This window comes from Lutjanus erythropterus, chromosome 11, assembly GCF_056507025.1.
Source record: "Lutjanus erythropterus isolate fLutEry1 chromosome 11, fLutEry1.hap2, whole genome shotgun sequence".
NCBI lineage: Eukaryota > Metazoa > Chordata > Actinopteri > Lutjaniformes > Lutjanidae > Lutjanus > Lutjanus erythropterus.
Window position 1 is genome coordinate 12,488,163 of NC_139327.1, and position 72,089 is coordinate 12,560,251.

General features: G+C 38.5%; 4 protein-coding genes across 4 annotated transcripts in view; 1 reads left to right on the plus strand and 3 right to left on the minus strand.

The window, feature by feature from the left end:
- Window positions 1-9,345: 9,345 nt before the first annotated feature.
- On the minus strand, window positions 9,346-13,037 carry LOC146318723 (uncharacterized). Its single transcript, XM_084730838.1, has 3 exons — window positions 12,388-13,037; window positions 11,231-11,485; window positions 9,346-9,937 (listed from the first exon to the last, which is right to left on the minus strand). Exons 1-3 carry the CDS (start codon window positions 12,682-12,684, stop codon window positions 9,614-9,616), a joined length of 876 nt encoding a protein of 291 aa, XP_084586964.1. The 5' UTR covers window positions 12,685-13,037; the 3' UTR covers window positions 9,346-9,613.
- A 533-nt stretch (window positions 13,038-13,570) lies between these two features.
- Window positions 13,571-25,771, minus strand: adssl (adenylosuccinate synthase, like). The gene is made up of 13 exons (XM_084730837.1): window positions 25,488-25,771; window positions 24,799-24,901; window positions 23,172-23,240; window positions 22,564-22,614; window positions 22,421-22,487; window positions 22,159-22,266; window positions 21,207-21,288; window positions 18,926-19,052; window positions 18,684-18,838; window positions 16,822-16,946; window positions 16,594-16,691; window positions 14,629-14,778; window positions 13,571-14,518 (listed from the first exon to the last, which is right to left on the minus strand). Exons 1-13 carry the CDS (start codon window positions 25,722-25,724, stop codon window positions 14,466-14,468), a joined length of 1,425 nt encoding a protein of 474 aa, XP_084586963.1. The 5' UTR covers window positions 25,725-25,771; the 3' UTR covers window positions 13,571-14,465.
- Window positions 25,772-40,665: 14,894 nt separating this feature from the next.
- kif4 (kinesin family member 4) lies at window positions 40,666-59,020 on the minus strand. Its single transcript, XM_084730839.1, has 31 exons — window positions 58,837-59,020; window positions 57,276-57,410; window positions 57,038-57,152; window positions 56,544-56,734; window positions 56,318-56,407; window positions 56,006-56,172; window positions 54,844-54,938; window positions 54,543-54,662; window positions 53,704-53,879; window positions 53,452-53,513; window positions 53,201-53,333; window positions 52,863-52,921; window positions 52,567-52,672; window positions 51,724-51,831; window positions 51,239-51,421; window positions 50,822-50,925; window positions 50,530-50,674; window positions 49,455-49,565; window positions 49,210-49,293; window positions 48,918-49,031; window positions 47,645-47,800; window positions 47,425-47,522; window positions 47,038-47,167; window positions 46,479-46,649; window positions 46,263-46,382; window positions 46,059-46,136; window positions 45,742-45,843; window positions 43,942-44,109; window positions 43,447-43,572; window positions 43,005-43,121; window positions 40,666-41,291 (listed from the first exon to the last, which is right to left on the minus strand). Exons 2-31 carry the CDS (start codon window positions 57,396-57,398, stop codon window positions 41,100-41,102), a joined length of 3,744 nt encoding a protein of 1,247 aa, XP_084586965.1. The 5' UTR covers window positions 57,399-57,410; window positions 58,837-59,020; the 3' UTR covers window positions 40,666-41,099.
- An 11,699-nt stretch (window positions 59,021-70,719) lies between these two features.
- The window catches only part of ammecr1 (AMMECR nuclear protein 1), a 14,192-nt gene continuing 12,822 nt past the window's right edge, over window positions 70,720-72,089 (plus strand). Inside the window, exon 1 of the mRNA XM_084730840.1 lies at window positions 70,720-72,089. This exon is cut by the window's right edge and continues 191 nt beyond it. Within this exon, the coding sequence (XP_084586966.1) occupies window positions 71,799-72,089 (291 nt within the window). The 5' untranslated portion in view covers window positions 70,720-71,798.

The window sequence follows — 72,089 nt, forward strand, 5'->3', positions numbered from 1 at the left end:
TAAATGGACAAATATTATATATGTAATTCATGACACAATTCAAACGTTTCTCGCCATTGACTACCATTCATATTTATTCCCAAGTTAAGTCCCATGGACAATGGAAGGTAAGGGACTTTGCCTCTCAGCAGCAGTTTCCCTCTGACGTCACGCTCAGGCTTGGAAGCTCAAATGTCACACTGCTGTGTTCCAGGTAGCTCATCGTTTAAACATAGGGAATCTGACAACCTGCTAATTGATCATCAACTGAAAAGACAATGAATAGTGAAAATCTGGAAAGACATCAAGCCAAATTTCAACAACATATCGTGAGACAGCAATTAGCATTCAACCACTCACAGCTAACAATACCAACATCATTACTGCTACACAAAAAACACACTGTTGAAGTGCCTGTAACAAACCTTTGTGTTGAATTAAATCCGTATGAACATTACACAGAAATAGGTGTTCCAGTGAATATTTCTGACGTCAGTGAAGAGACAGCAAGACAGCTAGCTAAGGTTACATTGCAACCTTAATTACGTCAAATGTCTTTTACTTCCAGGCTTGAATAAACGAGTCCACAATGTGCTCGATATTTCAGAATTTATCTATCGCACAATGTAACACTGTCAGACGGTGACATTAGCAAGGAAGTGGCTGAATGCTAACCATAGCCAGGGTAGCTTATGGGTTATAAAATATGTTTTATAGCTGGATACGTTGGAGTGTGACATCAGAGGAAAATGACCGCCGTGTGTGTGGCAAATGTGGGGAATGACTGGCTGCAGTCATATCTATGTTGTCAATATCTTTACGGGATCAACGTTTGACATAAATCGAGGTCTGATTGGTGTTTCTCTGCCAACTCTGCAGGGGGAAGCCAGCTCAGGCAGCCTTCACCCTGCTTTAGGTATCCAATCTTCCTCGCAAGCCGCCAAGCTGCTTGACAGAACTGCTGCTGCCCTCTTTCTCTCTCTCTCTCTCTGTGTGTGTGTGTGTGTGTGTGTGTTTTGACGGGGGTTGGGATAACGTTTCACAGGCAGATCCTGAAATGAACTCTCAGATATTACTCTTACACATTGTAAGTACCACCCGGGTCAGCAGGGGTGTAACGTGAAATTCTGGACCCTGTACAGAGGAATTCTCTGTGGGCCCCTCCTCAAATCGGCAGCTATTCATTCTAGCATCTTTGTGGGCCCTCTTCCTTTTCCCCAGTCTGATGCCCCTGCCAGCTGCAGATTTCTGATACTGTTATTAGGTTAATATCATCATGTCAGTATGATTGTCCTCCACTGACTGTCATAGTTAGCCTAATCATACAGAAGTGTAGTTTGAATAACTGCAGGAAGAACGCTGAGCAACAATCTGTTCAACCCGCTGGTCAAAAGCTAAGACAACAATACATTTTAAAGTGGAAACAGACAACTTTTCAGCCCCTTGCATTTCCAGGGGCTATTATTGTTGTGCCACTGTGGCAAAGGCAACAGGTGTTGTGTCAAAATGTGTTTCCCCGTCAACATATGTTCCCCCTCACCTTACTCTGCTCCGCCTAATTATAACCCACACCTCAACCACAGAGGGCACTGCCACGGGAAAAACTATCTGATGGGGAACACAACAACAACACAACATCTGATGGTTTCCTCAGAGTCCTAGCTTTGTGAGGAAATGATTAACATTACTTTGGAAATTATTTTCCTGGGAAAAACTTGTGCCCAGCATACAGAACCAGTCTAAATGCAGATGGTGTCATTATTCTATAACCATAACACCGTGCCAACTACATTTACTTTATAATGATATTTCCACTTTAATGTGCATATTTTTTTATTTCTCATGTTCTGATTTACAACAATAGTAAGCAGTTGTTTGGGACTGTACTTCTGCACAGCAGTGCTTTGAGCTACTATCAGCATGCTAACATGCTGATGCAATGCAGGTATACTGTTTAATATGAACACCATCTCAGTTTAGCATGGTAGCATGCTATCATTTGCAAAGAATGGGCGGGTAAAAAGTCACCAAAGATGATTCATCATTTGGGAACTGCGAATGTCTGTACAAAATGATATGCCAATCCATCCAGTGGGTGTTAAGAGATAATCAGTCAGGACCAAAGTGGTGGGGTGACAGACTAATGCTGTCATTTCTAGGGTCATGCAGCTAGCATAGCTAAAAATAAAAATGTTTGTGGTTAATTTCTCTCATATCTTTGGCACTGCCATACTGAAATACTAAAGAACTGACCTCAAAAATGGGAATAGAGCTTCTCCAGTGTCATGAGGCTCTCCGCATATAAACTAAAATGTTTTTGCGTTAAAGGACTGGGGTGTAAGCTCTATTGGCAGAATATGGCAGAAATGGAATATGATTTAATAAGTTTATAATCAACTGAAAATAAGAATTGTTGTGTTTTGTGGGTCCTCTTCCACAGAGGCTGCCATATTTCTACAGTAGCCCAGAGGGAACAAACTCAACACTGGCTTTAGAAGGTCTTAAGTGTTTTGCGTGATTTTTGCAGCCACTGCGGCTTCTCCTGTGCGCTTAGAGGGTGAGAGTGAGGCCAGGTATTTGAAAACCTCACTGCTGGACCTTTAATGTGACAAAATTATCACTGTCAATAATTTGCAACATTCCCTGTTATTTTACTAGGAAACACTACAAGTAATGGTTTCATACTTCGACTGGCATAAAGAGAATATTTAAGTGTGTATCATATGTATAAGTAGTCAAAAAATGCAGTCATATTTTTCTTGTTTTTTGAAAGAGAGACAAACAGGCATCACAGACAGTAAACTAAGATTGTAAAGCCAATTGGGCACATACCCAAGATGTTGGACAGCCAGAGCCAGCCATCACTATCTGTGGAGATCAAATATATTAGTCTGTTACTCAGCTAAATAAGCATTTTAAAGGAAAACACAAACCGAAACTTGATGCTTAGCAGTTCATGCACTTATCACTGTAATCAATTATTAAAAAAAATGTTTCATGATCAAAAGTTTGATTTTAAAGTGCTGCTTTTTAAGATAAGGCTTTTGTGTGTTCCCATGTTGGTCCCTAGCAGAATCAATATTGTTGTTTCACAGTTGCTCTGTGGGGAGTTTGGATGATGGTAACAAATCAATAATCAGTCAGCCAATTCTAGAAGTCTCCATTCAATGAAGTTCATCCTAATCAGGAGTGGAAAGTAACTGACTGTTTGTTGGGGCATGTAAAATTGTTATTGTCTGGATACCACGTTTAATCCTCTTACAGTGACCTTGTACTGTTACTTGTACCATCTCCAATTCTAAGTCCAAGTTCCTCTCGAAACAATAACTCCACTCATCCCGCTTAGCCTGATGTATTGCCCTGGTGCATTCCCCTGGCAGCAACCGGTGTGAATAACAGAACAGAAATTCTTCAGCTGTGAGGAGAGAGAAACCTGGGTCTGTACGTGTCATTTTGCACACAGGGAAACTGTGGGACAACGGAGAGGAGATGGCGATCAGAGAAGTCCCACCGAACAGAGCAGGTTGCTGAGTGATCCCATTAGCTTACTGGTGTGGTTAGGCGTTAATGAGTGATGAGTGTGGCTGTTCTGCTGCATCACCACAAATCTATTAAGTCTTTTTAAGCTGTCAACAAAACATCTGTAACGGACTGAGGCTATGAGATACATATGTGCAGATTAGTATGTCCATATCACATTGAGTTACAGTTTCAAATTAAACTGGAATCACATTTGGTTATCCTGTTTTGCACTCAAATGCCAATGTGTTAATTATTAATTGTAGTAAACTAATATAGTTCTATATCGCTAAAAGGAAGCAAAAACGGGCCCTTAATATCAGAAAAAAAATCCTATTTGCCTGTGCAGCTGACAGGCTGAGCCCCAGCAGGGAACAAGAGACAAAGGAAACACACTGGCACTGTAGCTCACAAGTTATGGTTAGATGGTGTGTTGAACATTAAACACCCCATCAGCATTTAAGTGGACTGAAGTGACACTTACAGTTACGTTTAAATGCTGTTTAATGTGGTGCAAATGAGCAGCTAACTAGCTAACTGATGTTAGCAGTACACTTTTCTGCAATGAATGTTTGTTTGGTAGCTTGTTCAACAAGCAATTTTTTAGATTGATAAAATTTCAGTTGGACTTATTATACTTATATAAGAAAAAATTATATACCATATAGTTAAAACAATATCTATAGCCAGTGTTAACCATTATGCTTACAAGACTGATGGAGGTTTGACAACAGGGAATGCAGTACAAAAGTGGTTTGCTCACCAGTTTTGGCTACTGGCACCTCAGGGTTGAGTCATACATGGCGAACCAGGCTAATGACAGTTAGTTGTTGGCTACTTTAGCAACAAGTAATCACGCTAAATAATCTGTGTTCCCTGTCAGTCTCAGAGGCTGTGTTCAGCCTGAGACCCACAATGCTCGCTGAGAGACTGCGAAGTCCATTGCCTGCTAACAGCAGCAGAAACACTGCTGAAATGAGTTGAAGAGCCGGAGAACATCAGAGGGAAACCAGAAAAGTACATTTTGTTTTTGTGTTTAGCTAGCAGGCCACTGTAAAATGCCTGAAGAATAATCTACAGTTACAGATACAACTTTCTCAAAAGTGAATAAATTTTAGCCAGTGGGCCTGTAACCACGTATGTTGGGGAAACAGAACAACGTATATGGTGGCGAACACTGAAAGACACACTAATGTGTCATACTGTTGCTAACGTGCTAACTAATGAATATTAGCCTAGCTCTGCAATTTGAAGATTAATTGACAGGTGAAAGTCATGACATTAGTGGTTGAAATTGGTTGGTTCTAGGTTATGGAAGCATATCATATTTTGTTTTACAGGAAGAAAACAAGATTGGATTTTTCTTGATTTTGATATGAAATACAAAGTGGAAAGAATATTTTTTACAACCTACCAGCCAGATAAATCCCATTGCACTGTGCTGCTCTATCGATCCGCACATCTGCAGATCTATCTATCACATCTGATAGGATGAAATGTTTGACACACCCTCTTCAGCAAGATGAGTTGGCAATGATTTTTGTTTCTTACTCCTTACAGGAACCAAAAAGGGTGGGATTTCATATGACAGAAATATGGATCAAAGCAGTTTTTACATGTGGCTTGTAACAACAGACAGTGAAATTGTATGGCCAGGTACAGAAAAGTAATATTTACAATTTGTTTTTCTGCTGTATAGCGTTCAGCCTTCATTAAAATGTACATTTTTTTACATTTAGTCCACATTAATATGTAATTTGCTGGTTTAGTAAGATGTGCACATGTAGCCTATCAGCTTTGTTAGGTATAATGAACTGGTGATCTCATATCACTAATTACTAACTGAGCATGTGCATTACTGTAGGTGGGGTTAAGTTCCAAATGACAAGAAGACAAGCATAAACCATATTATTACAGCAACACATTAGACAAGTGTAGACGGAGTATGCGATATGTATTTCATTGAGAGATGAGACAGACCTTGGCACATCTTTCTCCATCTTTTCCAGCAAATACTTTGTACTTTCTCCCTACTCACTGAGCAGCAGAATTAGATTTATCTTATGCACTCACCAAATAAACTGTTAAATACATTTAGCTCCTTCAATTCAATCTGTGTAAGAGCTGCTGTCTCCCTGTTCACACTGTCCAACTGCAGTGAAACAGGTGTCTTATTGCTCTGGATATGAATCAGGACACAGTGCAGTGCATGGACAGACTGCAGAAAGGAAAGGAATTATTCATTCTGAGGAAAAATAAATGCAGCAATCAATGCAAGTCAGAAAGCTCACAAGAGCAAAATACTGCAGGAAAAGCACAATTTGGTAGTTCTTGCACTGCTCACGCAAAACCTTCCTTCCTACTGCATAAATCATAGTCAGAGAAACTCCCCTGACTCTTCTTCATCATAAATAGTATAGAAAACACTCCAAAATACAAACATTACTACATAGGAATTCTCATAGGATTTCTCCAAGGGTCATACCCACAGGAAAATTTCTTTTGTATTTATAATTCTTCCATCTGCATCTTTGGTTTCTCATCATCATATCACACCTTAAAAAACAAAATCACTTTTGAAATCTGTCAGTCTCCTGGTCACACACACAAAGAAATTAGAAAGTCTAAGAATCCTTACTTTTTGTAGGTCGATGACTTCAATTCCAGGTGTCCTAAGCGTGGTTGAGTTGGTGATATGCTGATAAATCTATTAAAGTCCAGCCAGTGGAGAAAAACAGGAGTCAGATTTTGGAAAGAGGTCCGAGGACGGACGAACATCTGAGAAGAGGCTACACTTGAATAACAAGCTCAAATTGATTGACCAGATGATAAACGCTCTGACAATTAGGAGTAAAGGAAGGTGGTAGTAAACAAAAGAGAGGGAGGTAGGGGGACAGACAGAAACGTGGGGGAGAGGAGGAGGACTACACTGCTATTATGAGCACTTTATTTTCAATTAAGCCTTCTTGCATCTACTGTAAGTTGGCCATTTTTGATGATGCAGGGACTTCTTGGACTGGAAATTGATTGGTTAGCAAACGTCTGCAACTTTGTTCATTTAGCGGAAGATGCACTTCCAACGAACAGTGGAAGAAAAAAAACATCAGAAAAATACATTTTTTTAAAAAATTCTATACAGCGGCAGCACAAAAGTGACAAGTCTCGTCAAGAATATATGGTGTATGAGTGTGAAGCATGTTTTGTTTATTTCCCACTTCAGCTTATAATATTTAGATTTTTCTGCTTCATGTCCACTTTAAATGTCAATTAGCCTGTAACGCTTGTAAATCAAATGGACATCCGATGAAAGAGAAAATGTTTTAAAGTGTAGCTGATTATGTAGCTGATAATATTAATATGAACACTTCCTGAATCATGTCCTGCAGCGAGGTTAGATATTTATTAACATATACGAATGAAACAATAAGCAGGCTCGGTTATCTTTTCTGAAATGATTTTTGTGGGGTTTTTTTTTCTTTTTTGCTACATAGTATACAGCTGAAGAGAGGGGATGACATGTACGTCAGCCTCAGGTTGGAAATGAACATGTACCACTGTTGAGGCCTCAGTACATGGGGCAGACTGTGGCAGTTTGGGCCTTTTTTCATGATGAAGCCTTTATATTGTTTATACAGTTCAGCCTGCTCTGGTTTTCACTTCTTGTTGTGACACGCTCTTTTTGACAGTCAGCTGTTCTGGACTGCTTCTGTGCTCTGTGAGTTAGCGTTGACTAGACCAGGCTTAATTGCAAAGCATTAACCTTTGAGTAAGAGTTAAAGTTAATTCAAACTGGCCTTTTTCACATAAACTTTATTTATCAGCTTTGATGGAATAACCTCCAGAGGAAATTTTTATATTTTTGATTTTAGGGTGAACTGTCCCTTTGATGACATCATGTAATTTCCCAGTATGTCTCTGTCTAATATCAGCCTCAGTGGAGGTCTAATCATCCAGAATAGCTGAAAACACCTGTGTGGGTGGGTGTTCAGGGCCTTTAACGCATTAGAAAGCCTGGAGTACCTCCAGCACACTGTTACACCTCTGATCGATCTGCCAAGGAATCCACTTTACACTTTAATCTAATCCCTCCCTCTCCTGAAAAGCTTTTAAATTGTGAGAGGAAGTCAGCATAACTAAGGAGGGTGTAAGGTAAGAAAGAGCGGGTGAAAAATATTACAGGCTCCCCTTCAAAAGAAACAACTACTGTTTCTATCAGGGAGCTCTTTAATATAGTTTTTAAAGAGGCATAAGCAATATATCATATATACACACACATACTGTTGTTTGTTTGTTGTTGTTTGTTCCTGTTGCTCAAACCATTTTTTTTTTTTGCAGGTTCTACATTGGTAGATTTCTATTGATAGCTTTATTTAAAGCTACATTTACTGATGTTTGTCCACCAGGGGGTCTGAAACACAACTTTGAAATGCTATCACTTTGTAAAGTTGATGTAGTGAATGTTTTAGCTAACGGTTCAACACATTCAGCACATATGGAGCATCACTGGCATTTGTGCTTCTGGCCAATTGACAAATGTTAGCCCGGTCACTCTTTTAGATGTTTTTGTTTTCTACCAGCTCCTGAGGGAAACATTTGGTACCTGCATTTAAATGCTCCACCATGTTCACTAGCTAGTAGCTAACTTTGTCTGTGTGCTTTTCACTGCTTGGCAGGTAATAAACAATGGTTTTTATTAGGCTTTTTTTTTCACTGAAAACATCTGGCTGTTGCATCTGGCAACAATGCTGATAAGAGCGACAAGAACGAACCAAGACAATAAAGTTGCAGGTCATAAAACCTCAACAATAAAGTGAGAGATGCTTGAAAAGCTCTGTAGACCTGAGGGGAAGTGCAGATAGGTGACAGTCAACCCTTCTCGTCTCTTGAGGAATATCCAATTCCAATGTCCAATTTACTGACATTAAAATGTAAAGCGATGGACAGCAGTCTGGAGTGATTGAGGCACTCTGATAATAATTTTGAAATTCTTTATTAAATCATGGATATGCCAACATGTCTGGACTTCATCAGGACTTAAAGAAATAATAAGAAATAGTAGAGTTGGTTTTTTTTTAACTAAACAGGAGGTCATGTGACCTAGTCATCTGACAAGAAATGTAAATATACAAAAGTATAAACTTAGACTATAACAGCAAAACACATATGAACTTAAGAGAAATGAAACTACTGAAAAATAAACTAAAATGGAAATGAAATGAAAAATACCATAACACTATAAGACTGAAAATTAATGGTTTTAATAATTCAAAGGTAAATGATGAAAGTAAAAATAGTGCAAATAGCCCCTGAAAAATGGAGGTGCTCATAACAAGTCAGAAACAACTGCACTCTTCCAAAATCACACAGTTGTTGAACAGTCTAAAATATCATCACAATATAAATAGCAAATTCACCATGGAGGTAAAATATGATACAACACATCATAAAAGTCTCTTGAACACGATCTCATGACCAGCAAAAGTCAATTAAAGGAAGGAGGAGATATCCATCTCTTCATTCAGGCGTGGGAAGGAGGCGGCCTTGAGGGTGTAAATCCAATATGTCTCCCGTTGAAGGAGACGTTTAAGTCTGTCGCCACCCTTAATATTCTTAGAGATGACGTCAATGGCCACAGCTTTCAGGGCGCTCAACTGTTATCGGGGCACAGAGCAAAAAGTGGTGGCAAGGGTTTATCACAACGAGCAACTCCTCTCATATTCTGCATATTCATTTTTATTTTTAATATAAAAATACTGATTAGAGCAGCTTTAGACCTGCTTTTATTATGTTGTGGAGAAGTTCAGTCACAACTGAATCACACCTCTCCAAAGGTGCAGATTTCATACAGGCCACCCTACACAGCCTGAGCAGATTTTATTAAAGGACAATACTGTATGTGTGCAACTGATAATGAATGTCAGGAGTTACTATAGATGTGGGTATTATTTTGGTTACCTTATTTTACTTCTAAACCACTACACTGTAGAGTAACAATATGAAGAAAGTAAACTTGAGCTGTACAGAAGCAGAACAATGTAAAAGCAACACTAAATGTCTCGCTGAATAATCCACACGCAGAAGCCAGACAATTGTTTTCTGGTATTTCCTGTAGATCTCAGCATAACTGCCATGTCCCTCTGTGTTCACTGAAGCAAGACCACTTGATTTTTATTCGACTGCCACAGCTGGTGAAGTCCTGCTCTTCGATGGCATCTCCACACTGAGGACAGCTCTGGAAAAGTTCGAACAGTTTGGACTCACACACAATCCATTTCCTCACACTGCATTCTCTCGCTGCAGCGTCGAAGCTCGATCCTTGACCGGATGTAGATGGACTTGTGAGCGAGACAAAACCTGAATCTGCTGCATCTACAGTCTTCTCCATAGAGCTCACGCTGTCGTCAAGGTCCTCTGTGTTCATATATGCTCTTAGGTCATCCTGCAAACAGAGTTTCCAACTGATTTAATAATTACGCTTTTTGGAACTTATACCTAATATTAATTATTTACAAAATTGGCAAAAAGTCGGCAAAAAGAAAAGGATTCAGTGGTCTTCAGGTACATGACCACGACTAATAAGTACAGAATTTGCACAACAGCAATGACTGCAGCAGATACATACAAGCCCAAACCCAAAATCACTCAAAACATAAATAAAAACAGAATGAATGCAACTGAATACAGTACAAGATATAGACAAGATATTTAATGTTCAAATTGATAAACTTTGTTGTATTTTATAAATATACACTCAGACTGAATTTGATAAGGGCAACAAATGGGGGAAAGTTAATGAAACATTACGTCAGCAAATAGTTCAGCGAATTTCATTTAAGAATATAAGACAAAATTGCAAGGAATTTAGTGATTTCACCATCTACAATCCATAATATCATTAAAAGATTCAGACAATCCACAGTAATCTCTGCTCTTAAGGGGCGAGGCTGAAAACCAACACTGAATTCCTGCGACCTTTGAGCCCTCAGGCAGCACTGCATTAAAAACTCACATAACTGTATAAAGGATTTGACATGGGCTCAGAAACACAACCATCTGGAAAACTGTTGTTAGTAAACACAGTTTGTCACTGCATTTACAGATGCAAGTTAAGGCTCCACCATGCAAAGAGAAAGTCATATATCAACAACTTCCACAAACATGATTTCGTTTTCTCTGGGCCCGAGCTCATCTGAGATGAACTGACACAAAGTGGAAAAATGCCCGCCAGGCTAAAGAAGAGATGGACCATCCAGATTGTTATCAGCACTAACTTCAAAAGCCAGCATCTGTGATAGTATGGGGGTGTGTCAGTGCCAATGGCATTATGGGTAACTGTCACATCTGTGAAGGCCCCATTAGCACTGCAAGGTGCATACGGGTTCTGGAGCAACATGAAAACAGAAATCTTTTTCAGAGACGTCCCTGCTTATTTCAGCAAGACAATTAAAAGACACATTCTGCAAATGTTCCAGCAGTGTGGCTTCATAGTAAAAACACAAAATAAGCCAAAAGAGACCGTGGACTGAATGGGAAAGAATTTCACTTTCAAAACTTCAACAATTAGTGTCCTCAGTTCCCAAACACTGAATGTTTTTAAAAGAAAAGGTGGTGTATCACAGTGGAAAACATGACCCTGTCCCAAAGGTTTTGAAACATGTTGCAGATATCAAACTCAGAAGAGTGTATATCTACAAAAAAACAATAAAGTAAGAAAATAAATTTTTATGCTCACCAAATCCTCTGACTCAGACAGAGCTGAAGTTAGACTGGTCCCCGATGAGGAGAATTTGACGTGTGGGATGCTGGTGACCTGCTCTGGGCTGGGAAGGATGAAGTCTGAATGCCGAGGCCGCTTCTTTCGACGGCTCTTATGAAATCCTTTTTCATTCAGTGGGGTGGATTGTTGAATACCAGCAACCACAGGCTCCTCAAAATCTGCACGTTCCTCGACAGGAAAATTATCCCTGCTTTCTGTATTGTCTTGGATCTTTTGGGTGGAAGAGACAGTAATACATTTCAAATACCCTTGATCACAGCAAATTAATCAATATGTTTTTTAAGTTGTATAACATGATTATATACTGATATTATCAGTCCAATATTGAGCTAGAACAGTTGGATTAGTATTATTTGTATATTGGTCCTTTGTCTTTGTTCTGTTTTCTCTATCTACCAGTGAAAGTTTGCCATTTCACTTCCCTGATGTCATTTTGGATTTCCTATATAATTCAGCCAAAATATGTATGAGTTTTTTTTAACTCCTTAATATCTGCAGAGTATGTCAGGCTCTAAATGTTATATAACTCTTTCAAATGTAACCAGCATTTACAACTAAAATGCAGTTGCAGGCTATTACATGCAGTTCCTATACAGACTGAGTGTCAATAACTGTAGCAAGGTGGTTAATATCTTAAATTAATAAGTAGGTCAACGATTCTTTCAAATTCTTTGAAAACAAAGAATTTGTTTTAATAGTATCAATAGACCAGGACAATCTACCTTCTTTTCCCAGAGGCAACTTTTCCAAAATGAAAACAAAGAATTTGACAGAAAGATGGGTTATTAGCCTTTTATTTTTTTCATTTTGCCCCTGGCTGCCTGTCATTTTGGAAAAGTTGCCTCTGGGCAAAGAAGGTAGATTGTCCTGGTCTATTGATGCTGTTATTACAGTTTAGTACAAACCTGATGTTACAGGTCACGAATCTAACTGAACCTCAAACAGCTGTCAACATCAGCGGTCAGGTTTACATCAGGAGTGGTAAATACAGAGGTGGAACCCATCTCGTTTCTTATACACTTGGTTTGCAAACACATGCGTAAACGCTCGGCTCCATTTTGACGCCGGACGCCTGGAGGGGGACATAAATGGGACGCTACCTATAGACATACTTGTGATGCAGTCCCGTCAGCGCTTCCGCCAGCAGCACGAGCAGACAGCGGGACGGCAGTAGACGTCAGACAGGTACAACCTTCATGATGAACCAAGTCATCGGGTGAAAAGTGGTCGCTGCACACCAACATACAGCGCCGCAGGAGCGTCTTCCGTGAAGTTTTCGGGTTCATGTCCATAGCACGCAGCCATAACTTGCAGCGCTTCGGATCCATTAAGGGGAGCTTGTGAAAACTGATAGCAGACCAAGTTCTCTGTTTATTGTTGCAATTGGGAAACGAACAGCGACGACCCATATTTGATTTCCCATCTGCTACCAACAATAATATTCAAACAGTTCCGTACAGCTAACCTACCTAGCTACACTGAGCTAACGTTACAGCTGAGCACAGGACGCCATAATATTTACATCCTGTGCGCGCGAGCCTCTCAGGACGACTCCTCCTCTGCGCAGTCATACAGATTACAGGGTTCCTTCACTTTTCCTTAAGTCAAGCACTTTTCAAGATGTATTTTTGAGCTTTTGCAGCGCCCTGCACATTAAATTAAATTCTATAATAATGCACATATACTCAGAATGATTTTTCAGTATACTCACTATTTCTTCACATTAAATCAGATGTTATTGGGCAATAAACCAATTGTTTCATGATAGCATACCTTTTTAATGGCAACCATATTCTATTAGGCTAAACACAGGTGCTACCAATAAGACTAATTAAGGTTCTGTTATATTCAGGTCAAGCAGCAGAACCTTAATTAGGATCATTGGTAACACCTGTGTTTACCCTGCTACAATAAGGTCTAGTCTGCAGAGGGGTGACAAATAAAAAGAAAACTGCAAAGATTCATGTTTGAAAAAAAAAATAGTTCCTCCATGAAACTGCTCACAAGGTCTGTGGATTATCTCGTGTAACTGGGTCATGATTTCTGGAAAGAAATGTTGCTGTTGAATTTTTCATGTGTATTTTTGGTGCTTTGAGCACCACAAGCCAAGTGTGATCTAGTTCCATTATATTTGAGAGAAGGCAGAAGTGTCTGTGGTCTATAGCTCAAAAAAAAAAAAAATTCAGCAACACACACCAGAGCTAGCTAGATGGATAGATAGAAAGACAGGCCAGAGGAAAAATATGTATTTTTGATTTGGGGTTGAACTATATCCTTAAGACAAAATAAAAGAAATTCTAAATGTTACAGTTTCCTTTTATTGATAACAGCAAGCTGAGTAAGATTCTTTTACATTATTGACAAAATGAATGAAACGGCATAGGAAATGCATTGAGATGTACTCTAGAACATTCCTGCCTATTGGCCATTTTCTTTACATTTACACAAACTTCTCAAATACCAGTCAATGTCTCTGTGAACATGGAATTCCTATTTACTTTTCCTCAATTACTATGAAGAAAACATCTATTCAAAGTCATGTTTCGTAGTGTCAATTTATCTGTATTGAGGATGATTTAAAAACCACACTGTTCAATCCCACAATCATGAAAATACTGTTACAAACTTAACAACTGAAATGTTTGTAAAGTGTTTTAAAACTGTTCAATAGAAAAATTCACAATCAAACTGATTGCAATGATGGCTTTCAGTCGTTTTTCCATCTTTAATACAAAGCCTGAAAATAATCTGCTTTTATTGTGATGCCCTTTAATATGAAGGCTTCTACATCTGTTCATCAATGGCTCTTCAAATATATGCATTTTTAATAAAACTAACATGGTGAACAGATCAATCAAGGTTAATCAGTTTCAAATGCTAAAAAAATAATCTGTGCTTTACATTACTGTTGAATGGAATAAAGAATGATGGGTCCATCTGCACCAGGTTTTAAAATTAACACCCTAATAAATATAGAAAACATTATGTGGAATGCATAAATTATATCTAAGGAGAATTATTGTAAATGTGATGCACAAGCAAGCAACTAAAAGGTCTCACAAATAGCCTTGCTGGTGAAGAATTTCCTTTAGGACAAGAGTTTGCATTTTAAATCCCTCTGGTAATCCCATCAAAACCTGGAATTATGATCTGAGCTGTTGTTGAGGAGGACTGCAGGTCCGCAGGCAGATCAAAACAGTTTGATCATGCTCTCCCTGGACTTGCCGACTCCAACCCACTTCACTGAAATGAGGGGGAAAAAACAGAAGACAAAATTTGAGTGGCAGGTTTGGCAAAGTGAAGAACAGTTTGGCTGCTGTCTGTCCATTAATGTAAAGTGGCTCTTTACGGACCTGGCACTTGCAGGAAGTCCTCGATGAACCGAATGTATTTTTGGGCCTGTGGCGGCAGCTCCTCGAAGCTCCGAGCTGCCTCGGTGCTGCAGCACCAGCCGGGCAACGTCTCATAGTCCACCGTCACCCGCGTCAAAACGTCCATGTTTGCTACAACAGAAGCACATCAGTAACACTGAGTGAAAGATGAAATATTTTTGTCCTGAGTGTAAATCTAATCGTTGGAAGACAAAACAAGAGTGCACTGGAGAAACAAATCTGGATCAGGAAAAAAGCCACTTCAAACACCAGGCCAATTAAAAGATGAAATGAAAGATAAATGTTTTAGGGAAATTAGTGTTAACATGCAGGCTGAAAACAGCTGCAGCATCATGAGGCAGAAAGAGAGAAGTTGTTTTATCATCCTCTCGTTCATTAACTTAACAATTCAATTAGCTCCATTTGGCGCCACAAGCAGAGAGATACAGAAGATAAAGGCCACTTCAAATCTGCTGCAAAATAGATTTTTAAAAACCCCAGCTGTAGCATTTCCTGCTAGGAAAAGCTGACCCATGTAAAATACGATATTAGAGAGCATTAAAGCTATGTTTATTCACCTGAAACCAATTTCTAAGTAGTAGCTTTGAAAATAATCCCATCGAATAGATCAGGTCCTCTCTTGCATTTACAGTAATTAGGTTTCTGGCACTGAAGCTTTTGAAAATAACATGAATATTTTCAAAGGTCAGGACATCAAGCAGAAATTTACACCTACACTTGTAGTCATCTAGTCTAAATTTTTTTCTTTAAGCATAAATGTCATTCACAGGTTCCAAATGTGTGAGAATGTGCTGCTTTACTATCACTGATTTATGTCTTATGTATTCTCACTGGAAATTGAATATATTTGGGTTCTGGGCTGTAGATCAGACACAAAAAGCTACTTGAAGAGGTTACGATTAGGTTCCAGAGCTTGTCAACTGCATCTTTATATTATTTTCAGGCGTTTCACGGTACGGTATGTAAGAATGTGAAGAGATTTACATGTATTAATCAGTTTGTGTTGCCAATGTGTGAAAAGATTGTAATGTAAAATAAAAAAAACAGACCAGTCTGATGTCTACGTAAAGGACTTGGGATGTTTTTTCTGGGACAACCAAAAGAATTCAACAAACAATCGCTACCCACCATTACGGAGACTCCAGCAGAAGGTCCAAAGTCAAAGCTAACATTACTACAAAGTATGTAAAATATACTGTGATGTTGTGGATTTAGCTGGCTATTGTTAGCAAACATCAGCTTGTTTGCTAGCACAGGCGAGTGGCTAGAAAGTTAAAATAAAAATATACTGTCATGAATGGATAACAACAGCTACTTCATCCAGACTCAAGAGGCTGATCAGGCTGGTTGATTGGTTGACTTGCCATCTGCAGATTGTCATGTCAGCTGGCGTTGCAGCACAGCTGGTGTCAGATCCATTTAGTGTAGCTGACTCACCTTAGCTTGCTTGCTCCCTAATGATAGTAACGTTAGTTTGCAAACTTGCCAAATTACTTCCCCAGCTAACACTAACCATGAGAGTAACCTCTGTATTAGGACGAACAGTGTTGATGTTAGCTCACAATAAATGATGTAATGATACAAAGCTACCTGGCTAACTGTAACATAAGTTTAGTTGGGGTTGGCCTGCAGGCTATGGCTTGTCAGCACGGCAGGGATCTGTTGTTGGTGACTGGAGAATTAGCTGAAGGAGTGAATTGCAATTCAAAAGCTAGTTAATATCATGGAGCCCATGATAATGAATATAATCAGTAGTTACAGCCTCACAGTCATCAAACTCTGGCTGTCCCCTAGTTTATAGCAACACTAAAACCTCATTAGAAGTGATTTAAATGATGCTTGTTTTTCACTCTTATATCCAGTATTATTTTTCAGTAAAAGGCAGATAAACAAGCACATCTATAAACTAAATGGGAAATGACCTACCAGGGAAACTTGGTAGAGATTTTCCATCAACCTTGTAGGCAACACCGACTTTGATCTCAGGCAGTGTGTCCAAAATGTCTAGCTTCGTCAGGGCAATTCTGCAAAAAAAAAAATACGGATAGTAAGAGTGCATGATGAAGCTTATTTCTAACAGTAACTCTTGTAATTAATTACTTCAGTGGCTGAGGATAATATATAATATTCTGTAATTTTGTGATGGTTCCTTACGCAGAGAAGCCGTTGACCATGTGGGCATATCTGACCAAAATCAGGTCCAGCCAACCACAACGTCTCCTCCTGCCCGTCGTCACACCAAACTCTCTTCCTCTGGACTGTAACAGATCTCCAGTCTCCTAAAAAATAAATAGAGGTGCACATTGTCAGCTGTGAGAGAAAGGAAAAACAAATATTTACCTTACAAAATCAACCAGATCATTTAACCATTTTAAGCAAAAACAGGCGCAATCCATTAATATGGAGCAGGTTTACACAATCACCGAAGTTATGTGCGGCTGCCAAATGAATGACAGACATAAATAAAAATGGTGAGCCAAGCAGGGGGAACTGTCTATCAACCAAGACAGCTGTCAGTTTGCAATGCAGCAACAACTAAGGGGCAGCATCAGTCGCCTGAGCCCTTTTCCAGTAACGTCCACTTTCAACACTAACATGTGGTAGTTGCCCAGAACAACCACACTCCTCTACTGTCAACAACTGAGCAGCTGGGGGTAAAGTGTCTTGTTAAAGTGCATATCACTGGCAGACTTCCTCATAAATGTTTTCCCAGCAATCTCAATAGATCTGGACTGACCTTTGTCTGACCACAAGTCTGTCTCTGTAACCTCAAGGCTGAAGCAGCCCGCAACACCTGAAGAAGTGATGTCACTGAGGCCTGCCTGGCTCAAAGGAGGAACTGTATCGCTCAGACTGCAGCAGCCTCAATGTGAGAGGTCAGGTCACTTTTTAAGACCATCGTGAATGCAATTTACAAACTATTTCACATTGTGGCAAAAAAAAGTAGATGCACAATTTGCTTTAGTGTTCATTGGTTCAATGTTGGTTTCATTTTGTAGTTGTTAGAGTGATACAATTTTTTCAAACCAAAAAAACACATACAAGCAATACTGAAGTAATGTTAAATCTTTATTTTAATTTTTAAAACCTGTCAAAATCATGTTTATAAAAAAATTCTCAGCCTAAAATTCACATTATTGGGTTTCAGGCTCTTTTAGGACCTGCAGAAACCCTACATAAGTGAGAGTTGTTGGCGGTAATGCTGCTCTAAGCTGGTTGGCCAACCACCACAGAAAAAGAGAGAGGCAAGAAAACTTGGAGGACGAGAGTTCAACTGTAAATACTGTACAGAGGCATCCCAAACAGGCTGGTACTTATTTTCACTTGTTAACCCTTAAAACCTGTAACACTTAAAATGCTCATGACTATAAGGTTCTAACAATAATTGTTTTTCACTCAAATATTGTCTCGTGTGATGTAGTTGTTTTTGTTTATAATAAAGCTCCAAACAAAAGAAGAACATAATTAAAAATATACAGTATGGCAAAAAGAGTTTTGGCCATATTGCCTAACCCTGGACACCACATGTCCTTGTGGTATATTGTTCCAAATAAAAAAATCCTCTGATTTTTAGAGGTACTGCATTCATCTTTTTATAATAATAAGATGACCTAACTTATTTTCCAGCTCTCAATGGTTATTTCAGAATGAGTCTGTCTGTGTGCACCCCATAAACCTTGTCAACAAATCCAACTCACCCAAATAGAAAAATAAATATAATTTAGTACTAAAAAAAACTAAGTGAGATTCGATTAGTATTTTTTACTTTTCTCCTGAATATTGCTTCAGTATCTAAAACATTTCCAGTACTGTCATCTTAAAGCTAAATGATGTTGGCTGATGTGAGTGCAGTAATCTATTGTACAAAAAGCTGCTGCTGAGTGCTTGAGAAGCTGCTGTGATGAACTGATCCTTTAATCGACTTCTCAGCTTGATAACATTTTGCTCTAATTAGCAGGACATTTATCATTTTCACACTGAAAAAAGAGCCTTTTTCCTAATGCGTCTCTACTCACATTATCCTGCTCTGTTGGAAAAGCACCGACGCCCACCCGGGTGGTGTATGCTTTGACGACACCGTATACTCGGCCGACGTATGATGGAGGCACGCCGAGGCCGGTGCACACTCCTCCCACGGTGCAGTTGGAAGACGTCACGAAAGGATATGTCCCTGAACAGAGAAATAGCTGTTAACCCGACGAGGCAAAAACATCCATCTAACCCTCATAATTAATTCCACAAACCCAGTGTTACTCACCAAAGTCAATATCCAGCAGAGCAGCGTTGGCTCCCTCCACCAGGATTTTCTTACTGGGTCCAGTAAGAGCTTTGTGCATGAAGTACACCCCATCAGTCACCAGAGGACGCAGTCTCTCTGCATACACCTGAAAAACAGTGACACCGACAAATTCTTAGACTTAGGCTGCATGGAGAGTCTGCTGCATTTGTGTCAGTTCAAACTAGTTAGCCTAAAGGGGGAGTGGCTTATTTAGAGGGAAGTGGGTTATAAAGCCCTTCAACACAGAGTCTGCATCAATATGAGGTTACAAACCTCACTCCTCTCAGGTGCAGAACCTGTTTCGTGTTCAGGATGGAGGAAACGGCACATTACTACAATAGTTCCATGTGATTACGTCCAGAGGACAAGTAACTGTGCCTCACAGTGGTGGGCAGATCTCAGACCCTCCAGGGGGTCCAGGGACATGTTCCCTCGAAAGAAAATGTTGTACATTTTAAGTTAAATGCAAAGAATTGAATATTTTCTATAGAACAAGTGAATATTACATATTAAAAACTGTAGAAAATATAAAATGTAGAAAAAAATAAAAAATAATACTGATCTTTGGCTCTGCTGCCTATTAATTAGTAACCGAGGTAAAATACTATTTATACTATGGCTTGGTTGAATACTTGATTATTATTATTTAAGGAGAGATGTGCATCTAATTATATGGCCCTGTATGCTCACCTAATCAACATTTTTCATTCCATATTTTCATCAACAGTCAGTGTTGATCCATTGCTCTCCATCTTGCATTAAAGTCCAGAGTTGTAACTAAAGTTTGACAGAGACTCGATAATTATCTTGTTTCAGTATTATGTGCACCTCTGACTGCTGGCGTTTCTCTGTGTATTTTACCATTTATTTTTGGTTTTAATCCTAATTCTTCACCTTATTTTTGCGTTTTTCACAAGCTACTTTAATCCGGTCACCTTGCTTTTCTGTTCACTTCTCCTCTCCACACACTCACACCTGCACCATCTGTTACACCACGCACCGGCTCGCGCCGCCTCTCTCCACTTCTCTCTCCCTGCACAGTCTGTGTCTGATCTGGTGGCTTTCTCCATCAACAGGATGTTTTATATAGTCACCCAAAAAGCACAACTACTTTGGATTTATTCACCCGGTATTTTGTTTACACAACAGTGACCTGTGTGTGGAGGTGCCTAGTTGTTAATGATGTTGTAGCCATGAAACGATCGAAACCAGCGTGGTACTGACCGGTACTAACCACATGCACTAAGAAACAGAGGGGTAGAGCAAGGGGAGACTGTCCACTAGTTTATCAATCATGGATGGCGTTGTTCTGTCGTATAAATAAAAAATTTAGTGGGTCGAAAAATATTTTCGGTTCATTATGAAACTGGCCGCCACAGTCTAGATAATTTATTTGGAACCCTGAGTAATAAGCTGCCTGCTGTAAAACAGATATTTGATAGACATTATTTGTGCACATATGATGCAATTATATTGTAATTTGCATGCTGATGTGAAAAGTTACTGATCTGAATAAAAAGAAAGAAAAAACAAAGATTTGATTTGACTGTCTGTGTTTGGCAATGCGGCCAAATAAGCATAACCGATACCCATCATTACAAATGTTCCTGTTTCCATCAGAGAAAGATGAGGGTGTCCCAAAGGTTGATGAGTATTTATACTAACAACCTTATTTAAGAGGCCCTCCAACAGCCATGAGTGTGTCTCCACACAGAGTTACACTCGGTCATGGACTGGGAGTGTGTCAGGGGCAGACTGGAAGTCGATCTGGATGTGCTGTTAGAAATCTACAACTTATTATGTGTGTGACAAAGACTGTTAAAATGAAAAAAAAAATAATAATAATAATAATAATAAAAATTAATAACTGTGGCATATTTCTTAAACAAATAAAAACATAAAATATATTTTTACCAAGAATCTGCATTAATCAACCCAAATGAAGATTAAATAATTGTTTCAATACACAAAGTAAGTATAGGAAGACATTTTAAACTGTCATAGCGGAGAAGTCACAGGTGTTACCAACATTAACAATGGCTCTGTTCTTGTCAAATGTCCCAGAAAGTTGCGATAAAACTGAAGCAGCTAAATTGAATTCAGCCATTATTCATTTTATTAATGACACCTGTGCATTTTCTTTTTGCCAGGACCTTTTGTCAACATTTCTTCCATGAAAGAGGTCTGCTGTCCCAATGTCAATGCCAAGCAACTCAGTCAGAAATACTGTCATGTGACTGTCAGTATTTCCTGTCCTCACCTTCAGCTGCTCCAGTTCACTGTCAATATCGACGTTGAGGTTTGGATACATGGTCAGGAAATGTTCTGCCAACATACGAAACCTGCGAGCAGGACAGAGTGTGTTCATTAAAGTCTGTGTGTACGCAAAACATACGGTCACAACATGATCTACAGGACAGAGAGGCTGTTTTACTGCTTCCCTGAAAACAGGGTGACAGCAGTTTTCATGTGTACCACAGCCAGGTGTTGCCACCTGGTGGCAAGACAAGATACTGATGCTATAATTATCAATGTGAAACTTAATATATAAACCAGCTCATTGTAATTAACTACAGACAAACAAAAGTTGAAAATTGCTCTCTCAAAATGTTTTCACAATGCATCTTAAGAAGCTCATATAATGTGCAATTATTTTTTTTGTTACTTTTAAATATCACTGAAAATATTACTTTAATTACCACATTTCTATTTTTGTCTATTTTACTATTTTTAACTTAATTTATCTTCCTTTTGTTATTCTATTAGGCACTGGTTTTCACATTTACTCACTGTGCATTTTATATTTATTATTCTGTTATTTTTATTCGTATATTTCTGTATTTTTGGAGCAATCTCTGGTACAAGAATTTCATTCAAGGTAAAAAAAAAAAGTTTTACCATATTTTTGTCATTTAGAAATGAAAACAACTGCCTTTTGCTTGTCACAGTATTGCACAAACAAAAATGACATTACATTAAAATGACACTGAACACTCTGCACACTGTGAAAAGATTCACCATCATGATTGTTCTTTGATTCAAAATCTCTTCAAAGTTTGATATATTTAATTGTCACTGTGACTTCAGATGCTGATCTGAGGTTTCCATCAGCAGTCTTCACTCACTTTATCTTATTTTAGGTCATTGATAATATGGAAGCATGTGAAGAGAATATAAAAAATTAAGAAATTGGATTTAAATCTAAAACTCACTTGTCCTCAAAAACCTTGAAATCTGAGACGAGGTCACAGACTCGCAGACCGTTCCGAGCAGCTTTGGAAGAGTAGGCAGGACCGATACCCTTCTTTGTGGTTCCCAAACTGGAGAACAAATAAAACCACAACATTAACAGCCTTAATACACTATTTATTAATAGAAAATAATCACTCCAACCTGAGAACAGAACACATGATAGTATGAACTCCCCCAAAGTAAAGATGTATATGGTATTTGAACTCCTTAAAGTGGATTTACTTTTTCCCTTCTTGCTGCTGCCGCTGCTGCTCCTGGATGCCATCAACAGCTTGATGGAAGTTGAAGACTAGAGGACAGAAGTGACTGTCAATAAGATAACACTTTCAGTTCAGAAAAACCTGAAAGACAAAATTCATACTCACCAATATGAGCACGATCAGAAATCTTTAATCTCTCCTCCCATCCTTGTAATCCTGAAAAACACAATACAACAAATCCCACATTACACATTTACGATACAGGAAACAATTAAATATATATATATGCACATGTATATCATCTACATAGCTGGTATGACAACATCCCACAAATTCATACTAAATCCTACAAGAAAAAAATGAGAACTGGTCAGACCATAGAACAGACCCCTTTTTTTAACAGCAGAAATTTCAACTTTTCACAATAGGTAAAGCAGAAGTTGCATGCAAAACATGACTATGGCTCTGTTCTGTTCAAGTGCCACAGTAAACCATGACAGTGGGCCAACATGCACAGTACCAGGACCCTGAAGCAGCTACACTCAATTCAGTCACCATTATTTTAATAGTTGCATCCTAATGTGACATGTCACAAAAAAGTTCATTTTTACTATTACTGACACTGCTTTCTAAGCTCCTGTCTCCATATAGTGCTTTTTTTTCTGAGTGCCATTCCCCCCAGCCTCCCCCATTTCATCTGATCATTCCTTTCTAGGTGGAATCTTTTCTGCTGTCCTAATATCACTGCATCTCCCCCATTTAAACAACCTTACCTTTGCCTTTCTGCAGGTTCTTTTCAGCCTCCTCAAACAGACCTGGTAGGTGTATCACCACTCCGTTGCCTGTAATACAAAATGAAACTTCAACAATCTGCATGAGAAATAACAATTCTTGTGAGTAACAAACTGCTAATGTTTCACCTGGGGATTTATTTCTATAACACAAGCTATCTTGTTACTTTAATAAGTGTTCCTTTAATGTTTCCTCTTTTCATGTTTTTTTTTTTCATAGCGATGGAAAAAAATTCTTAAAAGAGGAAATGCAAATTCAAGAAAACACATGAGATTTACAAGATGATTTTGATACCAGAGCATTGTAGCAGGACTGGGTGCATTTACAGTTTATTTTTATTCCTTTGGTTTAGTTTAACCTTTCGCTACCCTTTGTGTAGCTATGTTCAGTCACTGTGAGTGGATTTTTCTATATGTACCCATACATACTCTGTTTCCTAGCAACATCTAGTTAAATCTAGTGCAGTCTAATAAAACAGCACTGCAATAAATCCTGCTTTCATGAAGGCTGCAATGTTTAATTTTTGTTCAGACTGTTGTAGAGGCCCGTTGATTCATCTTTGTAGTCATTTTGGAGATGATAGTTTGAGCTGTGTTGTATTAAACAGCAATTTTGATGCCATGCCTGTTATTAAGTTGAGCCTGAAACAGAGTGGACAAAATAATAGGAATAAATTAATTAGAAAGATGAATAAACATCATATTAGATCAGCTTCAGCACAATCAAATACATAAAAAGTTTTAAAAAATTTAGACTTTAGTCCAAGGTTTACATTAGCTTTTAGCTAGGTGTACCGAATAAACTGGAAACAGAGTAGGGATGCAATAAACACATACTTGGGGCAGATGAACTATTGGCCAATAATGACAAAGTTTGTAAAACTGTTATTTCATATCAGCTATAATAAGATCTGATTTGACTGATGACATTAAATCACTTAATTTGAATTTGTACACAAAATGCTCTGTAAAAGCCAAAGTTTTTGTGGAGTTTTTTTGATGCACTTCACTGGAAGAAATAGAAGAACATTTCAAGATTCAAAACAGTGACTTACGGAATATTAAACAATCCATCTTTGCTCACTATATCTCAGCTTTTCTTACCCTCAGGTGAACATAAAACTGCTGGCTATATGAACTTTTTGAAAATACCAAAAATATTAAGTTATCAAATCAGTATTGGCCATTAAAAACTGCTAATTGACAGTAATTGTGTTGGCTGGAAGAAGTCCATACTGTGCATCCCTACTATAAAAATGAATAAACACCACTGTAGTTTAGCCTTTATGCAAACAAATTGTATTAGAAGCTTCATGACTGTGGGCTGTAGTGCAGGGTTTACATTACATTTTGGCTAGGGGTCCCTAATAACCCGGAAACAGAGTATATTGATTCTTAGAGCATCCTACTGTGTGTATATACTTAGAAGCTTATCACTACAAACACAGGGTCACTTCCTCAGCTACAGGACACACTGATGATAAGGCTGTCTGCTGTGGCTTTCACTCTGATAGTGGCCATAAACTCCTGCTTTACTGGGACCTTAATCTTCCCGCCATCTCCAAGCCTTTCAAAATAAAACACAGTAGCAACATAGATGGTCTCGTACCGATAAAGGAGAGGGCCTTCTTGTTGAGCACTCCGCTGGGCAGCAGATGGAAGTCGTACTCCACTGAGTCCACAACCACTGTGTGACCTGCATTATTGCCTCCCTGCAAACAGGACAAAAACATTCAATCTGATAGTGGGTAGTTTTGTGATTTCTGACAAAGCTGAGGGCAAGCACACAACAGAATCCATCAATACTGAGGGACAGTATTGTATAACACCTCAGGCTGGGTTTCAATGATAACAGGGTCAAACTATTCAGAGTGTTTTCAGTCGGTTTTGGGTCCAGGACAAAAATAGTTATATTTGTCTGGTAAAACTGACTGTGTTGAGTGTGAAAAGGTGGAGGAACAGCTGGGAAACAACGGGCGGTCAGTGCAGCCTTACATAATGGTACATTCACTGGACACGGTTATCAGTATGTGGAGGTCATTCGCTGCTTTCAGGACACAATTTGGCAGATAAAAACCGATGCAAACAGGCTAGCAGCGGTCCTCACTAGCATCAACTTAGCACTTCCACATCCGGGAGGTCAGACAAGGTTGTTGACGTCGCAACCAGGTCATGAATATTTAACGGAAGATTAACGGCAAAGACTTTCACAAAACTCCTATGTTAACGTTAGCAGACCCTTTAATTACAATGTCACTGTGCGAGTACTGAAGTTAAAACGACAGTGTAGTTAAGTACCTGGCACCGGCATACAATATCCGCATCCATAGCGAGCAAGTCCACAACTTTTCCTTTGCCTTCGTCGCCCCACTGCGCTCCGAGCACCACGGTCACTTTGTTCTGAGGCTCCTTCGGGACCCGGAGAGGAGACTCCTGCGAGGTGGCGCTCTCCCGGGGCCGCTTCACCACCGGCTCCCCGTTCTGGGAGACCGTCTCTCGTCCGTTAACGTTAGCCATGGTGCCGTCGGATGCCATGCTGCTGTCCTCCTTGTACAAACCGGAATATCGTTTTACCGCGTTTCTCTGCGTCACGGGAAGTGTAGGTTGGCGGCTTCACCACTAGATGGCTACAATGTAGCAGAAGAAATGTCAAACAAGCACATGTGTCAAACTCAAGGCCCGCGGTTCACATCTGGCCCGCGATTCAATTGTATACGGCCCGCGAGATAATTTCATGTGTCTATTATGAATGGCCCGTCGGTAAATAGCGCTCCCACCACTCATACTACAAGTCCCACAATGCACTGCGTCAGCTGCCGCGCAACTCGAGAAATACATCAGTTTGACAGAAGTCGTTTGACAGAAGACGAGAGCTTCTGTCAAACGACAATATAAACAGGTTTGTCTGTTTAGGCAACTGACTCAGTGCAAAGAAACACAAGTATATGAGGAGGGAGATGAGCTGCAGCTCCACCTGAAACCAGGTAAAAATAAAAACAAAAATAAGAGAGAGAGAGAGAGAGAGAATATGGACAGATGTGTCGACTTGATATAAAAAACTTTTTTATGATCATGAATCATAATATTAATGTACACTTCTATTGTGTGCGATTTTTTTTACTCCAAGTCTGATTTGTGTACTTTTAAATACTTAATTGCTGCATTATTGTAAGTGATGATGAAGAGTCCAGACTCTGTCTCTCCTCTTCATCTCCTCAGTGTGTGTCAGTGTGCAGTTTAACCTTTTCCAAAAATACTGCTGGTTCTGTGGTGTTACATTTTAAATCTGAAGCCTGCAGTGCACCATAGAAGCTACAGTTGACTTTTCTATTGAAGTTCTCAGTGTGTTTTGGCCTTGATGTTAAATTGAGCAGGTCAATATGTTCATCTGTACCTGATGGGCTGATGGGTTTGTAATATTATTATATGAGAATATATTTTTATGTCAAATGCAGTACCATTGAGGGTTTGCATGATTAAAGTGTGTGATATCTTGTGTACAGACAAAAAGCAAGCATTTTCAAATGTAACCCCCACCTGGATATGTGAGCTTAAATATTCTGAGCTGAAATATTCTCGTTTTCCTTTGTTATTGCTGAAGAAAAAAAAAATATTTTAAATCTTATTTATTTTATTGAGGAAAAAGTTGTTGCAGTCTGGCTGTTCAAAATCATATTTTTGAATAAATTTAAGTCAGTTTTAGACTGTGTTTTAAATTTTGGCCCCTTCTGTGATTGAGTTTGACACCCCTGATTCTTCTTCCGGCTCTTTTTAGCGAGCTGGTTCCCTAAAAATAGCCGGCTCTTTCAGCTCCCAAGTGGCTCCTCAGATTTTTTGTTGCTCAAATTAATTTATTACCCCAAATAATGTAAAATGAATTACTAATGTAAAAAACATACATTATATCAAATGTTTATTATTTACATGGCTTTATTTATACACTCAACATACTCAACATGGAGGAGAGTACTACAATATTAAGCAGAGTGCAAACACCACATATTAATTACTAATTTTTTGTGTAATTGTAATATTTAACACTGGATATATTAGTCTCTGTTGTGGTTAAGTTTTAATCTGTCAACAAGCAGATATTTTGTCTGATAATAATAAAGATTATATATATGACTTGGTTACAAGGCAGATAAAAGAACAGATGTTACATGTATCAGAAGGGGGATCTCTTCTATTTTAATCTCAATCAGCGATCAAGAACGCACTTTATTTCTTCAGCTATGATCGTGGTCTGCAGACTACAGGTAACCTACAGGTGGTCTCTTCCTCTGTTCTCTCTTAACTCCAACTTGACTGTAGATTTTCGTCTCCACTTCCTGCTGCGGCCGCCTGATCTCGTCTACTTTCCAGGTGAGGCACAGTTCATCTCAAACGAGTGTATTTTCTCACCTTTCAAGGAGAAAAAACAAATCGGTTCCAATCAAGAGCCGGTTCCCGTCGTTCACTTCAAAGAGCCGGCTCTAAGATCCGGATAGTTCGCGACTGACACATTACTATTCTTCTCCTGAAAATAGGTACGTTCGAGATGAACTGCGCCTCGCCTGGAGGGCAGACGAGATCAGGCGGCCGCAGCAGGAGGTGGAGACGAATATCTGCAGTCAGGTCGGCCAGTTTTTCCACAGACTTACGAGAGAGTAGAGGAAGAGACACGAACATCCTGTTAGATCACCTGTAGGTTACCTGTAGTCTGCAGATCATGATCATAGCTGAAGAAATAAATTTAACAACATCAGTTTCAGTCTCCTTTTTCTTTACAACATTCAGTTATGGCCTGATTATTCTGAATACTCACATGTAATTATAATTTATTTGCCATTTCCCCCCTTTTTAATACACTTCACGTTTTGGACTTTGGTCCATGTCAGTGTCTGTCTTTCTGTGGGTGTTTCTGGTCCTCTTGTGGACTGTTTGCAGAAGGATTGGTCCTAATCATATCAACACTAAAAGAAATAATAAAATTAGTATTTTGAGTCAAGATGTTACATGACTTTTTCAGTTTATTCTAACTATCAAAAAACCCATCATGGTGGATTGTGGTCCAATAGGCTTTTTTTGTTGAGCACACGTAATTACAGCGCCACCATCTGGCCGATTAGGTTCATGTTTCTCGGGAAGCATTTGCACATCATTTCCAGTTATTGGGCCAGGTTTCATGTTTCTGGCTCATTCCAGCTCAGGGCAATTGGCTGAAGAACAGACACTCAGCCTCTGAAACACTGATGCAACACAGAGCCCTCATATCCCATCATATCCAGGGGATAATGTCAGTAAATTTGAGTAAAATACAGGCTTTGCTTATCCCCTGGAACTGTGCCGCAGGAAACACAGATGTGGGGGGATTGTTAATTTCCAAATCACATGAGGCCCTCTGGTAATACTAGTCCTGTGCAAATGAGTTTGTGCCTGAGAGTAATCACTGGCTTTTCCTTTAAACCAGCTAATCTTTATGCTGTATTGCTACTAGAGAAAGGAAGTGACTGAATTGAACCACTGTGTGAAAACTAGTTTGCTGCTATTTGTTGAATCTGATTGTTTTGATTGTTTTCCACAATTTCAGCACATTTCAAATGATGGATTTTTGCCCTTTGTCAAAATATAGGCTTAAAGACAAACTCCACAGCGACCGTGAGCTAGAGGATTCAGCTCTGCTGCCTTTCTGACTGACACCGATTCAATACTACAACGTGTGCAAGTGGACTTATTAGCTGCTAGGTGGCAGCAAAGGCAGCATTTTCACCTTGTGTGTGTATGCTTGTAAGGCCCATTGCAGGTCATTTTGATTTTTCCTTGTACATATTGTAAGTCAAATTTGCATTCAATAAGAACACAACAAACTAGCAATTTGTACGTTAAATAATGAGTACTACAACAGTTATTTGTATTTTCATTGTAATTTTGTAGTAATGTGTTCACTGAACTTATATATCAAGCTGTTTATGGCGTCTGTGAACATGGTATCACTGTTATGGAAATATAATTCACTGAAGAAGATATTCAGGTCACGTTACTGGGTTAGTCTGCCACATGGTTACACTTGAAATAGAAATAATAGTATCGTCACCAAGTCTAACTCAGCATTTTTCTGTTCATTACGTTTTATTTTTAAGCATTAATCAGATTAACACCCCATCACTCCACTAATGGCTGAGGCTTGTGCTGCACAGATGAAAGCAGTGTTAAATGTCGATGCATATGAACCGACAAAGTAGCTGCTGAGAAATAATCATATTTTGTTTCAATTATTAATCGTCAGTGACACCTAAGAGTCAAATGAACATGTGCCATTTTTCAAAATGATGAATTATTAATAGAACAGAATGCAAAAGTGAAAGCTTGACGGCCGTTATCAATCACTGTTTTGTTTAATGATGATTTTGTAAACACATTAGTTTTGTTTGCAGGCTGGATTTCAATTAAGGACAAACTACATAGCGTTTTACAACATCATATATCGAGAAGACATCAATTATTAAGTCTGTTTTCATGTTGACAATTTGTAATGCAACAGTTTTATTTGTTTATTAACATATACATGATCAGTTTCATGACATTCAGTACTGTAAAAAGACGTTTTTTTGTCCAGGCTGCCCTAAAAATTTAAGTAGTCCAAATTTGAAACGTTAAGGTAATTTTGCAATTATTCAAAGCAAACAAACCTTTCTAGTTACATTAACTTATATTAATTTAGTTCTACAGGAGAAATCATGTTCAATAAGTTTAAGATGTCAAGTTGAACCAACATCACAAACAAATTCATTTTCCTTTTACACTGAAGAGTCAGTTCTTCATTTCACAGAAAGAACTTGCTGCTGCTCCTCATGGAGCTTCTTCGTTCCAGCATCGACACAAACACAATAATGTGAAACTGCTCCCAGTGAATTTATGAAATTTTACGTGAAAGGTGGACTGAATTCAAAACTGATCTCCATCACGGGTCGCAATATTTTCAATACTGTGAAGACAAGCAGCCGTGCGTTTTATCTTGAAGTGTGTTAGAGGCACATGGCAAGTTTTTATCATGTATCTTTTTCTCAAATTTATTAAAAAGTTAGTTAAAACCTTCACACACAATGTATGCTGGGAAGTCTGCTAATATGCTGATTATGTTTCTTTACAAACTTAATTTAATGGGTTGACTGGACAGCATAACCATTCATCATTTCAAGTTAAAAGACTTCAAATTAGCAGAACTCATGTTTTTAAATTCTTAAGTGTTTTGCAAATAAATACTAGAAATTTATGTTCAATTAACTTGAAAAGATAAAACATATTTAATATATTTACATTAAATTAATGAGAAACAATTAGTTGATTCCACTAAATTCCTGTATGTTTTGGGGTTTTTTTTACGATGAAACATACTGAGGACATTTTAAATTCTCCAGTGCTTCAGCATAACTGATCCTGTAATTATTAGTTTATCATAGATACTCTGTCTTATTGTTTTGTATATGCTTCTTCAAGGTAAGCTAACTATTCTGCATTTAAGAATGCATGTGTTTCTGTGGTCGCATACATTAATGTTCTAGAGACGAAAAGGAGACAAATGACAGACTCATCCATTCAGATTTTATTCTTTCAGATTCATGCAAAAGCCACAAAAGTCACATCCATTAAACCTAAGCCTCGTCCTTGTTAATGTCTGTACACGTTCAGAGGGACAAACACAGCAGTGGCCTACAGAACTGACAGGCAGATGTTTTCATCACTGGCTGTCAATTCATAGGTCATCACCTTGTGCCCCATCAAGACTCTCAGGAACCAGAAGAAATAGCAAAAATTAAAACAGGCGAAAAAAAAAAACCCAACCATCTTTGGTGACGTGAGAGCTGAGGCTTGGCGTTGTGTTCGGTGGCTCTCTGCAGGTAACAGCACCTCCACTGGAACACACAGCTTCCACATGGAGTTGCTGTTACATCCAGCGAGCACCAGAAGGCTCATCGCCGACATCCTCTTCAGTCGGTCATGTCAAAAATTGAAAAAAACTTCGTAGAGATCTCACTTCCAGTTTCTTCTGACGGGTTGGCCACTTGCTGTGGGAAAACCTGAGGAGGAAAAAAAGAGAGATCGAGAGAGAGCACAGAGGTTAACTCAGGATTCAGACTCGAGGGTGGCTGCTTTAGTACGTGAAGAGTCTCCACTCGTGAGCGACTTTGACCCGGCAATTTCCTCCTCCCAGTTTTATTGCCCGAAGTAAACGGCATCATTGCTCACGCTCTTCCAACAGCACGACCAAAGGGCCAAGGCCTGTGTAGATAACGCAGATTTTATGGTAGCTGTCAACATGAGGCCACTTTTCAATATGTGAATATATGGGTGTGTCTGACCTATGTACCTGCAGGCCCTGCATTTCCTGCTTACTCTGACATTTGTCCTCATAATTACTATAAGATTGGCCTCATACTCTGTCGATATTCAACTAGTTGGACCCTGTCAAGTAATTTTTTTTAATTCGGTGATACGATTTTGCATCTTCATCCTGTCTCACTCAGGTATCTCTGTAGACTTTGCCTTGTAGTAAAACTGCGAACAAAAACAGAACAATAAAGCAATTAAATGACGAGCAGCTCAGTTCGGCCGTTAATGCTTGTACTTGGTTGTTTTTTATGGTTAGAGTTGCTGGATAGACCAATCAGAGCGCATCCATAGTTTTCTGCTCTTTAAATATAGAAACATTGACGGTAATCAGAAAATCTCAAGAAATGTTTCTCAGAAACTACGACAAAACTCTAATAACTCTACTGACCTGGCGTACATTTTTGAAACTTTAGAAAAGAGCAAAAAACATAAGTGCTTTGTTGGTTTTTAGCATATTAAACTTGCAATATATAATGTATCCTTCTATATGGAGCTGTTTTAATAAAAAATATGGTAAAATATTTTTTTTCTGGTTTGTTACCTACTGTGAGCTATTCTTTTGTCAAATACAGTCATAGTTTGTCCTTATATTTTGTTTTAACTCTGTACGTTTCACACAGTCTGCAGTTTTCAGTTCTGTACTTACCTTTCGATGCACCCTGGCCCGGTGGCTTTCACAGGACGAGGCCAAAGGTTTGAAGAGCAGCAGGGTGTCGTGACACGGGGGGGAGCCGAACCAAGAGCAGCAGAGGGGGGAAAATACAGAAAAGGAGAAACAGAGCAGGCGAGACCAGGACAGGCGAAGATGCAGAGAGTATACTGACTAAAAGAGGAGCCTTTTGATGTAAATGTCAGCAACTGCGGGCGAAGCAATGGCAGCACGGCAGAGCAGCCAGTTTAAGAGATCAGGAGTTGGTGGAAGGTTAATTATTACACTCGCAGTCAATATTTAACAGGCCCAGCGCCCTGCCCCTCAGTCCAACATCCTGATTCCACACTGACTGACACAGAGGGTAGGGCCAGCACCAAGCACATCTCTTTTGTCCCCTGCACAAAATATGTATTCAATTCCTCACATGGCCTGCAGAGAAACACTCTGCACCCACTGAAATATGTGCTTTTTCTGAGTCTTATTTGTCATTTCAAAACCTTGAACTCAGTGTGATTTACCTTAGACTTTTTCATATTATTTCAGATTTATATCATAAGAGAGCTACTTGTGTATCAACCATAATGGTCAAGACCAAATGAGTTGAAAGATACTTCCTGTACTTTACTTATAAATACAGTGTGACACAGGCTACAGCGTGATGTACTCAGGTATCGGCACGTGAGCCCAGTATACATTTAGTGTCGCTTTCTCACATACACACATTTATACACACACACCTACGCAGCACTACTGGAATAAGCAGATATGAAGCTCAGAGCTATGAAGCAATAGCACAGGAGGAAGCAAAAGACTGTGGACTGTAGTCACAGAGCGAGAGTGAGAAAAAGCACAATAAAAGGCTGATTAAATGGTGTGTTTAAGAGGGTGCAGAGTGCACTTTAATGCTTGCACATTATTAATAATGTAACAAAAAGCAATCATAGTAAGTAAGGTGAGAGCAAAACTTATGGTAAATGACCCTGAATGATAAACTCTATCACATATGTAATTCTTTAACTTTAGGGCAACTGTAAAATGACTCATGATGACATGTGACACAAAGTGCTGGTGGTAAACTGTTGGACAGTAACATTAACACTCAGGCTGAGTTGTGCCAACAAAGGTTGATTTGATCTGAGATTAGTTCTAGTCAGGGTTTAGCAAAGCAAGCTTTAAAATGAGTAATGCCAGACTTGCAGTTAAGCAGAGGTCTGTTGCACAATTAAAAACTAATCGGGGTTCAGTAAATCCAAGTTTGATATAAACCAAAATTAAACTGTTTAATCATTATGGAGATGCTTGCTTAGCAAATTAAAATAAAATAAATAAAAATGTAAAAAGTAAATTAGAGTGCTGTCAGGAAATAATAAACAGAAGAGTTGGGAAAAACATTTATCTGTCAGCTGCTCTTTATTCCTTAACAAACATTACAAAATGTTACGTTACATCGAGCTAAAAAGTTATCAAAATGTCAACATTGGTTCCATCAGAAAGCACATACTAGGCACTACATACCCAAAACGTTTAACATACTTTTGTGTAAATAAACAGTAGTATGTGTCTTTTTGGATGTACTGCTCAGTGAGTAGTATATAGTGAGTATACCTTCTGAGAGCCTCCATGTTGGTTGTAATCACGTAACCGTGGTAACCTATATTATATGGGTTACCAGTTAACAAATTTTTAAAGGTTCATTTCAACTAGCAAAGGGAAACCTTACTTATATTTAACTTGAAGCACTGAGCTTCCTTGGTTGCTGTTTGTTTTGGGAGTCTGGACACACTAGGTAGCTAAAAAGTTAACATAGAGGCATTTTAGTATGGAAGTACACACCAGCTAAAATGTTACAAAGTATTATATTGTTTGCTAGCTAACTAAAAAGTTATCCAAAGTTACACTGTTTGGAATCTAAGCTAAAAGGTTAGTTAGCCTAGTTAGCATCCTCATGGCTTGACAGAGAAGCTCCAGTTATCCTCCTTTAAGAAGAACCAAGTTAATGGAGCAAAATGCCAAATAATTGAAGATTAAAAACAGACAAAACCACAATAAGAAAAAAAAGGTTAATGCATCAACTGAAGCAAAAGAAGTGGGTGGAGTCTGTCCCTCAGCTTTCTTTGGGGAAGTTGATAAATCAGTTAGTTTTTAAAAGGCAGACATTTTAAAAGGTAAACCTCATCATTTGTATATTTAAACGTGTTAAAACAGTTTAACACTGGATCACAGTAGTTTAACTTTTTGGTGCAACAGAATTAAAGTTAATCCATGATTAAAACTGGGTGTAAAAATGAATCCTGTTGGTGCAACCCAGCTTTTTAGTTTACTGTTTTGCTCTGGTTTAATTTAGCTCCTATCTCTGACTATCAGTCCATTGTATTTTACTGTTATATACCTTGGATTTGTGAATCTGACTCTTTTCAGTCATGGATATTATTTTAATATCTTTCTATCTTTCATCCCTGATCTATTAGAGGAGTGTCTGGAAAATAAAAGAGGTGCTATCTGGTGATCTAACAGAGGCGAAACAGATTCATAATGAAACAGAATGTATATCAGAGGGACACACTGTTGTTCCAACGATTTTCTGTTTTCACATGGACATAAAAATCACTGCTTTAACTATGCGACTGCAGCACAAACTCCTTGAACATAACCATAAAGGTGTAAGGTGCACGGAAATATAGACATTTTTCCTCTAAGTGATAGGATTTTTTTCTTTTGCATGTTCTGCCTCCTCTTTTATTCATAAACTCTGGCTATCTTATCTCAGAAGTTCAAGGGATTGGTATGCCTGAGTGCAGAGTCCAGTGTCTCTAAGAGAAAGAATATGTGCACAGCATTAATCTGCCACACAGATAAAGTCGTTTCTTGCTCCTTTGAATCGACAGCGCCTGAGGTCATAATAATTTCTACTGCAATTTAGATCAGATAACGACATCAATCTGCTGAGTGTGAAATTATCTGCACAAGGTCACACAGCGAGGTTGATCTCATGGCACAATCTCATTTCAGAAATGATTGACTCTATTAGGGTGCTTGATCTTCTTTTAATGGACAAATTGTACAGTTTTCTGAGTTTAATTTACTTATTTAATGTTAAAACAATCTTTAGCCTCAGTCCCCTTCTTTTCTTTGATTTTCTTTCTACAAATTGTGTTTATCTGTGTTTAAATGTGTGCTGAGTTCTGATGAGAGCCCCCCTTTTCGCTCTTTATTTTCTTCATAGTTTTACAGGAGTTTGGTTCACTCATTTTAAACTTATCAGGAAAGCTGAGATCAAAAGAAAAAGCAGCAATGTGGGAGACTTTTTAAAGGTATTGCATGGCTGAGTCAAATGTGACAGTACAAACACGTCCACTTTTCCAACATGCCACTTCAAAGCTTTAAACGCATTTCCATTTCACACAGCCGGGCCTCAGATATCTGACGTTAAACTAATGTTTCTCGCATAAAGAGAAACAGGAGTGTTTTTCCTTTTGTATTGGCTGGTTTGAATCTTTTTTACTGTTAAGTCAAGAGGAATCCAGCAGTGTAACACATTATATTTGAGTACATGTTGGCATCATCAGGTAGCTGTATTTGAAAACACAAATTTCAGAGAGGATGTGTTTTAAGTCCCCGAAAATTTTTTTTTCCTCAATCAGCTTCTGTCTATGAGTAATGGGATCCTACATGAATAAGATGTTTTCTGCCAAAGTTGTAACAGTTATGAGTTTTTCATTTGAGAGATTTCTGTTTTTCTCTGAGCTCTTCTTGCTGGTGTTGCAGTGGGCGGAGCTCTGCTGGAAAAAGGTGACATCACTTACTTCTGTGCAACAGTCAGGGTTTAGCAACATTTGAATCAAATTTTATATCTGTTGGGTTGTTTGATCATTATCAGTCTGATTCAGCCACATCCACACATTATTGATGAAGTATTAACATCTGTTTGTGATGAATCAAGAATGTTCAATGTCGAATAAGTTTTCAGAAGTTTTAATGTATCTGTGTTGTTTGTTCGACCTTTAACATGGACCTATATTATTTGTGTCCAATAGTGTTCAATCTGCAGAATTTTTATGTCCCTCCTCCCAGAGGAGCTCATCATGTGTCGTATGGAGCCCATGAAAAGATTTTAGTCTTCTATATGTCCCTCACAAACTCATTATTTATACAGTGGTCCTTGATGAAGGCAAGAGTTTGGCATTTTGGGTGTCACCATCTTGGCAATTTGGAGTCAGAAGTGACCATATCTAGATGAGAGGGTGGATGAGTGGAGCGAGGGTTGGACAGTCTGTAGTTTACACAGGTTACCAGTCCAACGGGACCAGGTACCGTTAGCAAATTATCAGCCAGTGCTAGCTCAGTTAGCAAGGTGCCTCCGTAATTCATGTTAACTTTAAATATTTTGCAAAATGTTGGCTACTTAGAGGAAAAAATAAACAGCCAACTCTTTAGAGTGTCTTTTAGTACAACCAAACGCTGAGCAAGATATTTTAGGTAATGAAAATGTTACAGTCAATGTTCATGAACTGAAAACATTAAAAATGGTTGGTGGAAACATGGATTAAGTTTTAAGTTTTAAAGGTTTCTATCTGCCCTAACTATAAACTTACTTGTTACTGAATTAAACTATTGAAGGGTCGTGGATAAAGCAAGAGCACGGGGACAGCTTTGTCTGTGTATTATTTATTTCATCTAAGAAAAGTACCCAACTAATATCAGCACTGCCCCCTATCTCACAACCATGATACTGAAAAAACAAAAGAGTAGAAGCTGTCCAAGATCTTGAGTAGCTGACTCTTACAAAATGGTAAACAAATGAATGAAATCTGTCTGAAAATCTCATACATGTAATTATGAGGTGAGATAAAAGAAGCATGAATAGAATCAGAGGTATTTTGCCCGGGTTGTTAACACTGACAGGATGACAACTGCAAAGATATAATGACACTTCTACACAGAAATTAGAGTCCTTTTTAAGATAATGAGTCAGTCATTTATTTGAATAGTCTTTAAAAGTCCAGATGCATGAACTTATTTCACATCAAGTATGAACTCGCTGTGAAATATAATAAATATTAAATCCCGTACAAAGGAAAAAACCTCAAACACTTTTCCCCTCCTTAAGTTCAAATGGTAAAACAGTGAGGATCAAGCACTCGTCTCTTCTGATCTCAAAGATATTCTCACTGCCGGGGTTGGATATGATTCTTTTTCATATTCCTCTGCTCGACTTTTCATTTCTTGATCCCGACACATAAAAGCAGTCATAAAATGTGGGACCGTTTGAGCCTTAACAAAGCTTCTGGGTTCTTGGGTGAGAAGAGTTTGCAGCTGTCAGAATGGAGTGGATCTGATGCAGAGAGGCTCAGGAAGGATCTACAAGCTCATATACAGAAGTAGAACTAACTGAGGATTTTCCTTGAGCCTTATAAGAAGTTTTCTGACCTCTATTGGTGACCAGCATGCATTGCAACAAAAGCAGCAGGCCTCTGGCTCAGAATACCCTCCTGAGCAGAGGTCCCTTGTTACAGAGAGACGCATTTCTAATACCCTAAACAAAGCTGTCTCCTCCTCAGCTTTCTTGGCTGGAGGAGTGATTCTCATCTAATGGAAGCGACCTCTCATTTCCCTTTTTATCCCGCTGTCAGAGACCTGACGCTGTTCTTTAGACAAAATGAATATTTTCTGTATTCATGGAGGGAGCCTTCATAACCTATTTCCCAGAGGCCTGATGAAATCTCTCCAATCTGAAACTAGATGAGCCGGTTTTCTCTGTCGGTTTCCCTTTCACACAGACTATATTTGAATCTGTAATATGTCGCTCATGTATTCATTTTCCTCCATGTCCCTTTTTAACTGTTTTTTTTTTTTTGTTCACAAAGTCTGAATGTGCTTTTCTTTTTATCTGAAAAATCAATAAACAGTCAAACAATACTGCTTTGTCTTTGGCCTGGGAAGCAGCCATCGCAGCCTCGCTCAGAGCGCCGTCATCTGCTGCTGATCAGGTGAAACGTTTGGGGAGTTTGTGGAGAAGAGTTGGCAGTGATTTGAAATGCCACCAGGTGGAGAGCTTTTGTTCCAAAATAAAGTACAGACTCCGTGCTGAGAGCAAAGCCAGAAATGTCAACAACACCTCACTGGGATTCATCAAAAACTACAAAACTGCCCACAGGTGTGTCATGAGCTACTTGGGCTATGAGGCTAACTGCCACCTGAACTGCTTGACAGATAACTCGTGGACCTACAACTCAGCTTTCTAGAGAGGACATTAAGGCTTCGTTATATCTAAGCTTGTTTTTACAATTTCAAAATCACTACAAAAAGGAACAAACACCTCACAGCTGGTACTGGTATTCAGCAGAGCTTATTGACACCTGTTTTGTGCAGCACAGGCTCCTATTAACAGCTGCTTCTTTCACAGCATGTGCTCCAATATACAAACCTCAGTTCCAAAAAACTTAAATATCTTAGTCTTTGTACTGTATTCAACTGAACATAGGTTGAAAAGAACGTGTAAATCATTGTATTCTTTTTTATTTACATTTTAGTTTCCAAACTTTTCTGGAATATGGGTTTATGTGTTGGGTTGGACTTGATAAAACTTGGCGTGTTCTTGAAGAAGTCTGAGGCAGCTGAGGAGCTCTGCAGAACGCGGAGCCACTGGTGCTGTGGACTGAGACGTCAGGTATGGTGAACCCAGGAGAACTCAGGGAAGACCCAGGAGATGAGGCGCCACTGTACATCACCCGCTGCCTTTAGAGACTTCGGAGAACTTTGAAGAGGAGCTGGAAGCTATGAAAGAAAATGACTGCTTTGCTGCTGTGTTACTGTCACTGCAATACAACCCAAACAACCTGAAAGATGCTGCTGTTGCATTGTGGACTTCATCATTATCCATAAATAACTGGAAAACACAATGATACTATGGAACAATAAAACTGCACTATGAGTGACTGTCAAATCTGTCAAATTAAGTGTAAGAAAACAGTGAAAAACAGAGCTGGCATATCAGCTGATATTAGCTCATTAAAGATATATTTGAATATACTGTATGTTGGTCAATAGGTCTCCTCTAAAGCAGCCATAACCAATCATTTAAAATTAGGTTTTAAATTGTACACTGTCTTACTATTACAGTAATTTTGCACAATAACTCAACTGTGCAATACATACAGCATTACTTACACTGTTCTATACTGTAATATGCACATATTTATACGTATTTCTAATGTTATGTAAATGTTATATATTGTAGTATAATGAAAAAATTTTTTATATTAGAATTTCTCTATATATGTCTATCCTTTCTGTTCTCTTTGGAGTAATTGAAACATTTCCTCCTGGGCATTTCAGAAGCTGGAATCACCACATTTCTGCTTTAAGTTAAGTTGTTCTTTAAAGGATTTATCTGAGCTGTTTCTAACCCCACCAGAAAGATATTTGATTGTGTCTCAAACACCAACATTTTTGGTTGGTAAAGTGACCCGAGCGCAGCAAAATAATGAGGAGATAACGAAATACAGGCAGAGGACAGTCTCTGCAGACACTGACACCTCCATGATGGATCAGAAGTGATGATCAAAAGAGATCATGTTTATATGAGTCTGTACATTGTTTTTTTTGTTTTTTTTTGGGAAAATGCTGCACATTGTGCCTTTAAAAACATCTGATCTAAAACAATTCAACAATTACACACACATGGCTTAGTTGTATATTAATTACACAGTTTTATTCACCTGATACTAAAAACAATGTGGAAAATATGAAGGCTGCTTACCAAAATCTTATTAACTAATTAATAATTTTGCCTGAAGGAAATCTCCCAGAAAGCATCAACAAGCAAGGAAGGTTCAGGCTTTTGTTAATCCAAACAGGCACAAAACAGATGTGACAGTAAAACCTCCTAACAAAAGAGCTAATAAGATCCAGTGCACTGAAATTGGACTCAACATCTAAGTAAATTCAAATTCTTGACATTTCAAGGCTTTGCTGCCTTTGTAGAAAGTAATGGATGGAAAGAACACAATGGAGAAAATAAACATTTTTAAGCAGCGAAACAAGAAAAAAAAAAATGCATTACATAACAATACCAAAGACATAATGTGGTGCGGACAGTTTGCTGAATTGGGATTTATTTTGTTCTTCTCAGCGTTCTGAGGATTTGTGAGAAAGAAATGTGTGTGCTGCAGTCCTTCAGTCCTATAACCTCAGTATGGGGCCAAAGTACACCAAGCAAATGGAAAAATTTAAATTAGCTTCATGGTGCAGTGTTTCAGTGAAGATTTTTAAAAATCAATAAAAAAAAAACTTCTCACTCAATAATAAATGTTGCTAAAAAGTGAGTCAGAAGTAAAACAATCATAAACTAATGAATGAAATAAATTATTTATGATTATGATCATACTTATGATCATAAGTATGATGCTGTGATATTTAACATTCACACAAAAAAAACAAAACAAAACATAGTTTGTTGTTTAAAAACAAGATTTGACTGTAAGACTTTATTCAGCTCTGATAGTAAAAGCACAGTGAAAAACCTGAAGGTTGTTCCCCGAGACATTAGGTTATATTTGTGTGTAGAACAGTACTCGTGTAAAGCTGCTTGACTGTAAATCGGTGTACTAAATGATTTGACATTTTAGTAAAGTCATTTCTTACTTTACGGGACAGATCAGATACTACGTTAAACTACTCTATTATTTACAGGCTTCTTGATCATCTCATTGTGAATTCCAGTAAACAATTCAATCTATTCACAGTCCTTTTCTTACCCTCTACAGAAAACAAAGCATTTTAGAATCAACAGCTACTTTCAAGTTACAGTACACAACAGTTTAGTCACATATAAAAGAAGACATGACGTAGACTCACACACATATGGACACCTGAAACTGTCCTGGTTAAGATTCCTCTCTGATTGGAGTGCATCCAGAGAAAAAGCTGTTCTGAAAACTTGTCAGGAGTCTTTTCTTCTTCTTGAGGAAGCTGACTGTTGTTCTGTCCTCCTCGTTGTCATCTTCCTCCTCTTCCTCTCTCCTGTCCAACATCAGGTCTGCAGTGGGGTGTCCCATGTCGCCAATTTCTTTAAGCACCTACAATAGTGCATATTGGTACACTGCTGTTAGCTCTGCTTTACAAATTTATCAACATGCAGCATATTTTACTAAGTCGTAAAGGGTAACTGGTGTTTTTCATCCTAGACCATATTTCTCACTAATGGGGACAACATTTTTTGGAACTGGTCCAGTGTTGAGTGAGACTGCTGCAGCTGTCAGCCATAAAACAGACTGCAAATTCTACACCAACGATGTACGTCCACTAAAACCACTTGTTTTTCCACTGACAGCCTCTGATTGTTATTCTAAGTGTCTAACAAGTTCTATCTTTGAAGTGATCCTTTTCATCATGTTGTCAGAGAGTAAGATTACAGCCAATTTATTGCTCTCACCAACCTCACCAGATTTCATTTACAGAAAAAACTAAATCTTATCTCATCTTCACTCAAACTCAACAGAAACATAATAAAAACTCATCAAAACCATCTTGGTTCATCTTTCCACTGTTCCAACAATCACCAACTCTGGTTGGGTTGAAACAAACCTTTTATTCACTGAGTCAGATGTGAAAATATTCTCTGTCCATTTCTCTCTTCTGACATCCAACCTCCCACTTGCTCTCCTAATATTTTTACATCTAACATGGTGAATTAAGAGTTTATTGTACCAAACCAGAGTTGGTGATTGTTGGAACAGTGGAAAGTCAGTTTCATTTTGTTTCTCTTGAGAATTTAATTTGAATTAATTTTGTTTTACAATATTAAAATTACTGTTTCTGTAAGGTGTGTGTTGGCTTTGACAAGTGATAAATCAGTAGTTTCTGGTTAAACAAAAAATACTCAATTGTAAAAACAACAACAACAAAAAAACAGTCATGTTTCTCTGCTCGACAAGAGAGTAGTCTACTGTTACCTCAATCAACAGTAAGTAACGTTCATTCAGACACAAATTAATTAACTAACAAATGCAATCTCCTACAACTCCTGTTCCGTGCGAGGTAAAAAGACTATTTCCGTCCATGGAGACTGGTGGTTATTAAGAGCAGAGACAGCAGCTTCAGTCACCCGCTGTAAAACCCTGCCTGACAGCAAAGTAAAGCAGCGAATGTGTTCTTAATATAGTGTACACTTCAACCGCAGTCCACAGCAAGACATTAGTTAGCTTCCATGTTGGGACTCCTGAGGCAGCTGTCAATCAACTGTGAGCTGACACGCCCACATGCTCTTGGAAAATGGTCTGAAGAGCAAAACTAGCTGTTTTCTGATAGTTATAGGTATTTATTTCCATTCAGATCTTTGACGATGCTTAATGAGAAATTAAACTTTAATATCATATATACAATTTCACTATTTCAAGCCAAGTTTTCAGAGGCTTTAAAGAAACTTTCTCTCTGTAGTGATCCTTTCAATAATGTCAGACACTTAGAATAACAATCTCAGCCTGTCAGGGACAAAAACAAACACTTTTAGTGAACATGCTTGATGGTTCCCAATTTCCCATAAGGATTACATTACAGCCTGTTTCTGGGGTGACAGCTGCAGCGCTCTCGCCCAGCACTGGACCAATTTCAGAAATAGTTGTCCCCATTAGTCACTTGGACACAAAAGAAAAACAGGAAAATAGGGTCCAGGTTGAAAAATATTGGTTACCCTTTAAGTATAACATAAACATGCATGCCCATCACTCACAGGGCCACCAGTTGGATGACTTTTCCCTACATTGTTCAGCGTTCAGAAGGAGTCAGCTTACCTTCTTGGTGGGTGTACAAGATGGAGGCTTGAAGAACGTGGTGTTGTCAGGGCTGACGGATGTGGCATCATGGAGAGACACAGAGTCTCTGGAAGCACTTTCTGCCTGACTTACATCCTGAAATGACGAAACAGAAGTTCCAAAACTGAGACCAGAGCTTATTGTTCTGCACTGTGTTTTCACAAAAGAATTCAATATCTTCAACACAGCAAACAAAGGTATCAAAGCTAAATCTGACTAGAACATGAATAACAAATTATCTAATAATCTGTTAAATTAGTCACAGGTCATTACAATTTATAATCCCTCACTTTATAATAATAATTACTACTTCTATTATACACTTGCTGATGTAATATAGAATCTCACAGTCTAATGATGACTTTAGTTCTGAGTCTTAGTCTCAGGTTCTCCAAATGCTGAAAATCATTAGATGTCTTACCTCAGCAGGTGCCTGGTTATCCATATTTCGACATTTCTCGTGATCACACTGGCAGTTCTCCCCACATGTCATCTTTCCTTTACGGCACCTGCACTGCTTGTTGACACAGCGACCCTTACACGCACACTAAAGACAAAGAAACTGCTTGGCATCATGACATTTCTTTACATCACAACTATCCTGAGCCTTAAAAAAAAGGGTGTGTTATAACAGTGTAATACACACAAATTTAAAATGCAGGTTCATAACAACAAAGATTTACAACATTCACACAAAACTCTCTTGACTTTGGATGGCACCTCTGCTTTTCACTGATTTAGTCCATTTTAAATGATGTGACATCAATGAAATGAGGAAAAGCTTTTTTTCCCCATCAGTTGGCTGATTGAATATGCTGCATATGATTTGTTATCATGCTTCGTGATCTTTCAGTGAGCACTGTGGACAGTCAGGGTCTATGGAGCTTACTGGGTCACACTGTAATCCCACTCTTACCCCAGTTGCTTTTGATTTCTTTGAGATTCTGCGTCCCTTCTCAGGTTTCATAGGACGCCACTCGTCCTCTTCTGCGTCATTCTCGTCCTCGCTGGGTGACATCAGCTCTTCAATGTTGATGGCCGTATCCAGCTGTGGTTTAGCTGTGGTGAAGCGCTTCGTTTTAGGCTGTTGTTGGCAGAGAACATGAGAAAAGGACACTCAATCACATGTTTACACGCAATTTCCATGAATCTGTGATTCTCCGAGTATATTTTTTTCCCTCTCCATCCCCCACCTACCAGAAAAATAAAAATAACACTTAAAAGACAGCACATTGTAGCTTACTGGCCGTTTTGCGATACCATATAAAATCTTTTTAAAGAAAAATTTGAAAATGTAAATGTCAGTTTTCAGGGCATAAAATCAGCTTTACAAATCAAGACTCCATAGTCTAACAATGGCCTTAAAATCAAAGCCAATGTCAAAATGAATCAATGAATCAATCGTGACATCCCTATCCAAGAAAGTGTAACAGATGAAAAATTTCAAGGTTTGGATTGTATCACAGTTTTGAGTCACAGATTGGATCATTTTTCAGATCAGCAAAATGCAAAAGAAAGGGTTGAAAGGGATCAGCAAAAAGAAAGAAAGGGTAAGAGCTAATGAATTTTAAAAAATGTGTTTGGCAGAGAGAGGCAGCTATGTCAGAGCCAGCATTCACCTCCATGCTAATGGTAAATATATCATAATACTATACAGTATACTTTAAAAAATATATAATCATATACTGTATTCTGGTATAATACATATAATAAACACAATATTAACTCGGTCGACTCACTCAATGTCCCGCCCACAGAATTATCTGACCAACTAGAGTAGGGTAGTAGGAGCTAATCAGGTCTGAGGGCTGTGTTACAGACACAGAGCTGCTGCAGTGAGCTGTACAGCAGCAGATATCGCCAACGTTGTAATAAATATCACAATGTCATGCTCCGTTTCTTTGATGACAAGCCTACCCTGTTTCCTTGTTATACAGCGACATTACCTGCTGTCACGTCCTACTGGATACTGGAAGGAGGTGAAAGTGAAAGCTTTTAAATCAGCTGCTCTTCCTTTTTTTTAAAACCCTGGTGCCACACAGAGTGCATCAAAGCAAAAAACAGCATGATCTGTCCAGGCTTTTCACTGCAACTCTGCATTGGCATTTAGTGAATTATTACTTTGAAAAGTAACGGAAACAGTAAAACTTTATTTAACACTATGGTGGTTACATTTAGTCTGCGGATCATGTGTGCCGAATCGTGGGGAGTGATCCATATAGACCAACAACAATCTGTTACACCACTACCTTTCCATGAGGCAAAGTCCTAAAATCCCAGAATTTTACATTTACATTTCATCCCACATCGAGCAGTTTTCCCCCTTCATCCCCAAATTTCACGTGTCTTGGCAGTATACCTTTGCAAAGTAAATTTACCTGTCAGTTACTGATCCAATATACAATCCTACACCACGTCTAGGAAAGCATAGTCCTGCAATCCACTCGAAATAATCCAACAATATAAATTTGAACAATACATAAACAAATGGAGAAATATCTTAATTCACAATCCTGTCCAGCTGCAAGACCTGTCTTGCATTAAATCAAAAAAGATACTGTTCACAGAATCATAATTCTTGGTGCAACACTTGCCCTGAATAAACATCTTCTTTAATTGTAGGGAACACATTAGCTCACTCCCATATTAAAAACTGAAGTAACCTTATATAAAAACACACAATGAACAGGAAGGAAGAATATCGGCAATAACTTACCTTTGGAGGAATGTAGTCAAATGAGTCATCCGGGCTGTTTTCACTGATGGCTGCAGGCGCGAGGATTTTCTTTCCACTTGCCAGGTGGAGCAGTGAGAGTTTCTGTGGAGGAAAGAAAGGTGTGGTTCGGTTTGAGCCAATCACACAGCTTAAGTGAAGATAAATGCAGCACTTTTTACATATTTGTGCTCTTCCATGGTATTATTAACCATATCGTTTACTGTCATTAAATAATGACTATTTAAAATGACGTTCCTTCTGATCAAAGAAGTGCATGATAGACGGACATGTTGGACTTAACTAAATTTTAAAGTTACCTGTCTGTACTGCTCATTCTGCTCCACCAGTTTCTGGTTCTGCTCACTCAATTCTCGCAGCTTTTCAAGCTCTTCTTCCTAAAATGATGTTACAGACAACCACACGGTTAAAGTTTTGCAATAATTCTGCACGATTTCTCCTAAAATAAGGACAAATTCAGAGTCAGAGTTTGTTTAAACATGCTTCAGTTGGTGGAGACAAACCTGGACTTTGAGGCGCTGGAGAAGCTCCTTCTCCTTTAGATTCTCCTCATTTTTCCGCTCCGTTTCATCCAACTCTCCACAAATGGGTTTGTTCTGTAGCTGGTTCAGGAGGTAAAGGACCTGTACAAAGGAAAACAAACAAACAAAAAGATTTTATAAATATGCATGTCTCTAAAATGAGATGCAAATGTGTATGTGATTAAAAGCTCTGAGCACCTTCTCTTGATGCCTCTGCTCGAGTTCCACCAGCTGCTGCTGGTGCTCCATGTCCATAGTTGACATGATATTTCTCTCATCAGTCAGCATCTTCCTCAAATCTTGTGCGTTCCCTTTCTCCTGATTGACCTCGCTCTCCAGCTTGGCACTGGCTGTTTTAGCAGAAACCAGCTAAACAATGGAGAAAATGTGATGTTTTTTGGAAATACAAACAAAATTAATTACAGTACAGGTACCTACCCCAGCTATAAAAAACACATTTCAGTTCAGTTGTCATTGCCAGGCCTGAAATTTGGTTCACAGCAGCAAAGCTGCACAGTGTTGAGTGACATACTCTGTACCAGCACCATCTGAAGGTTAATTAAAAAAATCTTATTTTGTGTGCCTAGGACTTTTTTATTGTCTTTATTCAGTGGTATCCAAAGAAGCATCAAGTATCATTTTTTAAATACTAGTATTGTATCAAAGTTTAAAATTCTGGTATCATGGCAACTCTGGTGCACTTTTACCAATTTAACACAGAAGTGTGAATATAATAATGTATTAGTATTTTGCTCACCTCAGACATCAGGACCTTGAGGGCACACTTTGCATCGACTATGCTTGTGATGCCGTCTATGCGCTGTTTCAGACGCCCCTCGCTGTCGGCGACAAGAACTTTCTGCTGAAGGTCAGCAATCTGGGCATTCCTGTGAACATACAAATCATTCTGAAAATCACATCCGTTCCTTAAATAAGGCACTAAATCTGTCTTCCTGTAAAACCAATAGTGCTTTTGACAACATTACAATAACCTGAAATAAAAGGATGTCTTGTTAGTCCAATTCTGTGTCTCATTAGCTGCTGTGTGGCAGAATGACTCAGCTCAGATGAATTCTGGTCAAATCTTAAAATCTAATTTTAAAAATAGTTTCAGGCAGTGACTGAGCTGCTCTGTCAGACTCACCTGAGTTCCATCTCCGTCTCCAGGTTCTCCACCTGTTTGGCTAGAGGTGTCTCCAGCGCCCCCTGGCTCTCCAGCTCAGAGATGATCAGTGTCCGACGCTGCATGGAGGGATACCACGAAGTAAAGGATTGATTCTTCATAACATTACTTGTTTTTTTCTCAGCATTGTGCATAGTCTCATAGCCGAGCATACTTAATAGTAAGATAATGTAAATCTCACCCTGATTTTGGCAGCGGGTCGATCCCCTGCCTCCATCTGCTGTTTGAGGTGGCTTATCTCCTGAGCCAGCACCTTTCTGTCCTCCAGCAGATCATTGAGGTGGCGCCGGGCCTCTTCCATGCTGACCATCACCTCCACTTCATTGAGAAACCACGCCTGATCACATGAATACAGTCAAAGAGTTAATGCAAAAAAACTCTCATAGTCTAACCCAGTCTCATCTTTACATATGAACAACACTACTATTATGACTTTTGTTCAGGAAAATATGTCTTCAATACGCTGAGACGTTTCACAGCTTCAACATATTTGCAACTTCTCAGGCTGGATAATGTTTTTGGTAAAAGTTAGAGATGCATTGACATGGAAGTTCAGGACAGATTACTGATAATTGTCTGTTCTTCTTGTTCAACAGATGTTTGAGAACTAAGTCATTGACTAGCACTGACACGGAGAGGTAGTCTGCACTCCGAACTGGTGGCTGGTTACAGTAACTATCTGCTGTTTGTTTAAAATAAGGGGTTCATTTAGGAGCACTGCATAAATCCTCTTTGGATGTCTCCTCCTTTAGACTGAAGCTTTTATAATAGTTACTGTCACGATACAGCACACGTGCACTTCATTAGCATGGTTACACTTCACTGACATCATCTGTTAATATTATGTTACAGCATTATTGCATTGAAGTGTTATCTACCTTCTACAAAATGGACACCAAAGAGAACACAAAAAGAAAAACAACGTCGGACTGGACAGAAGGTGAGATTGTTGTTCTCTTTGATGAATATGGAAAGACCAAGCACATAATCCCAAGTAAATTTAACCAAGCAGCCATAACAAATACACACAAGCAGGTGTGGCAAGAAGTAACTGACAAATTCAAGGTGAGAAATAATGCTGTAAACTGAACTATTGATGAAATTATGAAGAAATATTAAAATATTACTGTGACAGCAAAAAAGACAAAGCAAAGGTACATATTTTTAGTGGTGTGCCCTCTTCACAGCACGTTCTGCTTTATCAGACATAATTATTGGCTGAAATTTAATTACTGGAATCATTTTATTTTCTTTTTTGGTGTTTTTTTTTTTGTTGTTGCCTTTTTGGAGATAGCTGAAAGAGACAGCTGAAGAGGAACAGGAAAAGGGGGAGAAAGAGGGGCGACATGCAGAAAAGGACCCAGGCTGCTACAGTTTTTTTTGCACATAGTGATATCTAGCAGACTACATACAGGTTTGTGTGTCCACAAAGACGTAGAACCAAGTATATCTACCTTAACTCTTGCAGCAGCTCCCTCCATTCCTCTGTTATGAGAGTCTTTGCGTTTCTCTGCTACCTCACTTCTCTTCTGCAGGGCGTCTTTCAGCCGCTTGTTTGCAGCTGCAGCCTGTAGGGAAAAGCAAACTTGTTATAAGCCGCTTTCCAGTTACATTTAATAATGACACTTTTAAAATCTAAAATATATTTGCTATTTTACATATTTTAAGTATTAATTGCGGCATATTTACTTGTAGATCACGTAACATTTCATCATGATATTGCACAGCCAGACAAAGAGGCCTCACCTCCTCAGTTTTACGACGTAGAACGTTGGCCTGTTTCTGAAAATCCCTCTCAAGTTTGAGTAGCTCGTACTGCCGTTTACGATCCTGTAAAACAGATAAAAGATAAACTGTGCCGTTCGTGAAGCCAAAAGGATCTCAATAAGGAAAAAACGCATTTGGCAGATTTGATGAAGTGAATTTATGAATCAAATATAAGAAAAGAAAATGTCCTGCAGAGTCTCCAGAAGAACGTGATCTTCATATACCTTCTCCTTCAGCTGAATCACCTCTCGGTCCTTCTTGTTCTTCCATTGTCTGAATTTGTCAGAGTCATCCCTCATCTGCCTCATCAGCTGTGTACGCTGGGTCTTCATGGCCTGTGAGAACAGAAGTGAACCTGACTTACATGTCTTACACATAGTCCAAAATATTAGCAAGTACTACACCAACTCCGTACACATGATGGTGTCATCTGATAAAGGCAGAAAAAAAATTAGATTTTTTTTTTTTTTACAGAAAATTTTACCTTCCCACAATGTTCTATACACTTAGGTGATTGGCTAGATACAAATAGATCAAAGATATAGTGTTACTGCTATGTAGTTCTTAGGTAACATTAATAGAATAGATTAACATGTACAGTTCAATGACTGAAGTGGCTTTTTGACCCAAGAATGATTGACTATGATTGTATCTTGATGACAGTCACATTTTGTACACAGCCTACAAGATAATGACATTTTTAATGTAAGAATATCTGATTAGATTATGTTAATATGGATGAACATCAGATCTTGAGAACTGTTTCTGAAACAAAAAGCACAGGATGTGAAATATGATTGACTGTGAATACATTAACATCAGAAAACCTCAGCTGGCCACTTCAAGACAGTCAATAAATGTCAGACCTAAATACTTTATGTGTAGCACACAAAAAAACATTTCTCAATTGTGATGATGGACCACAAGAAAGCACGACACTAAAATCCCTATAAAATGAATTTCTCTGTTGGTGAAAGAAAAAAAAGTAAACCATCAATATCTTTGGTATGAAAACAGACACAGAGATTAGAAAATTAATTGCATCCAAAATGGCTGCAGTATCTGCACTTAAGCATTTTTTAAAATTATTTGCTCATATGTTTCTACTTAAAATGTTTACAATTACAGGAACTTTCAATGTGACCTGTGTATGCAGGAGAAGAAACACATGTTGACTTAAGGTTCACATTGTACCAAGTTTAGATGCTACTATAGTGTTTGTGTGTGTTTACACTTGAAATAATGCACCATCTCTCACTATCAAAGAAATTCAGTCAAAATGAAGAAATCCCTGGTTACCTGGATCTCCTGCATGAGCTTGCTAACTTTCTGAACAGAGGATTCTTTGAGTTTCAGCAGTTTGGACTGCTCGAGAAGCTTCTTCTTCATGTCTACAAGCTGGCCCTCGAGTTCCTGCAGTCTCTTCCTCCGCTGCTCACTCAGCCTAGAGGAAGGAGGACGATGTCAGGTGAAGAGGGAAATGAAGAATGAAGACGTATGAGATGACTTAAATTTTATGCCCTAACAAACTCATTTATAACTTGGAAAAAAACTACTACAGGCACAAACAAGACAATGTTAAAGTCCATACTTGGCCTGGTTAGTGTCTTTCTTTGCAGACTGAAGTGCTAAAACCAGCTCCTCTTTCTCCTTCTGCAGTGAATCCACTGCAGACTGCAGACACTGTACATTTTTCTGTTGGACAAAATGCAAAGAAAATGTCCATATTTTCTCAACAATTATATATATGTATATGACTAATAATTTATATAATCACAAAAAACTGTTCTTTATAATTAACCAAAACCAACTCTCAAATGAACCTGATAACATAGATGTTACCATCACAGTATACCCCCAGTGTTAACTGGTGGAAGGTACAGAAAACACAAAACATTTACATTATTCATATACACTCAAGTTGCACAACCAGTGTGTCTAAATAACTAAACTTAAAGTGATTTTAAAATTTATTGTATGTATCAAAATTAGAACAAAATCTGCTTACCTGGTGCTCTGACTGCATTGGCTCCAACTGGTTGTCATTCTGGCACATTTTCCTCACATAAGCCTCCTTCAAGCCCAACACTTTGTTCAGCTCAATCAGTTCCTTGGACAGCTGGGCTTGCCGCAGTGCATGATGGGTTGTAATGGCCTCTGGGGAGTCCTTGGCAACAATGGCAGTGGCATCCTGTTTCAAGTGTCACAGGTGGAAAAACATCTTAATTTTCATTTGTTTCAGAGATAAAATAAGAGCTGCGGAGAAAGTCTCTATTCTGTGATCAATTTATGTGTGCAAGAGAAGAAAATTATTATTGCAGCTGATGCATGTTTGATTTGAAAAAAGTATAGAAATCATACATAGAACTGTACAAAATGTGCACATTCAGAAAGCACAACACTGTAAAATTCTTGAATTATAAAGTATCATTAATATTAACCATCATCTAGTTATAAGATAACAACATTAAGTGAACAAAATCGTCAACATACTGATGGGGACTCATCTGCTGCATCTTTACTGCTATTCCCAGATGTCTCAGGTCCGTCCTCTCCTGCAGCCATAGCTTCGATGGAGGCGGCGATACCTACGCTCTCATTCTTAAAGAAAAAGAGAAAAAGTAAACAGTGTTGGATTTAAATTTGTACTACTTGCTACATATGTTATGATTAAATATAATTAATGTGACTGCACAATATTTTTTTTATATTTTTTAAAGTGCTTTTCTTGTTTTTGTTTTCTTCTTGTTCCTACAGTTGGATGTTTGAGCTTCACTGTGCAATAAGATGCATGTGCAGAGTCTGACACTAGAAGGTTTTCACATTTGTCCGCTGAAAAAGGAAAGTTTCTGTGTTACTGAAAATCTCCTTTCATAAGGCAGTCCCTAAAAGCAAGATTTGTTACATCACAACTAGTGTAGAAGTCAATGCTGGTCCAATTTGCAACTTATACAAGTGTGATGTAGAAACCTAAAGCCACCTGTGAGCATACAGTGAGAATGGACTTCACAGTGAAGTAGGAGACATTTTGTGTCCAGCGGGGGGAAAAAAAAAATTGCATATTCATAGATTATGAAATTTTAAATGAAGTAGGACTAGATGCCATTTTAAGGATTTTAATGTGAATATTAAACATTTTGGCACAAAAAAACATCAGTTACACATTATTATTCCAAGCAGACTATTTGCATGCAAGTCTTAATACATGCCTGGAGGGGATCTTTAAATTAAATAACTTCAGTGCATAAACATCAAATAAAGTGGCCAATTCAGCATTCAGCCTTACTGAACACTACTGTCGCAGACAATAATAATAACGTGAGCTGACTTCTGTACCTTGAGTTCCAAGATGATGTCTTGCAGGTTCCTCATCACCTCAACTTTCTCCTTCATCTCCTGGTCCTCCAGTGTCTCCAACACGTTCTCAAGATCCACTGTACATCTGGAATAAAGGTAAATAAATAGCGAGTGGCTCAAGGTGATCCTTGTGGCACCAGTCAACAAGAAACTGTTGAAATCATGAACACTGACTTAGGCCATTAAATATCAAATGACTTTCACCAAGTATTCTGTGTCCTCTTTAAGCTTTGTTGGACGCATCCTGCTCAAATCATGTCTTTCTGTGAACTTACGCGCTGTGGTGCCGCAGTTGTTCCAGTTTGTTTTGTAGTTTCTCATTTGCTTGTTCTGTCTGTTAAGTAAAGTAAACACAGTGTGACATATATGATGGACGCAAAACAGTGAAATGTAAGAGAGAGAACATCTAAAAATATAAACGGACTGTGTCAAATTAAGTGTTTGTGAGAGAGTGTTTTATTTTAATGCAAATTTCAATTGTCTTGGCTTTCTCTACCTACGTGTACAATTTAAAACGAAGCCAGTATCAGTCATAGTAACAGTTTTCCCATCAGCTTTCAACAATGACTGCGGAGGAAGGATTAGTAAATGTTGTTATTAAGGTCTGGCTCACCATAATGATCTTCTCAAACATGAAGGCAGTCTGTCCGGCTGCCTCGCTCAGCTCCCTGCTCAGCTTATTGTTCTCATCCTGCAGAGCGCGGTTCTTTTCCAACAGCTTAGTCACATTCTCTGCCGACTCAGGCCTGTAACAGAGGAACTGAGTAACCGTTATGGCCTTTTGTTATGGGTAATAGGTACCCTGGGATGCATCTATCTGACACCCCAGCGGGATGTCGGTTTATTGGGAAATTTATCTCTTACCCAGAGAGCACCGGAGCTACTCCTCCACGGGCATGAAGCAGCATCACCTGCAGCTCCTGAACCTAAACAAGTGTGTGAATCAAAACATTTATTACATTTTAAATGTAACAAGAAGGTGTGTAGTATTTTCCCTACACAGTAGTCTATACAAAGACTTCCAACTTGTAAAAAAAGGAACACACCAATGGCAATTTGGGATCTGACTGTGAGGTCAACTCCACAAAATAGAATTTATTCTTTCAATTTCTGTACCTGTTTTTTTAAGCGGTTCATTTCTGCAGCTCTGGGGTCAACATTGACTATAGGTTTGTTTTTAATCTTGCGAGCTCTGTCAGCATATCGCAGTGTGTTGATGGTCTCCTCCATGTTTGAGTCTGCAGGACTGATGCATGCAATCATCAGAGTGTGGCTGTTGCCTCCCAGAGAATCTGATGAAACAAACAGAAAACAGTTTCAAAAAAGAGTTTAGTAAATTTATTCTGCAGTCACTTACTATGTTTTATTCTTGCTGCTTTGAAAACCCGCCTGTTTTGCAGTACATTAATTGGTAACCTCCTGTCTTGACCACAAACATAATGCCTATGTTGGCTCAGTCTTGTCCACAGCCAAAATTTCTGTGCAGTTTTCCTTCGACGTGTGTGAATATTTCTGATCTGTTTTTCCATCAATGCAATGCATATGACTGCGGCATAAGCAGGCAATGTGTGTGCTTAGCAAATGTGTATGATCAAAAGAGAAAGATTCTCAGAGCTTGTGTAGATAACCGCATGGGTTAAAATTAAAGCATTTCTGTTGCATGAGAGTGAAAAATGCTTCTGATTGGCTTAAAGTCAAGATGGTGTAATGCTCTAATTTTTGTGTTAAACAAATAAAAGGAAAGCATGTACAAGCATTACACCTCTCAACGTGAACAATGCAATGGAGCAGCAAAACAAGTTTTCATTCTGCGGTAAGAGAACAGGCACAAAAAAAAAAAAACTTGCTCTCAAAATATGATTTGCTCATTTCTGAAGGTCCTCAAAGTGAGGATGGTATCTGAGCCTACTCCAATGACCACTAAGTAACTTTTGAACATCTACATCAAAGCTCACCTTGTAGCAGACGGGTGAGTTTGGAGTCTCTGTAGGGAACAAAGGTATTTTTCTTGCTTTCATCCCCCAAGGCACTGATCACATTGCCCAAAGACAAAAGACCACGATTGATGCTGATTCCTGAAAATGAAAATGAATAACACCAAAAGAAAAACAATGTTATCGAGTACACCTTTAAATACAAAGAGACAACATAGAAATGTTATTGTACACTAAACATGATCGAGAGATCACAAATTGAAAATCACAAGGCTGATAACTCTTAAGCAATTAAATTTTAAGAAAAACATATTCAGTTTACCTTCCTTTAAACGATCTCCTTCTGCCTTGGTTTTCTTTTGCCTCTCTGAACCAGCCAGATCCACAAGGTGCAATTTTGAAACAATAGAGTCAGCTCTGCAACAAAAGATTACACAAATATTCAACTTACAGAAGGTACTGTTGCTTTGTGTGTCCATGGACCTGCGCACACACACATTAACATAACACGGGTGCAATGTCATATGGTATCGTTATCATAAACACAAATTATGTCAAATAAGTTTTGGTCAACATATAATGATCTCTACATCCCTTTCGCCCCTATTCCATGCTCACAGTCTAATGTTTTTTGAGTAGCTGAAACACTGATATTTTTCCTACATCGTTAACTCTAGGTTCTAATTAATTTATTGTAGTTCACCCTTTCAAAAATGTCCAACCTTTCCTCTGGAGTTCACTATCTAATGAAAATGGAAATCTAATTTTAAAGCTGGTCCCAGCAAATCCAACTCTAATGATATAACTATAGCCCACGACAAAAAAACAAAACAAACAAACGAAACAAAACTGTTTAGACCGAATGAATGTTACATTAAAATTATGTCAGAATAACAGCCAATAGAGAATACACTTAAAATTTATACTACTATAATGTGAATCTGTGGATCTTTATCTATTGCATTGAATTTTCATTACATCATGGAACCTGTGTTTTTGAGAGCAGACTTTACAATGTTAGGTTGCTAAACAAAGTCAACTTGTCCTTCAGTGTACACCTGTAAAACCTATTGGTTTCTTTCATCGCTTATCATAAATGCACAATACAACACCCTGTAAACATTTTCCAGTTATTAGTCAAACCCTGAGTGTTTTCAGGGAAGCAGAGATAACAGTAGTAATTTTTTTTTTTTTTTTTTGAGAATAAATTGCCCCACAATTACATTTGTTATTATCTTTATTTTGTTGGTAAACTGCTTGATAATTGCAGTATTAGAATATTGCTTCAATGTACAATGCAATACAAAGGAGTTCAAATATAGATTTATTTATGATTGCTTATCCAAGCACACTACAAAAAGCAGGCAACATGCATTTTGTGCGCATGAAACCGCTAAGGGTTCACCGTGTGTAAATGCAGTGTTGTATGTCAAAGTTACTGTGGACTGATATTAGTGGAAATGATTGTGAGACACCAAACTAACTTGTCTTTTCCTCTGCGCTGCTCCAGAGTGATGGTGAAGATAGCGTGGGACCGTGAAGAAGCAGCGTTCATTGCAGTGGAACCCACAGTGCGAGCAGAATTTCCAAGCTCCAGACATCCTACCATCTCATGGGCAGTGAACACCTGCCTCTCAGTTAAACCCACGATCTGTGAAACAGCATATTGTCCATAAAAACTAAAGCAGACACCCTACAGCATGTGCCAATTTAAAAAGGTATAGAATGAGACATGGATACAATTTAAGAGATTCACGGCATGTGCATTCATTCTCGATAACTTTTAAGTCATTCACCTTAATGCCATCTTTAGGGTCTTCCCGGATGCTGATGGTAGGTTTATCTTTAGAAGTACACAGCAAGTCCAATATTTCTTCATTATAGATCTACAAATAAAGGAAAGAAAGCTTAACTAAATTACTTTAAAAGGCCATCGAGCAGTAAAACATTTGCCGGATTCCAAGAAACACAATAAATGTCTAAATGATATGAAAAAAGATCAACAGTGTAAACATGTCCAACCTCCAGGTAGGACACTGCCAGACAGAATTCACAGTCTGTCTTCTTCTCCCTTTCCTCAAAGATCCTCCTGATAACTCGTGGAATAACCCCAACTGAAGGATCATTTTCTTGGGCTGATGTGTATGTTCCTCCCATGGAGAAGGTTTTCCCTGATCCCGTCTGCCCGTAAGCAAGAACTGTGGCATGGTAGCCTACAAAAAGACAATATAATAAGGACTCACAGTGGTTCAAAGGAGAAGATGAAAAGACATTCTTTCAATATAAATATTGGACATCTTAATTTAATAATATTTTTCCCAAGTATCCAGTGTGATTTTCATTTGTGTGCAGCCGATGGCAAGTACAGGCTCCAGTGAAATCTCCTCTAGCAATGAATCCCAAACAGTTCTTACTGTAAGTTGCAGAACCTCCACAGTCACCTCCCAGGAAAAGGGTAAAAACAAAAAGATGATTTTCATATTGAATTCAATAAATCATCATATTAAACTAGCTACCTTTGAAAAGTCCATTCAGTAAGGAGGACACAGCTGTATTGAAGACTTCTTCTTGTTCAGCAGTGGGATCAAACACATAATCATAAGTGAATGCTTTCTCTGTGCCAACGATCACCTGAAAATGAACAACGATTTAAGTGTTTTTAAATCTTGTGCAGCTACACTACGGAGTATTTGTAAAAACAGACTAAAGAGACAAACATATATATATTTTCCTAAAATGTTGTTGAGCACACACCTGTGGCTCTCCAGGCACAAAAGTGAGACAACACTGGCATCCCTCATTGATTTCTTTAGGTACCAACGGGCGGCATCGCAAGGCAACCCGCACCGGGATCACCTTAGCATCCTCATTTGTCATGATGCAAGACTCCTATACATAGAAACAGAAGAGGTTATCACAATGAAGTGAAGGAATATCAGTCCAATATTATGGCAAGATAGCATGCTGTCAAATATTTTGAATGTATGGAAGACTTTGATAAACATTAGTTTAATTAAGAGACAACACTAATGCATTGACAGTGACAACAGCAGATGTTGGGGTACAGTGATTCATTATCAAGATAAGGAGATTGTTCTTTAGTGCTGACATGAATATGAGCAGACATGTACTGCATGAATACTAGAGGAGATTTTTGAGATGAACTGCACAAAAGGTGCAAATAACAATTGCTAGTGCTGACTTTTTATTATGCAATACCAACAAAGAGACAGGAGCCTGGTAAAACCAATTATAAATGCATTAAACCATGTCATCCTTTTATTAGAAGTTTGTGATGTTTCTGGTTTAAATCAGTGTGTTGGTGCTTTGATTTAATTTTCCAAACTTTCAAATGAATTCTTGAATTATTTTATTACAAAATATTTCGTGAGTAATATAACCATTTGTCACATTTCATTTGGCATAAGTAAATTTAAACTGACAGATTAGGGCTATTTTGCATGGATATGAATACAAATACAAATTAATACAAATGTGCCAAGGGCTTTTGGCTTGCCCTTGGACACAAAAAGTACCGCTAGTATATAGTAATATACAGTGTATAGTATGATCACTTTATAATTTGAAAGCAATGTTAACTGACTGATTACCACAGTTGCCAGAATAATAACAATGAAATTAAAGGAAAAACTTTCCCTAAAAACAGACAATGCAATGTGCTATTCCAGTTTTTAAGCTTAACGTCACTATCTACAAATATGGATGACTGTCTCCACATTTAACAGAACTTTCTAGTCGTTTCACTGTGGTTTACCACAGTTAATAATTTGTTTGAGACATCCACGCCAGTTTCATTTCAAACACCACCATGGTGTTGTCATGGCGTCCAGACAGTTGGTCCATTATTCACTGTCTCTGGAGCTGCTGTATTTGTCTGAGGGTGACATCACAACCTACAGTCCATCTGACGTTCAGACACTTCAACACCGAGCTGTACCATAAAACAAATTTAATATTATGGATATTTACAAAAAACTAGATTAAATTACAGATTACAGTAACTATAACGTTACACAATCAATCCGTCTCTATGACACATAATCCATTTAACGATACCTTAAGTCTCATTCGTTGACGTTTAAATTTTCAATGAAGACGCGTTGCAAAATGTGCTAAGTCACCAACTTTAAAGTTTGCAACCGTCAAAAAGCAGTTTGTATAAGCGATACTGGTTGGGCAAACGTACCGTCTTCTGCCCAGCAGACGGATAATTAGCATTTTAAGGTTTGCGTCAGTTTACCGTTAACTAAGTTAGCTAGCTGCTGTTATTAGCAAGGCGTTGATATAAACGTACCTTCTCTCGTTTCCTCCAGTAACAATGTTTAAATATCACGAAAACTGCATTGATCGGTTCTGGTTGATGATGAATAATGCTGCTGTCGGACACTCTTAATAAAACTTCACCTGTTGCGGTCAATTAGATTATCTTCTATCTTTTGCCCGTGCAGGCTACTTACACCACTGTCTGTGGGCTGAGAGTTATAACTGCCCGCCACTTTCAAACACCAGCTCCTCCCCCTCTTCCTTCTTCTACTACTAGATTCATGGTAGAGTCAACATGAGGCGGCAGCGACACTGACCTCTATAGGACAAAAGAAGAAATACACCTGTGTTGTTTCCATTTATACATGTTTTGCACATGCAGATTTACAAAGTAGCCAAATGTTCATCAGTGATAGGAAGTGTAACAACAAAACTACTGGAAAGATTTTCAAATGTAATCTTTCATGACTATATAAAAGGCTCAAACATCCAGATAAAATAATATCTAAAATGGCCAGTTCCTCCCAAAAAAATAATTCACTAATACAATAACAACAAAAAATTCAATTACGATTTAACATTGATAAATTGATCAATAAATGCTGATAGAAACAGGACTTTTTTTCCCTTTTTTTCAGAGGTTGATTCCTTTTGAAACTATATAATTGTCATACACCATTTAACATACACTAAATTCTAAAGATGACCCCTCTGGAGAAATATCCAATATGATAAATGCCATCATAATTGTGGGTAAATATCACATTCATTTTATTTATCCACTTCACTAACTTTAAGAATGTAGTAAATAATGCTTTTCCTTCTCTACTAATAGTAGCTGATTAAAATCAGAAATTTCAACAACTTTGTTAGAATATGTCACAATTTGTGGTGTTTTAACAAAGACAGGGTGCTTTTGCTTTGTATTTGTGACTTTTATTTTCTCTCATACCATTGGGATTGACTGTGATATACTGATGGGGTCTCAAAATATATATGACTTGTATTACAGATACAGTATGGCTGTGTATGGAGAACTGGTCGAGGACTTTTGGATTAACCTTACATTGATATATCTTATTTTATTTAATTTCTTTATTTTCTTTATGTATCCATTTTTAATCCACTTAGCCTTACTGTTTAGAGTATGTTTGGAAAGTTTTATATAATGCAAATCACCATTCCTATGAATTGTATAAAAGGCATTGTTCCAAATAAAACTTTGGAGAAAACAAACATGTTTTGTACATGTAAGTAATTTTATAATGAGAAATAAAGGGGGAAAATAAAGAAATACAGTATCTGTATACAAGGTTGTGGGGTTACATAAAAAAAAGTATACAATTACTAATTACCTGCAAAAAAATGTAGACAGTAGCCTAATCCAAGTATCATAACATTAAAGTAATGTAACTTGATATTTTACATTACTTTTGGATTACGTAAATACAAAACATGGTCAAATTCATCAGCCTAATATAATGTTTTATGTTTGTTGTAGGTTTATTAATTGTTTGTCCAACTATTCCCTCCTTTGTTGTGTACAACTGCACGTTTACATTAATACCTTTAATTATGCACATTTAATATAGGCCTATACACTCATACTTAAAGAAAACATCCATAAACTTATTGGGGCTTCTGTTTTTACCCAAACAGACAGGTTGGCTAACTGGATTTCTGCGTAGCAAACATTGATGGTTGCTCTTGTAGCATACTTTGGTGGTCGGACTTTAAAGCTAATATTAGCAGTTGTTCTATGCAGCTAATATTAGTAATTGTAAAATTAGTTATGGTTTCATCTGAGACCAAAGTGGTGTTGTGAGAGAGTGTTACATGTCTGCATTGTTCATGGTAGTATATTGTCCTCTATTTTAAACTGTATATTAAAATTGTAATCCTGTTAATACATTTTTACTAATTTTTATCAAATGTATCTCTAATATGATGATGTCTTTTTTTATTTGTATAGCTATTTTGTATCAAAATTAAATTAGAACAAAAAGATAAGACTATTTTTCCTCTGCAGGCATGAAACACACCTATAGCTCACAATTCAAGTTATTAGTTACTACCTTCCTCTTTGCTGTTATTGAACCTCGGAAAATTGGAAATAGCCTATTTCAAGGGGGAGGCAGTAAAGAAATTCATCAAGACTCTGAGGCCTCAAAAAACTCACAGGGGTTCTGTTAATTCTGACTGTCGAAACAAATCATTCAGTCTTTAATGAGTCAGCATTCAAATACTTCTCTCAATGAGCTGAGCACAATAATTCTTTCAAGAACTGAATGGCAATACGGCTGTGAGAGGGACAACATTTCTGTGTGTATATGTTGTTAATCAAGTGAACCAAATGAATAACTGATTGTATTTCTGTGTTGATTTATTGTTTAGCTTGCAGGGTCAACCTATCTCACTGAATAATATGGCGACTTGAAACCCGAAGTCTACTTACCAAATATTACCACAATTGTACACCAGAGCGAAAGCAGGAAAACGATGAGGGCACTCAGAGAATACGCCTCCTAGATGACCTAATATACAAAACAGCCAAAACATGGGTGTGAGGCAGAGTGAAGAGAATGTGCATCAAAACCGTGCTGCCCAGGCAACAGCGTTTGACTCAATAATTGTATTGATAGTCATGCCAAGTTAAGAAATAAAAAGCTCAGGAGAGGTTTTTTATTCACTTCAAGATAAGTGCAAAACGAGGAGGAGGATATACGGCAGAAGGGAAGCTGAGGGGGCGACATGACATCCCTCTTGATGAGATGGGTTTTCAGCCTACAATGGAAAGATGGGGAGTGACTTTTGTGTTCTGGCTGGAAGAGAAAGGTCATTACACTGGGAGCCAGAGGGGAAAACAGCTGAGTCCAGATAAAGTGATGACAAGGTTTCTGCAGGGAGGAGAGAGCTAAGCAGGCCATATAGTGCCAGAAGTGAGAGCACGGACTCTGCATGGCTGCATTTGTGTGCTTCTGATGAGCTGCATTCATGATAATTTCCAGAAATTCCTCCAAAACACTGTGCTCACATGCGAGCGTCGCCAAAATATTTGTCGAACCAGTATATCAGAGGATTTATTAAACGTACGAGAGAGATGAGCACTCGCAGCGCTGTTGTAATTGGGTCCTATGCAGCCCACGACCTTAACAACCTTGTGACCACTGGGAGCTGTAACAACATTGATGGAGCTTATTCTCTCCAACATAGATGTCTGGCTCAGCCTCCACCCCTCCTGTGATGGATGCTGTAGACCCCACATAAAAACAATGAAGCAGTTTAACAATATGAATGAATTTGAGATGTGGGAGCACATATTTAACAGACCTACATCATGTTTTAGAATGTTCCAATAAAATGTCTTTTGATGCTGGATTGTGTGCATTGAAAAAAAAATCATGCGCGAATTTAGTGCAATCAAGTTTGTGCAAAGGAAAAAGGGAAACACTTTACACTATTAGAACATAGTCACTGAAAACGTGAAAAAAAACTGAGAACTAAATAGACCAGTAGACCAGTAGGCTCTTGTTCATCATTTCTGTGTTTGTGATTTTTTGGCAGACCTGAAACATGGCTCAGTGACATGCCAGAGCCATGGTCCTCCAACACATAATAATCCCCATGAGCCTGCACGCCACCAGACAGTTTCAAACATAAATTCAGCAACTCTGTCAGTTAAAATCAGCCCAGCAGTTCATTTCAGCTCATTTCTAACATCCTGACACAGAAGAAAAAAATAATACCATCCTGTCACTGTCCTCTGGATCTGGTGGCCTGAACATATCTGGACATGTCCAGTAAAGCTGCTAGACAGAGTGTCCATGTTTCAGGTCGTTTTCAGATTGGGCACAGTGTCTCAGAGCAGAGAAAACTCCTCATTTCTTCCACGACTTTGAGACCTAATTTAATATAGCAATATTTTCAATCCTTCAAATTTGACTGAGCGGTTGATAACACAATTCTGTGATATGACAAACTCAGAACAAACAATTCTTGTTGCTTTACACAGAGTTTAACTTGATGGAAATATCCATCAAGTTATAAATAAATCTAATATTTATTTACAGAACAAATTAGAACTTAAACATGAGTTCTTCTAACTTGAAATATTTTGACTTGAAGTGATGAGTTGAGTGAAAGTACAGTACAGAGTTCAGTCGATACCTTCTTAATACCTCCTTTTTTTTCCATAGTTAATAGTTAATAGTTTCCATAGTTCCTAGTTTTACATAGAAAACGTATATGATGGAAACTTGTTGAGTGACATGGTTACTGTACTAAAATCTGCAAACCATGATGAATAACTGGAAGCAGTTAGCTCTAACGACTAAGACTCTTCAAATAAGGAAAATGTGAAAGTAAATCAAATTTGTTTGTAATATTCAGCAGTGTGACTTAGGAGTTGTTGGTTCAACTTAATATCTTAAGTTTACTGAGCATGTTTTCTCAAGTACAACTGAACTAATATCAAATTTATTTGGCTATTAAAAAACATTTGTTTTGAATCATTACAAAATTACCTCGATCTGTCTTCATTCAAATTCAATCAACTTAAGAATTTTAATGCAGTCCAGACAAGTAAAAACACATACTTTATTTTTTACAGTGTAACCATTACATTAATCATCTAACACTGAGCAGCTGAAACCACAGGAATAATAATAAACAAAATAGAGGAATTCAGAATGTCCTGAAACTGCAGTGTGGATATATTTTGTCCCAAAACATGAGATTAGCCAACAATGAGTGATTGTTTTGATATCCAGAAATCTCAGCAGATGACTGGAGATGTAGTCATTGATATTGATCAAACCCCTGCTGACACACTAGCCATTATACGCCACAGGGAAGTAAAAATATCAGTTAGATCCCCTTCAGTGTCATTCAGATACATTTCTGTTCAGCCAGGGGTGTAGTACGCCCTGTTGGTTTGTATTTTCCGACTTTTTTTTGAAGCACCAGTGTTAAATTTGACTGTTTATTTGAATTATCATGAGCATGGCTGACTCCTCAGTCAGCAACTGTACATAGTCTCAGAGGCGAGCAAGTCCTGCTGCTGTGGGAAATTCCACCACAAGGTCTAATAACAACACACCAGATTGTCTCCACTCCCAAGAATAGAACAGCCAGTGAATGAATGGAACAAACCAGTCTATTCACTCCATACATATTCACTAAACGCTGCTTGTGCTTTTAAGAATTTTTATTAAATAGGAGGATCACAACGCCATAACGCGATAACACTCTCAGCTCGACCAACTGATCTTTCTTAAAGACACTTTGAACTTCAACGGCAGTACCCATTCATATTGTAGCTGGAATGGGAGGAAATTCAGCCTGCTTCCCCCTTTCCTGTTGTAGTTTCAAAAGATAATCTGCATGGGGTGGATTGCATTGAAATGACATCACCCGTGCCTAAAATCCAATGGTTGCATGAATGGGGGTTTGATGAGGACACACTCCACACTAAGCCATATACATACCAGCTTCATGCTCTACTAAGCTAAATGTTCTATAATGGGGTTTCCCATTAACTGTGGAAAATTTAATATTTGATCAAAAGAACTGCAATCTATGTGAATCAGCTAAAATAATAATTAGGTCCGCTCAGTATCAGATAATTAGAGTGAACTTGAGCATTTTGCTACAGAACTTTATCACTAAAACATTAGCAAGATCAAATCACCCATTGCTCAAATTCCATCAGAGCTGATTAGTTTATTGACTTCATGACTTTCTATCATATCACAGTACAACCACAGAGGGTATTTTCCACATTATTCTGTTGACTTATTTTCTAACATAGACTGAAATGCAAGCCTTGGCAGTTTCTGTTATCATAAAAAGAATAAATGGGATCTTTTATAGTTGCTATAAGGGGGATATTTTACAGTCACTTTAGTCTACACACTAAACACTGTACACACTTTACAGTTTAAACTAGAATAATGCAGTCATGAAGATCCAGGCAACCCGAAAAGAATTCTCAGATGTAACCCCTTTGTATCACCAACAGTTAGATTAGTGATTATATATATATATATATATATTTTTTTTTTTCTGTATGTATAATGGATTAAAGTTACATTTATTTAAAGGAACAGTTCACTGTGAATTGTGTAGTGCTATCTAGATTTTTTGGCACCAAAAAATTACATTTGAAAAATTCAAAACCAGTGCCTCTTTCCAAAAACCATGATCTGGTTACTCAAGATAATTCACAGACTCTGGTGTGAGCAGGTTCTTGTAGGAACTAAATTCTTTCTGCAGTAGAATCTACTGGAACTACTTTCTTCCAAGACCAAAAGAAAGAAGTTCATACATGGAACAAGGTGTGTGGATTATCTTGAGCAATAGTGATGGTCTTTGGAAAGAGACGTTGGTTTTGAATTTTTCTTTCTTTTCTTTTCATTTGGCTACTTTGAGCACCACAAGCCAAGTGACATATAGTCCCTTTATACTGGAGAGAAGGAAGACATCTTCAAAACTCTACTATTGAGAATAGATAATAGATAATCTAGATACATAAACAGTACTACAGGCCAGAGGAAAAATATGTATTTTGATATGAGGGTGAACTGTCCCTTTAATTTAATTTCATGTAACTAGTTACTACTCAACACTGCTAGAAGGTAAACTTTGTTTTTTAGCCCAGCAGTTATTGATGATAACGGCCCTAAAGAGGAGTGAGGAGTCAGCAGTTGGAAAACGTTATGTAAGGGATAATGTACAGTGAGTAGGTCGTTATTGTGAAATAAATCCTGACAGGATGCAGGACTCTGATTTGAAGCTGAGGGGTCCAGCATCATAATTACTCATATTTGGCAGACATTTATGTGACACAAATGTTCATTTTAAAATGATTTTATGTCTTAATTTAACAATAATGACCTGCTCACTGTACATTATCTTGCTTGTTACATAGTTATGTAGTCTATCATCAGAACTGTGTCCATAGCAACAGTCTGTTCTTCATAACAACTGTCTGTTATACTTAGCAAGGGTCTGCTATAAAGAAATAACAGACCATATAATGCTGTAATCAACCAATCAGAATCCAGTACACAGGCAATGCAACAGCATTTACATGAACTGCTGAGCAGTAAAGAACAAGGTGGGAGGAATGTGGTGCAATGATTTTTAAGGATTTGTTGTCATTTGCATGAAATTTCTTAAGAAATGTTATGATAAGCACCTGCCTCATTTACAAAACAAATTTAATGAAAACTAAAAGCAAATAAGCCCACTACAGTTACCACAACAGCCACCGTTACACCTACATTTCCTCTACATTCATTTTCAAAGACGGCTGGATGTACTGCTGTGGACCACCTCAGGAAGAGTGGAGGTGAGCGGGGACAAGAGCCATGCTAGCTCTGGACGTCAGACTGCACTTGGCTAATGTCTGGTTGTGAAAATGAAACGGATGAGATTGGACTCAAGTTAGCCAAGCAACAGGACACCAGAGACTGTTGACCCACATCTTCAGAGACCTGCTCCACCACAACATCCAGAATCAAGGTGTTGCACTTGACAAATGGCCCACCTCTGAGCTAGTCTCACGTAGCCAGACCTCTCTCCACAGCGCTCAATGCTTAAGAACGGTCTGGCTCTACAAATACAAATTCTGTTATTTAGAGGAAAAAACACCCTGCCTTGTTTGCATTTCTTTAAATTAATCACAAAAGTCTTGGGCAGAGCTAAGCCCAGGATGCAGCTACGGTGCTGCGGCACAATAGTGACAAAAGGGAACTTGGAACTATCACAGTATCACAATTTTATTTTCTTCTTATCGTATTCTCCTCTGAATTTAATTATCTGTATATGTTGTATTTATATGTAGCATGAAGGAACTACATGTCTCATTTTGTTGTATAACCCTGTGTTGTGTAATGATAAAAAATGACCTTGTTGCCATTCATGCAGGAGAACAATGGTAACACTCAAAACCCTTGATGAAACTAGAAATATTTAGCCTAATATGCACTTCAGTATGCCCAGGGAGGCCTGTTACCAGGAAAATGCTCAGTCAATATTAGTCAGTCAAGAGCCAACAATAATTAGCAGTACATTTTAAAACAGACTTATGCTGAGTCAGTCATGAGGCACTTTATGAGAGGGGTGTCTGTGGGCTACTGCTCTCTGCTGTGGCTCAGATGATGAACTCATATATGTCTGGACTTGACAGCAAATGGGGGGAAAAGACGAAGCAAATGGACACTGAATGCACATTAACTAAACCAAAGATAACTTTAATATAAACACAAGCACTTTTTTGGCACTGCCATACTGCAGACGTTTACATCGGTTTCATTAGCTCCTGTTATGGGAATCATAAAGCAAATAGCACTGAGGATATTACAGGCGACTCTAAACTTTATCATACTCACCCTGTTTTCTACTGTCAGACTTAAAATGTTGAACAGCAGGGAGCACCTTCCTCTGAAGTGATTTACTCTGAGAGGTTTCAAGTCTGATGATGGTGTTTGGACACTATAAACTGTCAAGTATGCGGCTTTGCCTAAATTTTAAAATCTATTTCGGGCCATAAACCTTGAAGAAGGACAACTAATAATAAAATATATCCTTCCTGAAATGTTTCCCATGAATTCAACTGATAAGTAAACATGGAAAACAACAGCCAAAGTCACTTGTGCCTTGAATCTGTATTGCAGGCGCACCTAGATATTTTGCTTCAAATTCAATTAAACTTAATTTTTAATATATGGGAGGGGGAAAATGCCCTCAAATGAATTTCAAATAACACTTTTAAATAAAGGAACTAACATGCTAGTTAACCATTAGTTAATGGGTAACCCCTAATCACATCTCTGACAGTTGCTAATGATTAGTTATGAAAATGAAGTATGAGTAAATGAGGAGTTGAGGTACTGAGTAAGACCTAATCATTTTTTAGAGTTGCTAATGATGTAATAGTATGCTAGAGAACAGAGCGGGAGATCATTTATGAATGAGTCATGAATATCCGTGAATTAATCATACTGATCACTTTCGTTAAGAATGGTTCCTTATTAACCCTGAACTGGCTGATGAAGGGCGCAAAACTAGCAACAACTCATTACTTACTAATTACGTAAACATCACTTACTCTTTTTGTGTCTCTTAAGGTAAAAACATACATAATATTGAGTCGTTTATAAGTAGCTCCTCATAACCTAATGATTACTAACTCTATTTATGTCCTCGAAAGAAAAGTGATACATAAAACTGAGTGGTTAATGAGTAGTTACTAGGTGGTCCCTCATTACTTCACCATTATCTAATGATAACTTACTCTTTGTATCCCCTAAAGTTAAGTGACATATATTACTGTGTAGTTCCACATTACCTTATTATTACTTATTCTTTTTTGTGCCCCATAAAGTAAAATGATACATAATACTAAGTAGTTAATACGTACGTCCTCATTACCAAATGATTACTAACTTTTTTGTGTCTCCTAAAGTAAAGTGATACATCATACTGATCAATTAATGAATAGTTCCTCATTGACTAATGGTAGCCATTAGCCTCATTAACTAGTAGTTAGTTCCTCATTCGTTCCCTACTATTTTTTTTCATTAACTAATCATTAGGAAATCTATAGAATTTGATTAAGTGACTCATTTGATTGAGTTACTCATTAACTGATGGTTAACTAGTAGTGAGTTCCTCATTCATTCCTCACTCAATTTCATTAACTGATCATAAATGAATCCTTTGCAAACCTAAAAAGTGATTAAGGGTTACTGGTTAACTAGCATGTTCTTTTCTAATTAGTTCATCATTCGTTCCCTATAGTAACTACTCAATTTTGTGTACCTTATTTAAAAATGTTACTGAATTTCATAATTGCAGTGTGTACATGTTTTATTTAGCATCCAGAAACCATGATCTCCTGCCCCCATGCCACCCACCCAGGCCATATTTCACTCTGTCAGGCATACAGTGTTTTCATTTTCCAGCACACTCAGGCCGACATCATGAGTCAGGGGCACGGTCATCATCAGCTGATCCTACATTGTATATTAATCACTGGCATTTCGACAATGGTCACTGCTCTCACTACTGATAATTTTATTTCTGACCAAATGGGAAGGGGTGTCATATGGAGGTGGATTTGGAGAAAGATTCAGGGAAGCAGAACTGGACAGGAGATATTTGTGACAGGATTGCAGTATTTATATTTATTTAGTGGTTTAGGATCCAAGATAAGTAGTCGTGAGGCCCAGAATTTCTACCAGCTGCTCTGAACACAGGCATATGATATATAAGATGTTATTGCAGTCTCTCACTGTGGCTTAAGGTAGTTATGATGGGCCCTTGTACATGCTAGTTACTAGTTATGACATGCACAGGCACACTGAGGCACATACATCTTTTATCAACACTTGGCCTTAACCATATAGCCCTCTGAAGCTCAAAATGGTCACATAATCAAACAGAGAATTGACAGCAATCATCAGCACATATTTGTATATGAAAATAATACCAAATAAGGCAAAAAGTTATTCATTTAATTTAAGGGTTTGTCTAGAAAGAACTCAGACAAATGGGACAGGGTTAAACAGGGGGTTGCTTAGAAGCACAGGTGGTTGAATTAGCAGGAGCTGATGGGGTTTTAGAAAGAGTGGCGTGGTCTTGCTCCTGAACATCAGTTATAAAACTTGATATAGTTCATGCAGAACAACATGTAATATTGTTCCAGATTGCTACTGACTATTTTACAAAAAACGAAAGCAAAAAAGAAAACGGTATAGCAAAATGGCACCATTATTTGGTCAATATGAGTTCTTCTTTGATCACATGTGTAATTCAGAGGTGGCAGTCTGGACCTGTTCTCCACCCAACACATTGCAGGAGGCACAGAGATACAGTATAAACAGACACTGCTTGACTGCTTTGCCTTGTTGCTGTGATATGTCAATTTTGCTGCCACATCAGTCATGGCAAGACTAACCTGTGCACAAATATACGTGGAGTAAGAATATAAAACATGTTTTTTTCTCTAACTAACTCCATGTAGATCATGAACACTTGAATATAAAAATTACTCCTTGAAATCAGATTGAGAAGTGAACATTATAAAGCTTTTTGCCCAGAAAACTGTGTGCTGTCTACATATTAGGGTTTGGCTGATGCATGATGCCATCACGATGGCTGACAGTCATTGACCACTTGAGCCCTCTACCATCACAACATAAAAGTCCTCTATGTTTGTTGTTGTGTGTCCCATCAGTCGCCACAGAGTTGTTTGACTTCTGTTTTTAACATGTAGGAGAGAAATTAAAAAGTAGCTGTTCATTATGTCTCTATGTTGTGTTCAATATTTTCTTTTTAAATGCAACTAAGTTACAGATGTGTTGTGCAGAGACAATGACCATTTTAGACCCAGCAATGATGTCACTGTCCATGGCGATGTTTCACTGTGGTCATCGTCATATGCCAGTTTAGTCACCATTGCCCAACCCTGCTATGTATGTCTATGGTTGGAGGGCCTGCTCTTTACACCACCTCAATACAACTGCACTGCCTGCACAGTCTATATTTACGCCCCTGGTCCCTTGGGATGAACCAAATTGACCAATATATTACTTTAACAGGAAGTATTTAAAAAGAAAGCACCTTATTTGGTGCAGCCTTTATCTTAACCCACAGAGATGCTTGGCTCAAGCATAAATCACCTAAATGAATATAAACACACTGACAAATCAGTTCCCTTTGCAGCATTCATATTAAAATGCAAAGAAAGGTTCAGAGACAGAAGACCACTCTTCGTGGCTCTATGCCTTTTATAGCTGAGGGATACCGATACTTTTTTTCATGCACGCACGCGTACACGCGTCTGGACGTCGTGAGCGCGCATGCTTCCACAGCACCGTACATTTCTTCTGAATTGCAAATGTGATACCCCAGAACTACGCAGAATGTGTAGAGACTGGGCGCAACACAGTTTCTGAATCCGCTTCCGGAGTGCCGACGACACGGATGCCCACAGACTGATCACAGGGGCTTTACCCGAACAGCACTGAATGGTAGCAGCTGAGAGACGGGTGCGGAGCGAGGGTTGCCAAAGCCGGAGGATTTCTCACGGTCCACGGACTAGAATGCTCTTCTATATGTATCCCCACACACGGATGACAACCTCCAAACAAACCTACACTGAAAACTTTCAGCTCTACATCTGACGCGGGGGTGTTATTGAGATTTTTTTTGATACCAGGTCCAAGAACAGACATGATGCAGGTGCAAACTGTGGGCTAACGGTACTGAAATGACTTGCTCGGCGCTGACGCGTTTCATTGTGCCATGCCAGCCCCGCATTGTCAGATGCCATTTTACTCTGCGTTATCCAAGCAGCGTCTGGAATTCCAACATACTGCTGGGCCTGTTGTGTAATTAGAAGTTCGTGAGGCTGTAGCAAACAAGCTGGTGCAATGAGAAGCTACGCTGCCCCAGACATTGTGCGCAATTTGTGCTGAAGCTTATGGGTCCTGCGTACTCAAGCTCCCGGCTTCCACTTGGAGAGGTGTGCTGCGGGGCTACAGCGCACTGGCTGTCGGCTTCACATCTGGACCGCCTGGCTACTGTCATCTGCGGCCTGTTCGGACTGTGTACTCCCTGAACTTGTATGTTTGCGGGGAACTGGCTGAGATCGCATCGGATGGTGTCGTGTTAGGGAGAAGGGGTGATTATTTGGCTGGGACTTGACGTTATCGGTGATCCGCTGGAACACCGTGGTCCAAAGCTGGACTGGCTGACTACTCATGGAAAAAACGCTCATCCAGCTATGGATTTTGCGTAGCGAAGTCACGCATTTTTAAAGGCAACGCTAGGGTGACATTGCAGTCTTCTCGCCACATCGGTTATTTCGTCGTCCGACAAAAAAATAAAAGAGTGAAAGTGGAGTATTGTCCGTCGTACGTATCAACGCAGTGGGATTTCTACGTCTGGTCGGCGTTCCCCCCCACCCTTCCCGCGGTGACGGTTATGGGTCGGAAGCGGTGTGTCGGTGCAGATTGTTCCAAGATGGCGGCCGGGTGCTGCGGGGTGAAGAAGCAGAAACTGTCGGGATCGCCCGGGTCGGGGGGTCCCGGCGGGGTGGGGGCGGGAAGCGGGGTGGCAGGAACCGGACATTGTGGCTCGGAGTTGGGGATTGGCTCCTCGGCGACCGTTGCAGCAGCGGCGAACGTGAGCAGAGCCAACGGCCTGGGGGGACCCGGGGGTAACGTTAGCGGCAGCAGCAGTAGTAGTAGTGGTGGCAGCAGCGGCACAAACGCT

Coding starts and splice junctions, on each gene's coding strand:
- LOC146318723 (XM_084730838.1), bottom strand. CDS start 12,684: ATGGGTCGTCGCTGTTCGTTTCCCAATTGCAACAATAAACAGAGAACT. Junction 11,486..12,387: donor CTGACGGGACTGCATCACAA/GTATGTCTATAG, acceptor TCCACCCAAAAG/ATCCAAGACAATACAGAAAG. Junction 9,938..11,230: donor TGTCTGAGTCAGAGGATTTG/GTGAGCATAAAA, acceptor CTCTGTTTGCAG/GATGACCTAAGAGCATATAT.
- adssl (XM_084730837.1), bottom strand. CDS start 25,724: ATGGCATCCGACGGCACCATGGCTAACGTTAACGGACGAGAGACGGTC. Junction 19,053..21,206: donor GTGAACTGGAGCAGCTGAAG/GTGAGGACAGGA, acceptor ACTGTTTTTCAG/GTGTATGCAGAGAGACTGCG. Junction 16,947..18,683: donor TTCCAACAGAGCAGGATAAT/GTGAGTAGAGAC, acceptor TTTATTTTTTAG/GAGACTGGAGATCTGTTACA.
- kif4 (XM_084730839.1), bottom strand. CDS start 57,398: ATGACAAATGAGGATGCTAAGGTGATCCCGGTGCGGGTTGCCTTGCGA. Junction 56,408..56,543: donor TGGCAGTGTCCTACCTGGAG/GTTGGACATGTT, acceptor CTTTATTTGTAG/ATCTATAATGAAGAAATATT. Junction 41,292..43,004: donor CTTGTACACCCACCAAGAAG/GTAAGCTGACTC, acceptor GCACTATTGTAG/GTGCTTAAAGAAATTGGCGA.